Source organism: Takifugu rubripes, chromosome 22 (assembly GCF_901000725.2).
Source record: "Takifugu rubripes chromosome 22, fTakRub1.2, whole genome shotgun sequence".
NCBI classification, from domain to species: domain Eukaryota; kingdom Metazoa; phylum Chordata; class Actinopteri; order Tetraodontiformes; family Tetraodontidae; genus Takifugu; species Takifugu rubripes.
In genome coordinates, this window is record NC_042306.1 from 2,151,633 (window position 1) to 2,203,007 (window position 51,375).

A 51,375-nucleotide genomic window follows, 5' to 3' on the forward strand; every position below is an offset into this window, starting at 1 on the left:
GGGAGGCACGAAGACGGGGACACGCGCGCTCGTTACGGGGTCACGTGATGGGATCCAGCAGAGCGTGCGGAGCAAAGCTGAGTGGAGATGCTGGGATCCTGCAGGTGGAGGTGGGTGGTGGACCCTCCCGGCTGGATATTCCTAAACAGGATCATCAGTCTCCACTCTGGAAGCTCACTCCTGTGTCAGCACCAGTCCTGCCTGGCAATATTCAGCACAGCGGTGCGGCAGCCGCCGTTTCAGTCCGGCAGGACTCACGCTAACGCAGGAAAATCATCGCTACAGTCAGAAAGGAAGAGAACGCCATTAGAAGGAAAGGGAATAGAGGGTTGAAACCTCATCCAGATGCATCCAGATGCTGAAGCCGGGGGTTTAAAGCCCATGAAAAGAGCCTCTTTTACTGATTTCATTCTCATAACGGGTCACAAGTTCTTTAGAATAATAGCAAAGCTTGAATGTGCTGGTGGAAAGCAGGTGGTTGATGGTGACTGGGAGCTGCTGAAGCGTGTGATCTTCCAGCAGCTCTACAGGCAGCACATTTCTGCGTTTCCTCCCAACATGTTGGGACGGCGGCAACAAAAGACCGAAGAGCCTGGAACGCATCGAAAACACCTGTCTGGAACATTCCAAAGGTAAACAGGTTAGCAGGGATCATGGCTTTGGATCTGGGCTAAAGCTGCAGCCAATCTGACATCTTTAATCCCTTTCTATCACCGTACACTCGTGTAACATTGGGATTAATACTCTTTACTGCACAACTGTAGACAGACAGCAACACTAACTGTTTCCCCGTGTTTGTGCTGAGTCATTTAAAAGATAAATACATTTTCCTCTGCAGGTGTGAGCGGGACGTCCTTTATTATTCAGCAGTGAAGCCAACGGACGTCTTCCTCAGAATGGCTGCGTTGAAATATTCATAAGAGTGGAAGCATAACCGGCACCTTAAACCAGCAGGTGAAGCCCATCTTTCGTTTTTCAGCCTTCAACCGCAGTTCATATACACACACACGCACACACACACACGCACACGCACACGCACACACACACACCTTCTTGCTTGTTCTTTCTTAGACATAATGCATTTCTCAGCCCCTAAAACAACCTTAAAATCATTTCTTAACCCTAAAAACTCCTTTAAAGTTGTGAGAACCAACCAAAATGTCCTCACACTGCTAGTAGAAATGAGTGTTTTGGTACTCAGTATGTGGCAAATGCAAGAACACACACACATGCACAATCGCACACACACACACACACAAGTGCCTGTTTGGGAAATCGATCCCACCCTTGTCCCGGAGCTAAGATCTCCAAACACTAGCTCTGAAAGTATTTACTAAAACAGTGGTGGCTCCTGGCTACGTGTTTTAACCTGCAGCCTGTGCTTGGATTCACAGCTCACCAGTGCAGGAATGCAGAGCTCCTCGGCTCGCTCGGGGTGGTGTCGTCGCTCCCAGCCTCGGTATGTCATTATGGCCGCCGCTGACACGTGCACGCATGCACTCGCACGCGCTGACGGATGCGTGCACCTAAATGCTGCACAAACGGCTGCATCGCTGCAAATCTGGGGGGGTGAAAAGCAACATTTGCGCTGCTGTGGAATGTGGTTTGGTGCGAATAAATCATGCATCACAAAACACACACACACACACACACGCGCGCGCGGGGGCTGGAGAAGCTGCTGCATTGCTGCACCCCGTCAGAGTCCCTTAACACCTCTCCAATCCTCCCCAAAAGTCCTCCGCAGCATCGTGCCTCCATGACCAGCCCGCCGCCCAGTTGCTCTCACCCCTGTCACCATGACGACATGACACCTCAAGCCGAACATCCGCATAGCTGCGGATTCCCGTCGTACAGGCGGGACCCGCCGACAGCTGCCCCAGGAACTGGTGTGTAAGCTGACAGCGCTGGAAGTGCCCTCATCCCTGGGCAACTGGGTCCTGGTCTTTTAGACCTGCGGGTCACAGAGTGTCAGAGCCCTGTAAATAACCTCACATCCTCCTGGTGGCCCCCTCTGTCAGGTATCCTGGAGCGGTCCTCACATCCTTCTACAGCTGTGCGGTGGAGAACGTCCATGTTCTGCTCCTCATGTTCTGCCGCTGCGCTAGTGCGCCGCCATTCTGTGGACATCTGCCGCCGTTATTGAAGCCGTTATTGTCGTGGCGTAACGTTTCCCACGTTTTAATCTGAGTATTTATTGTATTTCTTATCTCATTTATATAGTTTGTCTTATTCTTTAGTAGGATTGACAATCAAACGAGTGAGCGCACACGTGCCCGGTGCATCAGGATGACACCTCTGAGAGACTACGCCGATCAATAGGATGAAAAGGCAAGCGGGAAGGAGCTGTGTTGCGCAACAGAAAGTGATTCCAATCAATTGGAGGCGAGCTCCTGCAGCTCCTATAGCATTAATGCACCCTGGCCTCATCATAACTGCAGATGTTTCATAGTTCTAGAGCTTCTGAGAGCCTCCGTCAAGCTTCTCCGCGTGGTTTCACCCTGGAGCAACAAAGCGCTGACCTCCAGTTACCTGCAGTGACGCGCACGTGGCGTCTATAGTTCTGGAGCAGCGTGATGAAATGGAGTTCAACGAGCGCCAGTAGGGTGAGATGGTGGAAGCGTGTGTACTGTCACGCGTGCTGCATCTCCCCTTTATTAGTTGGGATTAAAATGTGATGATTCACCGCTGACATCAGTCAGATTAGTAGCACCTCTGCGCTGGCGCCCCGAGCCAGACGCCCGTAAAGCCGGGACGATACGCTGGGCTCATGGGTCGGCGCCCCCATTGGAGAAGCAGAGTATTGCACTGTTTGTTGTAGCAAAATAAACCGCACAGTTTATGGCTGATTGCTTTGAGGAAGTAAGACAAATGGACGTTGGACAGGTGGGTAAATCCCTTCTTCGATATGTTTTTGTCTGCTTCATGACCCATTAATGACGTGTATTTCAGTGCTGTAGTTTCATTGTGTGACAGGACAGAACAAAGAGCAGTATTTCAATGTCAATCAGCTGTAAAGAAAGATGAAAGGAATGTTTTTACAGTTAAGGAAGCCGCATCAATGCAGCATTCATTTGTTCAGCCTCTCCAGGACCTTCTCCAGCAGCACGGGAGGACGCCGTTAGCTTTAGCGGGAGGCGACAGTTAAGATGGAATACAGACAAAAAAAAGAGAATCTGACACATCACACAAAAAGTGGCGCTGCTTCAAAGCCCACAAATGACATCAAAGCAACACAGATACAAAGCAATCAAAGACCAGTGGAATCCTGCACTGATACATTAAATATAGGCTGCACTTAAAAAAAAAAACTATACCCACAAGCGTCAGATCTTTCAGAATTTTAGAAGTGATCCTGCTTCAGATTCAGCTTTGTGTTTCTTTTCTGCTGTAGTTTGACATTTTAAAGCGACAGCGGTTGAGAACCAGTCCCACCGGCTCCCGAGCGCGGGCCACAACCAATAAATCTGTATCGCAAGTGCGAATATTTTTCCTTTAGGTAAATACTCGAGTCCTTCAGGTGTGTTTATCTGTTGCTGAAGATCAAATGTTGCGGGCTTTTTGTGAGGGATGAACTTTTAAACTCGGCCTTTGGGCGCCTGACTAAAGAACTTCCTGCTGTTTTCTTAGTTGCATTGAAAACAGAGTTTCTGAAAGCAGCCCTTTCACTCAGCCCTGGGCTATGATTATAAATTAAAAAAGATAATGGAGATAATTGAAGACAGACCGCATCAGTACAATCAGCTGATTCAGCTTTGAACCTAATGCATGTCACATTTGGACGGCATCAGTCATGAAGGTCGCCTTTGCTAATTTTCTGTCACGTTTCTCATCAAACAGCACCTTCATGCTCAGCGCTGTCACACAGATAAAGCTCGGCCGACCCTTGAATAGAGCCATTTCTTATGTTTTTCAATTATATTCTGGTCAACAAAAGACTGCGGATAGAGTGTAGCTAATTGTCAACTTCCTGTTTTCCAACAGATTCCAGGAGAACGCCCCCGCGGACTCATTTAGGATTGCTTTCAAGCGTATTAATAAATAGATATTTATCTCAAATAACGTCAACAGCAAGAGGAGTTAATGAGCAGAGTTTTAAAAAAATTTAAATGTTAAATGACATCACTTGTGTCCCATGGGGGGGGGGGGGGGGGGGGGGGGGGGGGGGGCATTGACGAACGAGTCTCTGGCAGCTCATGTTCAGTTCAAACTTCCCCCTCGTTTGTGCAGATGTTTCCCCGTCGTGCGGGTACACGTCTGGGGAGATGGACCGTGCGGCTAAGCTGTTCTGGTGCCGCCATGCTGGTGGATCTGCTGCTCGCTCAGGCAAGGAAAGCAGAGAGGGAGGGCAGATCATTTGACCCCCTCTGCCCCCTTACCCTCATACCTGAAGGTGAAATCTGAATTTCCCATCGCACGCGGCCCATCTCTGAGGCAGGAACGCCGCGGCCCCGGGGGCCAGGCAGCGCCGCTGAGCGGCACACGGGGGGTCTCGACTCCTCCAGAAGAGTCTTTGCTGCATTTGCACGGTGATGACAGGAATCCCGCGACATGGCCAGACTTGCACGCCGCCCCTTCGCCGCGCTGTGGCTACAGGTGCCTCCGCGGCACAAACAGGGGAACAGCAGACGACCTCAAAATGCCATTTATAATTGAAAGGTTCCCTCTAAGATGAGGAACTAAGATTTAAATAAAACCGCTGCGCGCCCTGTGAATAACACATGAGTTTGGAGTGTGTGTTTAAAGGTTCTTTTCAGGGTGGGACACAAAAGAGACATTCCGTTGGGTTCTAATTGCTGTTTTCATGTATTATCCTGCACATTAGCCCTTCCACATTAGCATGGCAACCCCTCCTGTAATTTGGAGTTTTGAGTCCCGGGATTTTCCAGTTCCGCCATCGCGCCTTCAGGAGTGCAAGTCATGCTGGGCACATCTGGTTGGCCTTTTCAGAGGAGGGTGGCGACCCGCCGACTTGTCCCGACAGCATCGACAGGTTCTCCTCGGTGGAAACACCTCACCTCAGCAGCGTCATGTCTGCTACCTGCACCTGCCACAGGCAAGTGTTTCTGCCCCACAAAGGCGTTGCTTCATGCTGGAGCAGGTCCTGGCCTGCTCCGTCCTTCCCTTCCTCCTCCTCCTCCTCCTCCTCCCCCGACGTCCTCTTACTCAGCCGGGGCCTCGGCGCTCTGGCTGCCGTGGCCGGCGGTGAAGAACTGGACCTGCTGGGGTTCTTTCAAACGCGAGAGTTAACAAAGCCGGAGAAGTTGATTCATTTCCCAGTGCCGATAATCCTGTTTGCGAGCCAAATCTGAGCGAACCCATCTTCTGCGTGGTTGGTCCTCCCGGGAGATGCTGCAGCATTTCAGGACGTCCGTCCCCGAACCCAGAACCATACGAGACGCAGACGGAAGCCGAAACACGATCCCTCCGCACCCCTGACGTGCCCAAACAGATCTTATTTTGAATTCCTCCTCCTTTATCTCCATCTTCCTCTCCATCTGCTGCCAATTACATCATCAAACTGCTTCAGTTCCTGCCCCCCCCCACCCCACAGGGGCGTGAACCCGGATTATCACAGCAGCATTTTCTGTCGCGTCGTCATAAATAAACACACGTTCGGGGACGCGTCTTCGCTCCCGCAGCTGTTTCCAGCCTGAAAGCCCGTTTCAGCGCTCGGGCTCAGCTGTGGGACCGAGCCTGGATCAATGGAGGAAAATTCCTTTCCGTAATGACACGCTCGGCGTGTTTTCGCCGCCTTGCGCGTCACCCCATTGCGTTTTCCGCTTTGAGTGATGAACAGGGACGCGAGTCAATGACATAAGTGCGTCTTCTCTATCCTGCCTCGGTTCCTGATGAATGTTGCTCCTTGTTTAACACCTCTGGGAAGCAGAAGGACCGAGGGCAGGTACACCTGCAGCTGCTGAACAAGTGTATCACCGTCTGGGCGCTCTGTCCCGGCTTGTCGGCCTTCCCGCCTGGAATGTGGCGGTGAGACAATCAGGTGCAGCAGGCGCGTGGCATCTTGCTGCAGGCGGAGAGAACCTGCTCGGAGGGGCAGGACCTCCGGCCGCTGCTCGACACCCGACACTCCGAAACGCCACCCAGCAGGCGGGGCCGCCTCTTCCCCCCTGCGGTCATATCAGCAGATTAATCATGTAGGCTTGTTTGACGATCCCAGCGTGAGTCATGTAAGGGTGGGGAGTTTTTTGGATTTTTTTTTTTCCGCTGCGCCCCGGGGGGGTAGAAAATTTCATTTCTATCAAGGAAAGGTCACGAGCGCTGATCCGGCTTCACAGGAAACGCACCGGCTGCGGTAATTGGATAACCTATCAGATTTTGGGGGCACGGCGATGTTTGGTCAGTGAATGGAAAATGGCGAGGAGCTCGTCGGGAGCGAATGGCGCCGCAGCATGAATCTTTTATTAGCCCGCTGCTGGAAAGCTCCAACGTACTGTCGCCGGACTTGTGTTGGCGAGCATGAAATGATGGAGCCGCTCCTGCCAGGTCGTCCATCTGACTCCCAGGGTTATGAGCTCTCGCAGCCCCCCCCCCCCCATCACTGTCAGATTTCGATTATCGGCGAGATAACAACAGTTCTCGTCTGCATTCTCCTGAGATGTTTGCGTAAAGCCGCACGAGTTTCCTCCTCTAGAGGGAAAATTATTCACCGAAACCCCAGGAAGGGTTCTGGAGGAGGGAAAAGAGCCGTCCCGGGTGCTTTTTTTTTCCCCCCCAGAATGTGTGTGTTTTTGTTGTCTAAGTTTTCCTTGGTGGCAGCGAACAAAGCGTTCTACTGTGGAGTCGTTTCAGCAATCGCAGACACAGTGTCTGTACAGGGAGTTCCTGTCCCTGGCCCAAACCCACAGACCAACAGCAGCGAAGGACAAGGTCAAGCATGGCCTCTGCTTTCTCTTGGCATCGCGGCACAGCGGCTTCACCTCAGCCTCATGTTGCGTCCCTCCAGCTTTCGTGTCTGTCAAGTGATTTCGCAGCCTCGGGATGAGGAACCGAGCGACCTCTGTGGCTTGTTTTCACAGTCGTGATTCATCAAAGCCAGTTTAAGCAGATCTAACCATCGCTACATGGTGAATGAGAGCTGCTAGCTTAGCATAAAGACTTCAATCGGTGCAGCAAAGCCGCCCGATTTTACAGTTACACTATATTACAGCGCTTTTGTAAAGAAAGGTGTTCATCATAGCTGAACTACACGTTCAAACAAATGGAGGTTACATGAAAATGGAGGCAATTCTCAACAAAGATGCTACAGGCGACTCTGCCAAGCGAGAGAAATACCAGAATTGGCTGTAATTTTAATTGTTCACTGGTGTAATTAAGAAAAAACAACTGCCAGGAGCTCCATCTCAGCCCTGTTTGTGCAACATTTTTAGTAGGACTTCTGGTTGGCTAAGGGAAGATTATCCCGTGATTATCAGGTCACGGAATTCCAGACCGCACCGCACGTGATAAGGGAAGCTCGGCGGTTGTCAAAGTTAAAAGCAGAGACACTCACCAATGAAAACAGCACGACTCTTATCAGATGGCGATGGACTTTGTAGACCCTCACTAATCTGGGCGCAGTCGCTTTGAAGAGACTTTCGCTGTCGTTCTAACTCTGCCGCGTGTGATTTGTCACCTTGTTCTGGGTGGGAATCTAATTTTTTCCTTATGTTTATTAAAGAAAAAGAATTGATTCACGGTTTTTTTGGAGCGTTGTTCTCCGGCGCTGATCAAAGCAGACGGCCCATTTTTCACCTGTCCCGTATCTGCTGAATCTTGATCACAGCTCGTGCTGCGCAGTTCAATGAGCTTTTCCAAAGATGAAGAGCGAATTTCTCTGTACATTTGTCGAAGATTCCCCCGTAACTCACTGCGTCATGACTTCAGATGACGCACATAATTCTGAAGCGCGGCCGTTTCCCACGGTAACGCGCTCCAGAAACTCATCTTCGGCATTGTTTTCGCCTGTTACCGCTCATCATGTGGCATCTGACCTTTGACCTTTGACCATGACATCACCTGTACCTCTGTGGGAGTCCTCCATCGCTCACCGGCAGGTAAGCGACCACTTCAGGTACCTTCTATCGATACGGGAATCTAAAGCTCTACAAGCGTAGTCTAAGTGTTCAGGGAACTGGTTCCTGCTTCGGGGTGGAGGAGCTACGCTGGTTTCCTGAATGGGGCTCTGTGACCGGTCTCCCAGTAGATGGTTCTGGGAACTGTGGACTCCTGGTTCGCCCGGCTCGTCTTTGATGCGGCGCCCCGCTGAGACCAAAGCACAACAGGCCTGGACGTCCAGATAACGCCGCAATCACAGGCCATTACTGGCCGGGGCCGTTGTTTGTTTTAGCGAGCCGTGCCCCTGTGGGCAGCCCCCACCAGCCCCCACCTTCCCCCCGGGAGGATCCAGGTGAGCGAGAGCGGCCTCGGACCGCTCCGCTGCGCCCGCGCCGCCGTGACACCGTGGTCAGGGATCCTGGGCGAGCTGTAATCACCTCGGCCTGACAGGCGCGGCGAGGGAGATGCCTTCAAGTAAACACAGTCCAGATTCTGGCCTAGCTCACTTCAAAGCTGGAACATGCTGATAACAAAGCAGACCCGGGAGACCCCCCTTTCCTCTCCCGCCGAGAGAGGCCGGCGCTCACGGAGTGGGGTGGGGTGGGGGGTGGGGGGGGGGTGATATTGGCGTTGCTGTGCGAGAGAGAGGAGAGGTGTGAAGTGGCCTTTGACAGCGCAGCACCTGCCGCGTCTTCGCCGCCGGCAGCTCCTCGCCATTTGTCCCAGCTGACCTGTTAGCTCAGAGCGGGAGATTGGAGTGCGGGGGGGGGGTTTAACCGGGAGGCATGTGGATTGGGAGGGGGGCTGGGTGGCGAAGTGCGTGTGGAGGGCACTGCTGTGTGATCAGACACACCTTCTGTCGTCCCGGTGGAACATTCCAGCTGTCTGTGGCGACCGACGCGGCCGCGGAGGGACGACGCGGCGTCGTTGATCCGGAACGCCGCTTCAGTCCTAGTCTGCCGCTAAAGCTAAAAACGATTAGCATGGCAGGATCCGAACACTGACGGCACCTTTGAAGTCGGGCCTTATCACACATCAGCGGGTTTGTTATCAGCGGATTTCTCCAGGACGTGTGGCACAGCTGGGTCAGGACCCCCGGCATCAGCCCGGCGGAAGGGAGGCAGCCCGGCGGGTCCCTGAAAACACTCCGAGGCTGCGGTGAAGGCAGCAGGAATGCTCCAGTGACAGCAGATATTTATGGGAGGGGGGGGGGGAGACAGCGACTGCTAGCTCGGAAAGACAAACACTCTTTTTTCACGGGGGAAGGGGGTCACAAAGGGGAGGGATTATAACGCCCGAGCCTCTTTATGAGGCTCCGAATTGAGGAATATCGCTCTGGAAAACGGCACCTTTCACATTAAAAGGGAGAATTCCTGGAGGACTTTTCTCTCCCTCTCTCAGGACAGTTTAGTTGGACGCTGTTGGAAGCAAAACTGTCTCCAATCTGTTCCAGCGATCAGTCGAATCTGGTTAGCGCCAAAAAAAAGTAGTCGTTTATCGAGCGGCGACGCCCTGAAACCAGTCTGCGCAGATGGCGTTTCCCTTCCAACGGAAATGCGAGCGTCCCCGTCCTCCGTTCATCCATCAGAACTGAAGAAGGATTCGGTAGATGAATGGTTGTGAATCTGTTATTTAGGCTGCTCAAACCCACAAAAAGAAAGCGTGAAACAGGCTCAGAAGATGATTTGGTCTTGGATTTCATGCACGCATGTGACGGGTCATGAGCCGCCACACGCTGGGATTACTGGGAGCAGCCATAAATATCCCATTATTGGCATTTTTGCCACTGATGCTCACACAAAGTTGAATTTTGTTGATGGGGAACCTGATTAAAACAACGTTTATGCTATGCTAATACTCGCCGGAGCTCTGGTTCACGTTCCTCTGGGCAGAAGGGACCAGTCCCCGCGGAGCGCCGCCGCCGTCCTGTAGGTGGCGCTGTACTTCCTGTTGTGTGTTGCACATGTCCCACAGGTGTAGCTCTGATTCATCATTTGTACCGACACGTTCTGAGATTCTTGCAGGGCTCCAAAGAGGAGCCTCTCTGGAGGTTCACGTCCTGTTGGGGCTTGTCGGCGAGTACAATACCTGCAGTCTGAATAATGTGGCCGGGAGCTAGTTTATTCAAGCACCTTTTGTTTGTGCTCCACACTCACCTTTTTCCTTGACTGGCGATGATCAGATAACCATGAGACCGAAAGGTGTGTGTGTTTTGGTGGGGGGGGGGGGGACTCGAAATGGTGCTGATGTTCCTGCCTGCTGCTGACGCTACAGAATTTGTCTGACTGCTTCTTGCAGACAGATTTTATGGTGCGTCTGCATCCAGAAATGCCCTCAGGACCACATATCTGGATCCCAGGAGGTCGGATGCGATGCCGAACTGTTGGGCCAGCCTGTCTCAGGCCCCCGGAGTATTCTGTTTCACTATTTAGCCACAAGTTTAGAGAGGTCAGGCAGTGATGTGTGTCCTGGAACAGCTGCTCTTTGATGTCGCTACCTGGAGCTCAACACGCAGACGCGGATTCTGGCGACAGACGCGCAGCCCGGATGCGGCGTGTCGGGGACTGTGCTGTCCTGCGCCTTCACTCGCTTCAGTCGCTGTGGCAAAAATGTTCTTTTATGCTGTGACTCAATAATGGAATCGCCCAGTTGGCCTGTTTTAAGCGACGGAGCCAGTTTGTACGGCGCCATCGACCTGTGGGCTCATTTTCTGGGGGGATCGTCATAACAGCCAGAAACTTGGTGGGAACATCTTTTTCCATATTAAAAGAAATATACAGCAAAAAGTTCCAGGACACATTTAGACACGATTCTTTGATTTTTATTTTTTTTTTGTCGCTAACTGCTAACTAGCATAAAAAAAAATAGAAATTAACATGGGAACTTTCTCCTACCAACAACACGTGGAACATCTAGTCTCCCTCCACGTCTGCGTCATAACACGAGACCTCATCAAGAACCGAGAACACGCCGCCGCCGCCGCCACCGCCGCCGCCGCCGTTGCCTCTGCTGTCACATTAAAGCACCGTTCTGAGGGCTTAAATTCGGCTTCTCCCTCGTGTCACCTCGTCAGCTGATCCATGGGAGAACGTCACGCTGCGTTTCAAATGAGGCCGCACAATTTAAAAAATCCATCCTGAGTTCAGAGTTGTTGTTCTGCCTTTCAGAATCCGGTGTGTTCTGCTCTGTTGTGATGGGAAACTGGTGGGATGGATCAATACCGCTGCTCAGAAACCTTTGGAAAGAGCATAAAATTGCTTTTACAATCAGTGGCCGGTCCTGAAGACGAGCCTCTGCCGCCCACCAGATCTCCAAGAACCATCTCTGCTGAGTTTTCTCTTGGTTTGGAAACCGAGCTGGTTGCGAAAGAACCCACAAAGGAGCCGTATCGTGTTTCGTGTTGTCTGACTAAACGAATGAAACAATAATATTTAATGCTCTTTCCAAAACTGTTCTTCCTGTAATGAATTTTTGAAAATAATCGCTTTGTGTGATTGCGTAGATGCTGAGGAAGTGAATGGTGGGCTGCTGGCAGACTCATTCCAACAAGAATGAACCTTAAATGTTTTTCTTTCTTCTTCTGAGGCTCCCGCGCCGGCACAATAACAAAGCCCACAAAAACCCCATCTTTCCTTCGTGATTGCGCAGTTCTTCCTTCTTCTGAAGCCGGGCGACTTCAAGGCTTTTCAAAGATGCAGCTTCTGCTGTTGTGAACTTCTCCGATCGAAATCACTGCTGCGGCTGCAGGACCAAGGCGCAGGTCTGCCCTTTGACCTTTCATCTGTCCTACACTCCTGAGCAACGTGAAGCATCGGCCCTGAGCTGCCACCTTCCCTTGTTTAGGCTCCTTCTACTGCTGCTACCGACACCCCCGTGCACCGGATTATTCATTTATTAATTATTGTTTTGTATCACGCACATACAATGTCGACACCCACACGTGGGGGTGCTGCCAGTATGGCTCTAAATATATCCCCACTCTTTGAAAATCCTTCAATCTGAAATTCTTCGGCTCGTGACGGTAAAGCCAAGTCGCCGGGATTCGTCCCCGCCTCATCGTGCAGCTATTCAGACGTGATTGGGAGGGGGGTGGGGGTGGGGGTGGGGGGGGGGTCGAAGTGGTGCTGATCAGCAGTCTCAAGCCTTGAGGGATCCTCGGGGGAAGTAGTGTGACAACACAACAGGTCCCGACACCGGGCCCTGAGGAGTTCACCGTCGGCTGAATCAGCATGGGGGGGGGGGCGGTAATATCGCAGCTTTTCACATCCAAATTGGATGATCAACTGTGTCAGAATCTTCTCTCAGGGCTTAAATGATTTAAAGAAAAACAATGACAAAAAAACAGCTAATTTGCTGCATCGACTTTTCAAAGCGCAGCAGCATTCTCAGATTAAAAGCAGCCCCCCCACCCCCACACCACCCCCCAACCCCCCCGGTCCTGTAGTTCAGAGGCTCTCGCACCAATTTGCAAAAACCTTTGAGAGCGTTCTTGTCGGCGTCTTTGATAAGCGGCATCTGCGCAGCGTCAACCTGTCGGGAGAACTCAGCGAATGAAGCCGGATCAGAACCCTTTTCCTCATGCGCGTGTCAAATCTCCCCCCCCCCCCCACCCCCCCGCAGCAAATTTAGCTGCATCCTTGTATTTGGGTGAACACTTCCTTTGATCCGATGGCCTCCCACTGCTTTTAAGGATTCCAAGTCCTTATTGGGGTTTTGACAGAGGTCAAACGTAGCGAGCTCAGATCAGAGGCTCCATCTTAAGGCCGATAATATTGTCAGGTGACGTCTGCTGACACCATCGGAGGGAATTTTGGAGATGTTGTTCAGCCACCTTGTTTGTTGTTCAACGCGCAAGTGGAAGATATGAGAAAATGAGCTCTGCAGGCAGCGGTTTCAGCCCGCTAGCGACATAGAAAAACGCCTGCACGTTTGCTCAATCTGAACTGTGGACCTCAGATAACAGATCGAGCGCGTGGGTTTCCTCCCTCGAGCCCGCTCGGAGGCTGTCCGTCCTTCTGCCGGCCGTCGGGACAGGAAGGCCACGAAGGGCCACGAAGGGCCACGAAGGGCCACGTTGTGCGCGGAGACGGCGCTGTTGTGATCATGGGATTTATTAAGGAGAAAATACAATCAAGTCAGTAGGATCACAGGATCTGGGAGGATCTTCTGACCTCTGCTCCCATCAGCGGGACGGCAGCAGAAAGAGTCCACACCGTTATCGATTAAGAAAACACTGGCCCGTCTGTCTCCGCTGGACTCTCGACGGCTTCAATCGTCTGTGACCTGAGTGCGGGGACGCGCGCCTGACTCACTTATCTTGTTTAGTTTATGCAAACATACTGTTTTAACCCTTTCCTGTTAATGAGATAAAGGCGCGAAGAGGAACTTCAGCAACATCGAGCGTCCCCAGAGATTCAATTAAGCTTCCCCAAAGTGCGTGAATGGAATGGATCCACAAATAAAGCAAACGATGCCACACGATAAAGCAGCTTAATTAATGGAAGCGAGACACTGCCCGGTTATTTGAGGAGAAGAGCCAAGTGGAAGAGAAGGTTCTTGACAAGACAGCGTTCCTCCGGGCGATCGGTCTGAAGGGGAATGCACAATCACCTCCTTTCTGATACGACGGGCTTAGCAAGGAAGGCTGGGATCAGGAGGGGGAGGGGGGCAGCCCTTAGACGACACCTTTAACCATGTTTGTTCCACTTGATGCTCATAAAAGAATCACACTCCCCGAGTGACCGTAAAATCAGCAGGTTTCTGGAAGCCCAGATGTCTTCTGAGACCATGTTGGTCATTGTCCCCCCCCCCCCCCACCCCCACCCCCACCCCCACCCTAAACACATCCAGAGCGGGGACAAGGGATGTGTTTCACAGTTGGAAATCAAGAGAAAGATGAAAGAAAGACGGGACGGCTGAGGATTATTCCGAGTGTCCGACACGTTTCCTCACCTCGTTTTCCCTCCTAAGTGAACGGATCAGCACAATATTGAGACACCTACCTGCTAAAGACCTTTCAGCTTGAGCGATCCGCTGCCAGATATTACAACAGCTTGAGGGTCTATTAAGGCCCAGGAACTGTTAGTTTTTGCTTTACCTGCTTCTTGCATCTCGCCACAGTGCCGCCGTTAACAGCCGTCCCCTCGCACATTCTTCAACTCCTGCTCTAATAAGCATAAGCGTTAAAACAAATGAGTTCCTTCTCCTCCTCCTCCCGCCGCCATCGCGCCGGCGGAATCAGACATCTGTGTCGGAGGGGAGAGCGTTTAGCTAACTGCTGCTATCTGCAGAATCTGCCATGCGGTTAATTGTTGTGCTAAAAAGGAAAATCCGGCAAGATTATTAAGCTAATTGGCTTTGTGCATTTGTTTTGTTCCTCCTCCGACACCAGCGTGATAACGCGCTGTCAATGGGAGGAGAGAGAGGGAATCAAATAGAAAGCCCTCTTATTTATGAGGCAGCCCCGTCCTCTCAGCCGCGCTGTCGATGGCACTTGATTTCGCTGGGGGAAGATGATCCGACTAAGACGCTTCTCCACCTTCCTGGTTGCACCTGCGCCGCTGAAGCTGCGGAGCACCTGGAATAACTGGAGGATGACTCACGCTGGGGAAAAAACCTACCTACAGGCGCGTCTGGCCCTCCTCGCGGCATGAAGAAACAAGTTTGTCAGATGACATCTATGAGGTCAGCAGCTCGGGGTGGGGGGGTGTTAATCGCTAATGGCATCAACATGTAACCAGAAAGAGACCCGGTTCCTCTCAGCTGGACCGGCTCAAACCGAACACAAGCCTCTGCAACACGGGCCCTCAAAGGGTGTAGCAAGTGAGTGCAGATCAATATAGGCGGTAGGTGTTAGATTTCGTGATTGTTTGATGTCTGGACAGGTTGACGGAGAACAGGTCCAGGCCTGATTCAGGGCTGAGTCACCTCCGCGCTCCTTTTCCCCCTCAACTCCAGTGAGTCCAAACATGTGAGGGAGAGCACAACTTCTACAAAACGCCACTTTATTCTTTAAAAAAAAAAAAGAAAATAAAAGTGTCGCCATGATATCAAAAGGTCATTCGGGATGGCAGTTTTCACTGCTGATATACAATCATCTCAGTCACGCGTACATTCAGTATTAACATAGAAAAGCAAACAAGTGGATTATTGCTGAGTAAAGCGGAGGCACTTGAGAAAGGTCGCTTTGCTGTCTGAGTGCTGGCAAACAGTTCCCAAAAACTGTGCAAAAGTTGGAGCAATCGCCCCCTAAAAGGCTTGAGTTGCGCCTCTTTCGCGAGGAACAATGGCTTCCGGATTCCTTAGTCAGTCATAATTCTTTGGTGTTTGTGTGGTTCATGATTTTAAAAAAAAACAACAACACCAAGACTGCACGAAACACTGGTACAAATACTGCAGATATATAGGAATAAATGGGGAAGCGTATAAAACAATGCAGACATGCAGGGAAAGTGCATGAGCAGCACAGGCAGGTGGATACATGGTAGGAGACGCTCGGCGGCGCTGATTGCAATCACAGAGGCGCCGCTTGAGACGAGAAGCGCGCCGGCTACTGAAATGAAATGCTCCTCTCCTGGATGCGCCTCTGCTAAAAATAACAACAAAGTCTCGGGAATGAAACCCTTGATATGATTCCCTGACAGTTCTCCTGGGTTTGGGAAAATAAAAAAAGGAAATAAAAAAAAAGGAAAAACGCCCCGGGGGGGCTTCGGAACCCCCCCCCCTCCTCCGCCACTTCGTCTCTGCTGGTGGAAACGTATCCCAGTTCAGTGTGCTACACAACAACCAGATTCCTCATGCTTGTGCAGAAGAGACATCCTGGAGAAGGTTTTGGAGCAGTTCTTGCATTGGTATTTTTTCACATCCGAGTGGGTCTGTAGGTGAGCCCTGAGGTTGGACCTGTCTGCGAACGCCCTGTTGCAGTGGGGGCAGGAGAACGGCTTCTCTCCTATGGAAGGAGGGGGGGGAGAGAAAGTAGACCTTGTCAGAGATATTGCACACACAGATTTGAACAGAAACGATCTGGGGGCCTGTTATGAACCCTCCGTTTCACTGATACGTTTAATCAAAAAGTCAGATTTCTCTCTCCGAGCCATCAGGCCAAACACTCCACCAGGGCGAAGGTTTATAATAACAACAATATCAGCACAGCACAAGCTGGAATCGAGCTGTAAATGCTGTTTGGAGTCAGAATACACGAATCCCTCTGTGCCCGCACGCACGAGGCCCCTCATGACACTGACCTGTGTGCGTCCTGATGTGTCCCTGGAGCAGCCACGGTCTGGAAAAAGCTTTGCCGCATATTTTGCAAACGCAAGGCAGCGTGTGAGTCCTGATGTGCATTTTGAGAGCTCCCAGGCTCACGTATTCCTTCTCGCAGTATTTGCAGCTGAACGACTTCCTCGCCTGCGCGTCGCAGTGCAACTGTTTATGCTTGAGCAGTCCGGAGTATGTGGAGTAGGACTTGCTGCACAGGCTGCACTGGAACTTCTCCGCCTCCGCGCCGTGAGGGTCCGTCAGCTTGGGCAGCATCTGCTCGTCCTCATCGCTCCGCGGACTTTCGGAGCCGCTGTGGTCTTTGGACGAGGTGTCCGAGAGCGACGAGGGGTATCCGGAGATGGGCGAGAGGTCACTGGGGAGCGGGGACAGCGGCAGGCTGCTGGTCGTCCACACCGTGATGGGGCTGTAAGCAGCCGGGCTCAGGATCTCCGGCTGGGGGATGACGGGCAGAGGGAGGCCCCTGTAGATGTGCGGCGTGAAGAACACTGAAAACATGGAGGGGAGAGGAGAAATGAACCTGCTGGTCCTGTCGGAGCGGAAAGTTTGAATAAAAGTTTGAAAAGTTTACCTGTGGGGCTCTCCAGCTCGCTGTAATTTGGCTTCTTGGCTGAGTTTATGTGTTTCTTGACCAGAAAAGAGCGTGGCATCTTGGAAACTAAGCGAAAAAAAAGTTTTGAGCAACTTTTCCTCCGCCCCCCCAAAAAAATAAATCTCAATTTGTGGGAAAATACAACAAGCGTTAGTTTATGTGAAATCCTTGTAGGTCCGGTGGAGAGTCATGGTCCGGCCCTGCGCTCTAGGAAAACTGCTCTGAGTAGCTGTAAAGAGCTGTAAATAGTCCCTATCAGGTGCATGGGAGGAGCCACCCGCTGCCATCTACATATTCTGGAAGCACAAACCAATTACAACCCGCTCCCGACACGGAGAGATTCGCGTACGAGGGCGCACAACCCCCTCTAGGGGCTGGGTTGGGGCCATTTACTCCAGTTTGACAGGTGTTTTGCGCGCGTTCGTGATCCAGCAGCGTGACTCTGCACAAAAAATAAAAATAAAATAAATAAATACGCAGATTAAAAGCGCAAACCCAGACAGAACGACCGGGGGAGGTCTATATTTATCATGCCCCTTCTACTGTAATCAGCAGAGAGGGCGCGCACGGTGACACCGCGCGGGATCAGCGGGACCTGATCACCCCGCACAGGTGACATTTCCCAGCGCCTTCCCACCAACAGCAGCCAGGGTAATTAAGGTCATAATGACGTTAACTGGGGGGGGTTTACGACACGGGGGCGGATTTTAAAACCTACAAAATTTAATGAACAGGCAACGCACGAGTCTGGTTCACCCACATCTCGGCGCGTGCGGAGGAGGCTGCGCCAACAAAGAGGGCTTCCTCCCTGGAATGGAAGCGAAGGCGTTGCTCCCCTCTCAAGGTCAGACGTGACACCGTGCTCAGATTTATCCCCGCAGCTCGACTGGACAGGGAGGCAAACTTGGCAGTCTACGCCCCCTTGTGTCCAACTGGGTTCTCTGGAACCTCTGCAGCAGGAGAGGCGGCTCAGCCGTGAGTGGTGGGATCGGGAAGTGGCTCCTGGAGCAGCGTGATTGGCTGGGTCAGCAGATCTGAAAAGCTCTTTCTGTCTGGGACGGGCCTTAAGTTAATTGTGCACTGCTTATCTTATCTGGGGAACATAATTGCCGATCATGAATAGGTTCCTTTTGTGCCCGCGTGGATTATAAAGGAAACGGAAGGTTATCTGCGCACGGTAGCGGCGCCTGGCCGCTCTGGACGGCGAGCGAGTGGGACGAGCTGAGAAACCAAAGTGATAACACCTTGAAACCAATATTGCCCAACAGCCTGGAGCGCAGGAGCAGGCGCTCAAGGCTCTCAACTGGGCCGCGGTCTCAATAGAGGTTCGGGGTTTATGAGCTTAAAAACTAATCAAACAGAGAGGAAGCTGCAGATCCTCGGCCCAGAGTCGCGGCGCCGACACACACGCGCGCGCTCTTGTTTTTCGACTCCAAAAGAACCCCAAAGTGGGAAATAAACTGGATGAGAGGGCCTCCAAACATCAGCTCGCCCCAGTGGCTCCATACTGTGGGCGGGGCGCCGTACTTTCCCTTTAGCCAAATGGGAGAAAATGTGATCCAGGATTCCGATGAGTCGGCAGAAATGTCCAGCATGGGTCCCGATTCTGATGTATGACAGCCAGACCGTTGAGGGGAGGGAGGTCAGCCCGGTTGGAGGCGTGTTAATGGCGATGTAGCTCGACCAAAAGGCAGCGGGTGACGCGCTGGGGTGTCGGGGTTAGCGTGCGAGAGCCGTAATCCGCTTTGATTTGCTCCATTAGGGAGGACTGCCACTGAAAGCCTCACAGTGACAGACAGTAAGAGGTTGCCATGGAAGTGAAATCAGGGCTGGAGGATCAAGAGGAACTGGGGAGGGGAGGGGGGTTAACCTTTAATTAAGGATCCTTTCAGAATACCTCCAGGCTCGATCTCTGTTGGGGTTCGGCCCTGAAATGCCACACGCTCGTAATCTTACGAGGGAAGAGCCGGGCAACGATAAATGTCAGGCGAGTCGACGGGCGTCACGTGAAGAAGCGGGCGAGCGTCCTCAGCTGGCGTGAGGACAGCAGGCGGGCGGGGGCGGGGGGGGACGCACCTGGTCGTCCCTGCGCAGCTGCTCACGCAAGGGCCTTGGGGGGGGCATCACATACCGGGGTGGGTGTGTGGGGAGACACACAGAGGGCCGTGGAAATGCATGCTGGGAGTATAAATGCAAGCGTTCGCCCTAAAGATCCGAGTTAATGCCAGAGGCACGGCCATGTTTCAGCACTTCTTCTTGGTGGCATGTTTGGGCGGAGGTCAAGGGTCATTCCTCCCGCTCGGTGGGCACACGGGAGGAGGAAACGTCCCTGGAGGTGCTGACCATCATCCATGACAAAAGAATCTCGCGCCAAACTCAGATCTATCCAAACTTTGCAATGCCGACATACCTGCACACGTGCGCGCGCAGGCACAGGCGCGCACGCTGGACCGCAGTGCACGCAAATGCGATGAGAGCGGGAAGAAGCGCCTCACATGAGGTGATCCTGCGTGTGGAGCGGCGCGGCAGACCTTCCTCCTCCTCCTCCTCCTCCTCCCCCCCTGTGGAACCAGCACGGAAAAGTCCGGCCATGTAATATTCATGGATCCGGAGTCGCGTCGCGTAAACGCCGACCGCTGCGCACACGCGCGCGTGCGAATCTCCAGATTCAGTCATTTTGGCAGCGCGATGCGAAGGGGAGGCGGACGCGGAGCGGCGAACCCGGACCGGAGGGAGCCCTGAAACTGCCGCTGGCCGGGAAACGCGGAGCGATTCCGCTTCGGTTTTTACGCGAGTGCGGCTCGTTGTTCTTCCCTTTTCCATCTCTCTTTCTGTCCGTTCTTGCACGCAGCCAGAGAGTAGTGGACCAGGATGCCGTGTGGGCGACGCTGCCACAAGGGATACATTGTGATTGTGGAAAGCGATGCATAAATTAAAACGAGCCGTCACACGAGGGATCTAATAAGACATCCACCTGTTACTAGAACACCAGGTAAGACAAACAGGCTTTATTGTTCCGGAAATGCAGCTTATTGACGCACTGTTTGCCCAACAGGCGGGATTCTTTTGACCAACAGCGGTGAATCGCAGCCTTAATCTGCGTGAAATGCACTTTTTTTTTTTTTTTGTTGCGATGTAAATCGCCCCTGATGCTGCGCACCGAAATGCGCAGCAGTCACCTCTGCGAGCGGGTGCGTGCGTGATGATCGGCCACATCTGCGTCGTGCGCCCAGCACTTCCCCGATGAACTGATGACACCGGATTAAACAGTTGCCTTGGCGGGGACGTGCGGGCTCGGTGCGGGCTCGGTGCAGGTACAGACGCCCGCAGCTCCTCAGTGCGGGAGCAGAAGCTCTTCGCCTCCGCTGCGACCATGAACACACTCTTTCCACTCCGCACTTTTGATTCCGATCTTTATTGAAACGGTTCCCGTGTCTGCGCGGCGTGCGTGTGCGCGTGGTAAAGCTGAGAAGTGCTCCGGGCTGCTGATGCTGCTCCGCTAGCATCATAGAAGGCTGCACAGCTCCTCTCTAAACTACCAGGCTTGTCGTTTTGAAATTTACAGTCAGGCGTCAGTGACAGCCAACGATGCTGGGTGTCAGGAGAAGCTCAAAGGATGCAGACCCCCCCCCCCAGTGGAAGGGTTATCTGGCTCATGTATTGAACTGAGCAGGGCTGGTCCTTCTACCAGTCAAAGGTCAGCCTTGATCTGTTTGATGCAGGGGGAGGGGGTCTCACTTCCTGCAAGTGGAAAGATGTTGACATGTCATTGACGCTTTTATGCCCCCCCCCATCCCCGCCTGTTTCCACTTGTGTCTTCAATCAAAGAGCTATTTGGCCGAGTGACAGAGCCACACAGGCAGGAAGTCGGGCCCTGAGCCAAATGGGGTCGTTCAGGTCCCCCCCCCCCCCCCCCCCCCCCCCCCCCCCCCCCCCCCCCCCCCCCCCCCCCCTCCAACTCAACAGGGCAACAAAAAAAAGGGCAGCCGTCAAAAAGTTTGGCGCAGCCGCTAATCTGAGGCGCGCGCGGCATCGATCAGCCCTGGAATCGCTGCCACCATCAAACAATCCCTTCGCTCTTCATCTTTCAGGAGAAATCGATACCCTGCTGTGTTTTCTTTCTGCCCCCCCCCCCCCAACGGATCCCAGCGGATCATTTAAAAATCTGCACTGGTTAAGCCGTCTGAACTGCTCCAGCATGATGATGTGAAGCGTTACCGGCGACGTACGCTGGCATCAATTATGCATGAGAACACATTCGCAGTGGTTTCGGCGCCCCTGTGGCTCCGTACCAGCGCACCCTCCTTCAAGGAAAAGGACATTTTTCCCCTCGTTTTTATTGAGCAAATAAATTTCGAGCGCTCCGGGTCTTTCCCGCTAGCATCCGGTCCGTGTCCCGTCGACATCAGACGTCTTCGTTACGGTGGCGGCGCTGCAGACGGCGAGCAGCAGAGATGAAAAATGAATGGGTCCCTCTGCCTCCGCGGGGGGGTTTATAGAGGCGCTGTGGTCCGGCGCCCTGTTCCAGATGTTCGGCTCGCGCGGCAGAGGCTGATGGGCCTTGATTGTGGCGTGATGGATGAGCTGCACCAGTGAGAGGAACCGCGGGGGTCTCTGTCAGGGCGGGGAGAAAATATCGCCGGTCCGTCCCGCTGAGTCCCAGTGATGCAACAAGAAAACCATTTAGCCACCAGAGGCTAATGGAGCTGAAGGCGCCAAACTGTCAGAGGGAAGCCCAGAAACACGTATCTTAATCGTGCGTTAGCATAAAAACCTCATTTAGAGGCCCGCTGCAGATCTACTCAAGCACAGCCTCGTGCACGCCAGGTGATCATTGGAGGAAAAGAAGCTGTAAAGTGTCGGATATACGGCAGCGGACCTAAGAAACGCCCGGCGACATCATCCTTACGCCCACATTTGCAGCGCCTGGCTGCTTCCAGGCGCGTCGCTAGCTCACGCTGGACAATTTCAGGTCACCCGTGATGGATGCGGAAGGTCCTCGACGGGAGGCGTTCGTGTGCGGTAAATCGCATTGCTGCATTTCCCGTTCCCATTTTTTACAGTCCATCCAACCTGTGAGCGGCGAAACGGCCCCAGGTGGCGGCGGTTTTCTATTTCTTTTGACTCGCTGACGCTTGCAGAAGGTCGTGCTGGTCCCTCTTTACACTTCTGAAGCATTTCTGCACACGGGAAGTTAATTACGATAAATCGATTAGCCTCTCGGTTCAACGCCGGCGCTGTTTTTCTGGTTCGGTGCCACAGCGAGATGGATCCATCACATTAAAACGTCTTGTTCTACAAAAACGGCCGCGCTCCAAGGAATCGGGATTGATGTCGTTCACGTTTCATATCTTTAATCACAACGGCGAATGAGGCGTTCATTAAAAGAGGAAAAGCCAGATTCCCCTCAGGGGAATGCTGGGATCTTCTGGGACCAGAGGTCAGACCGGGTCTGCCGCGTCCCGAGTTTGAATCCGTTAATAATTCCTGCAGACGGGCGTCGGTCCGGATTTTAATAATTTACATTTAGCTAGCGAGCCGCTGTGCACCGTGACCGGGCCTCGGCCATGTGGCGCGCGGCGTGGGGCCATTCCCGGGCCGCGAACCCTCATCCACGCTAACACGTGACTCCCGACACGTTCCCGACAGGAGAACACGTGTCAGTAAACGTGCTCCAGGATCAGCTTCTGTCTGGCTCAGGTGAGCGCAGGTGATCACATTAGCCGCCGCTACGGGCTCAGCGGTCCATAAACGTGCCCATCACTTATTTACTCCCGCGCTCATCACTCACCCAGGGCGCCGCCGGCCGGCGCCGCCGCTCAGGTATCGACTTTACGAGGCGGCGGGAACGGAAAATGTGATTCTTTTTGTGACAAACGATTCAAAAGAATCAGAAACGGCGACGCGCCGGCGGATTCCGAACCTGCCGCTTTATTTAACGCTCCGTTGTGGAGGAGCGGAATAAACGTGAATAAACAATCTGCTCGCGAAGAAAAGCGACAAATTATCGGCGGCGATTTTGCAGAGCGAAGTCGTGCTTGATTTAATTGCGAAAACGGTCGACGTGTCAATTGGAAAGTGGCGCGCAGCTGCACGAGCGGGATCCCGTCGCCCAGGGGGGCGAGATCCGAACGCACGGCGACGCCCCCCCCCTCAATTAAAGCTTCCATTCCACGCTGCAGTGATTACACCCCCACCGAGAGCAAACAAAGATCACACCAACCACAAAACAACAGCGCGGGGGGGGCCGACGGCGAACGCGTCCATCGAGCGACATCCGAAAAACGTGCGACAAAAAGCGTCCCGTCAAAGGGGAGGAGCCTCTAGAGAACTGCACGTGGGGGCAAAAAAGCTCCGATGTAACAGGAAGGAGGAGGACCAGGCTCGTATGGGGGAGGGGAGGCCGAGACCGAGCGGGTCGGAGGGGTCAGAGGTCAGGAGCTTTGACAGCTGCAGCACAAAATCATCAAAGAAGAAGTGAAGGCATCAAAGGCTGACCTACAGTTGTGAGAGGGACCAGTCAGGTGGGAGTGGACCCGGCCCGTCCCCCCACCCGGGCCTGACTGGGCCTGACTGAAAACCACCCGGGCCTGACTGAAAACAGCCCCCGCTAAGAGATTCTTCACGCCGCGGCCGCTCTCAGAGCTCGCCGAGACTCTTCAGACCTCCAGCTGAATAAAACCAGCTTCATGAAGGCAGCGCAGCAACCTTTCTCAGGCTTATTCAGCACGTCGGCGCGTTAGATCCTTATCGGCGCCGTTCTCCTACAATTAACGGCCTCTTTGTGAGCGGAACCGGGTCCTTTTGGGTCATGTGACACGTATGCGCAGGAACTTTGAACATTAGCGTTTAACATCGACCAAAGCTGGTCGAAATGATTCTTTTTTTGAGGCTCAGGAGACTAATTATCAGTAATGACGACGTGCACTCCAACGGACGACCCGAGCAAACCCGGCTAACAAAGCTAAGGTCTATTTTTAACAAAAGTTTGATGATCCGCAGGCGTCGTCGACTCTTCCGAACGCATCCGCAAGTTTGTTTTCCAGGCAACTGTTGGATAATCAAGAGTCGATGATTTATGCATGAAACGGCGAAACGCTGCAGATAAACACGCAGCTGGCGCGGCGCCAGCGGCTCGCTCGTGAGAGGAGGCCCTCCATCTCGCGTTAGCGCGACTTAGCAAACACTTTAATGGGCTATTCTTCCCCCGGCTCCGAAGGCAAACATTTAGAAACACGGAGGAGGTGATTGCATGGTGGGGTTTCTACCGGGGAGGGTCAGAAGAGGTGGCCTGGCTCCTGCCTGCTCCATCACTTTGCTGTTTCTGCCCCGTGCAGAGCTCCACCTTCACCACCGGGATGACCTCAGCAACGCTCCGGTCCTGCTGTGAACCCTAAAACTCCGGCAGGAAGGTCGACGGCCTGGACAGCCATGATCCGGGAGGGCCCTCTGCCGCCGCTCAGCTCAGGGCTCAGCTCGCTGCACCATGGCTAGCTCTCACAGCACCAGGAGCTGGGGGCCTTTCTTCTGAGGTGGGTCTGCAGCGCTGGGTCGGACTTTGGTTTTGCCGTCTTTTGGTCAACCAGGCGGCTGGAGGGTTGCTGACAAGGCGTCACATGTGGTCACACCTGTGATTTCTGGAGCAGCGGACTCATTATTGAAACATTTATTAGGCTAGCTTGACTCTCACCTTCGCTAATGAATTATTCATTGACACCTAATGGGCTCCGGTTCTCTCCCGAGAGCGCTCAGTGGATTTTCTGGGCACACTTGTGCTGAGTTTTGAAGAGCAGGCGAAAAATCTGTTTCCTTCAAACCTCTGCACGAGGATGTGGATGTGTTATTCACTGTTATTACAACTCGTTGACCTCGCTCGTTTCTCCGCTGCAGCATCCCTGACTGCAGAGTGGCACATGGATTTCAAGACTTCAAATGAAGAGGTTTGTAGTATTCACTGTAATATTGCTCTCACACACGCACGCACACACACACACACCACCCGTGGTGCCGCTATGCAAATCCCTGGATTAAGTACACACCTACAAAAATAACATCCCGATGTCACCGTTGCTCAGCGATGCCTCAAATGATATTGAGAAGTGGGCGTTGATGCGTCTGCGGCTCCTCGTCTCTTCGTCAGCGTCGGCAGCTGCCGCGTTTAGCAGCGGGCTAACTTTTCTATTTGAGAATAAAGGCAAAGCGCTTTCCACCTAATTGTTTCATTTCTTGCATGGCTGCTCTGGCGTCATTCCATCCCGGGGGCAGGTATTGTGCGGAATGTTGTTTAAGATATGACAAGAAGAGCTGCGGCGGGGACTTGGAGAAGGTAGCATGCTAACGGGTCGCTCAGGATGAAAATACCGCTGTTTTCCTGCATGCTAAACGGCAGGGATAGACAAAAGTAGCACAACTACACTGGGGCTGCTTGGACTCACCTCACCTCCCATCTCCATGGAGACTAATTTAATTGTGAGGGGCCTCGACTACAGAAATTCAATAACAGTTTTAATGTGAAAGGCCTTTCAATCCACGGCTGGCTTCATTCTAACCCTTTCATTTTCTCTTCCAAGTGTTTTTTTTTTGTGCACAACGGCACCTTCAGCAAATCATTTCTATCAACTTTGGCATTTTAAACCTGCGTTTTTATGCAGATTCTTAACCTGTGCCTCCCCCTGGTCGCCTGTGCTGTTGTCATTTTTGGCGGGAGGATCAGCTCGGCCGCGGCGCGACGCGGCTTTCGCTACATATGATGCTTCACGGCGTAGATAATAACTCTGGAAGGCTCGTTGTGGAGACGTGATGCAGCGTGAGGGATTAGGGCTAATTATGTTCAACACAAGTGCTACAGCAGGTCATATCTCAGCCGCGCGAGAGCCCGTCTGCACCGTTATGGCACTACTGCCCTCATTTAGCACCGCTAATGACTCCCGCGCACACGCGCCTCACTTATAATGTGAATTAATGCCTCTCCGGGTCGGTCGCTCTGCAGAGCGGAGCTCGCACGTTCGCGCGCACGTTCGCGCTCCTCGTCGCAGGTGCTCTGAAAACCCGACTTTGAGTTGGCGATGACCTGCACCGGAGATACCCTCGCTAAAAATAGCAACCGCGCAGCTAACGCACCCAGAGCGACAAGTCTGCTGACAGTGGTGCGCTTCCTTCCCCTTCCTTTTATTATTAGCAGTCTTGTCAGGTGAAGGTGGTTCCTTTTTTCCGGTCCTTTTTAACTCAAGGACAGGGCAAGCATCTTAATTAGTCACAGAGGAGGAAGCATATGCGGAATGCAAATGTATGCGGATTTGCATGTTTTAAATGCGTCACTGAAAGCAGGCGCTCTTCACACAGGCGCGCTCTTTGACACGTTATAACCAGAGGGGTGACGCAAATTGAACAGAAGGGGGTTTAAAGTTAGCGTGACTCACAATAAAAAAGATCGTTCCTGGAAGGGCGGCTCATTATCGGAGACGGTGATTCGACGGTTCCGTCTGTAAGTCGTGGTTTTGGGTATTTTACTCAGAGGGCTGAATTATACGACATTAGCATTCACAAGGGGGGGGGGGGGGGGGGGTTAAGAAAACAGCATCGCCCAGATGCCTGATTTCCATGTTCGCGCTGCACACGGCCTTCTCATTTCATTTCATGGCCAGTTAATCTGTTCAGGGAGGGATGATGAATGATTTTATCTCTCCGACTGTTTGCAGACAAAGACTGGGATTTATTTGATGCAAGAAGGTAATGAGGAGCCATTTAATATTCGACTACACTTGGCCAAAGACATTCTGACCATTCAGGAGCAAGACGTCATCTGCGTGTCCGGAGAGCCGTTTTACTCAAGCGTGAGTAGCTCTGAAACAGCGCGAACGTCCCGGGTGTTTATCTCAGCGCTCATCAGCTCATCCATCCCCCCTAAATCACGGCAGCGCTCTCTCCCGCCGGATCGGGATCTATATAGATGTGACAACTTTATCTCCGCGTTCAGAATTCGCCGTTTCCCCCAGAAGTCAAGCCCAGACGTGACCTTTCTCAAAGATCCGCCGCCTCAGACAAACAGATCGAAGGCTTCATCCCGAGGCTTCGTTACCAAAGGCTAAAGTGCGCAGACGTTGAGTTCCCAAAAATGAATCCTTGTGTCAATAAAAATGTAAAAAAAAGAAGCCTGGAGAAGTTAATATGACGAAATATCGCATCCGTTAGGGAGAAATGTGACAGTAATCCCCAAATTGTGGCTTTTTTTGAGCCGCCCGGAGAAGCAGAGCCCTTCTTAAAGGCTAATTCCACTAGCATCATCGTTTTGTTGGGCTCGACTTTCGCTTCTGGCGTCAGCAGCCGTGCACGCGCGCTCTGCCTCACTCTCAACTCTTTCTGGTTCCAACTGAATGTCTTCCAGGAGCGGACGGTGACGATCAGGAGGCAGACGATCGGAGGCTTTGGCCTGAGCATCAAGGTAATTTAGATCCCCAGCGATTAGGCCCATTCCGGCCAGCTTCTCCAAATTAGGTCTGAACGGTTAACGATTGTTCTCGAGTTGGAGTGACGGCTTCGGCGGGAAGGCGCGCTGGCTGTTTTTGAACATCTCCATCTGGTTGTTGCCTCCTCAGGGCGGGGCGGAGCATAAAATCCCTGTCGTGATATCAAAGATATCAAAAGAACAAAAAGGTACGTTGTGATTCCACCTGCCTCAGCTAGCATAACGCGGGCGTTCCCACGGCTCATCTCTCTCCCTCTTTCCCAGCCGAGCTCTCCGGCCTGCTCTTCATCGGCGACGGCATCCTGCAGGTGAGATGCAAAAATCGGACCGCGCATCCTCGCCGCCACCGCGCATCGCTGCTAACTCGGGTCGTTGCTAACTCCACGACGCCTCCCAGTTTATCCCACCTTCATTTCTGCCCAATCAATCAGGCTAACGTCAGGGAACATCTGGAGGCCCCGCAGAGGCCGCTGTGGGCGTGACGCTTGTTTACAGCGTGGCGCCACAACGGCGGCTGCGCTCGCCTCATTAATCACCGCGCAGATAGAGCGGCGGCGATATTTAGGGTAACTCTGTTATGCTTCTCTGCAGATAAACGGAATAAATGTACGAAGTTATCGCCATGAGGAAGTGGTAAGCTGTCAGCACGCATCTCATATTTCCCAGCAGCTTATCTCGTCTCGCCTGATTAATTGCGTCTTCTTGACGCGTAAAGCCAGCTGCCTTTTCTCTGCCCCAAACTGGCTGTTTAAGGAGCAGGAGTGCGTCCGTACGCACGCTTTCATCTTCATGTTTTCGGTGTCCGACCCCCGCAGGTGCAGGTTTTGAGAAACGCCGGAGAAGAGGTGACGCTGACGGTCTCTTTCTTGAAGAAGACGCCGGCCTTCCTGAAGCTGCCGCTGTGCGAGGACTGCACGTGTAAGAACGACCGTGAAGTGAACTTGTCGATCCCGGAAGGAACGCTCGGCTACGAATTCGGTTCCTTAACCAAAACAGCGATAAAGATGCGTCTTCGAGAGCGGGAAAGAGGAATTGGGACATGAAAAGATGACAAAGACTAAAGCCAACGTACCGAAAACGACCCGTTGTGGTGCGACTGATTGCTCTTCCAGGAGACAGCGTTAGCCCCTCATCAGACATCAAAGCGTTCCTAAAGTCCTTTCATATTCGTATGTAGGCCAGGTTGACCAGCCGGTCGACAGAATACAGAGCGGGAGGCTTCGGCGAGCAGAAAATATCTCGTATAGGTTGATCGCAGCGAGTCGCCGCGCTAGGAATAGACGGAGTCGCTGCCGGGGCTTAATTAGCTTTGTTTTGCGCGCGTGTTTGTGGATTATTGAGCGCCGAAATGTCTCACGAGCAACGTGGGGCCATTTTGGCTGGTTCACGGCTCCAGAAGATGGTTTGAGGCTGGTTTCATGGTTGAGGTTCAGTTAGAGCGTTGGGATGGGCGGGGGAGGGTAAGGACAGGGGGCAGAGCCTGTCTATGAAGCTCCGACAGTGTGTGTGTGTGTGTGTGTGTGTTCCAGGCATCCCCAGCGACCAGAGCAGCGGGACTTCCTCTCCTCTCTGCGACAGCGGCCTTCACCTGAACTACCATCCTAACAACACGGTGTGTTCCTCATCTCCCTTCTATTACCGTCCGCTCGTTTCCACGCAACCGCGGCTGCATGACTGAAATCGGGACCCTCTGGCGCGCACGGAGCAGCGTGACTCAGCTCCTCTCGGTCGGCAGCAGCGGGGCGCCGTCGGGAGGAGGCGCCTGGTTAATCTGTTCCTCCCGCCTCTCCAGGACACGCTGTCGTGCTCATCCTGGCCCACGTCACCGGCGCTGCGCTGGGAGAAGAGATGGGTGGACCTCCGTCTCATCCCCCTGCTGCACTCCCGTCTGTCCCGGTACAGCCCGGGTTCGGACTCCTGCAGGTGGGTGGGCGTTCCCAGAGTCGGAGGGCGGCGGTTCTGAACCGTCCTGACCTTTTCACGTTTGACGGTCAAGTTTCATCCGCTCGGATGCGCCTTCGTTCGGAACGCCGGCGCTCGAACCCGTTTCAGTATGCGGGAGAGAGTTGTTAGGAATGCCCCGGGTCGGCGCCGGGCAGCACGTGGAATGAGCCCGCCATGGCGATGGGGCTTTCTGTGTCGCTCTGTAGCTGCGGCTAAGCGCGCGCGATATACATTCATGCTGCGCTGTCGTTAGCGCTGCGGCTAAAAATAAGCTATTCTTGTTCTGATTGTCTTCCGTGTGGCCTCGCCGAGCGGGAAAATCTGTAACAAATGAGCTGTCGATGGTGCCTCGCCGGACACTAAAGGCTGGGATTGGAGCGTCGCGGGGGGGCGGGGGGAGCGGCGCCACCAGCGCGGCTTAAACCGTCCTCTCTGTTTGAGTTCTGCCATTTGGGTGGATAACAGCGCCTTTGCTTTGAGATCAGCTGATTACTTCAAACCCCGCCGCCGCCGATTATCCGCTCCATTAAAACTCGACCCGAGTGTCCGTCCGCGCCGCTCCGGCTCTGTCGTCCGCCGTCCAGCTGTGCTCGCCGCGGGTGGCTGAGTGCGGCCGGGCTGAGTCCTGCTGCTCCGCGTGTCCTTGTTGTCATCCAGGCAGCTGCAGCTTCAGCAGGGGGGCGGAGCCTCGCCGCTATCCCGGCCATATCCCTGCAGCTTCTTTTAGATTTTACATGTCCTGTCCTGTCCTGAAGGCAGGTCCAGACGTCCCCCCTTATCGGTGACGCACCATCACACTCAACCTTCAGTAATCTGAGTAATCCTACTCGATTCCCATCCCAGCTGGTTCTCTTCTCCGGGTTAATTAGCCAATATTGGAGAAAGAGCTCCACGGAGCGCCGCTTATTGACACTAAAATTCCCAGATGCGTTCGGAGCGATCTGTCCAGGCCTCATCCGAACCTTTCTGGACCTTCTTCCTCGTCTCCCCTTTCAGGAAAAACGCGTTCCAGGTCATAGCTGTGGACGGAGTGTGCAGTGGCGTCGTCCAGTTTCCCACAGCTGAGGACTGTTTGGACTGGCTCCAGGCCATATCCGGCAACATTTCCAGCCTCACCAAGCACAACGTGAGTAGCAGACAACCGCTCTCGCTGGACACAGGAGCTGCTTCTCAGTTTGGGGACCATCTAACGTCCCTCTAGGGGCCGCGTCGTGCACAATAGTGATGTTGGCGGCAGGTTCATTAAGAAGCATGATGTCTTTTTTTCCCAGAATGCACCAGGAGAAATTGAAACAATGACGGGAAACAACAGATTGTGTGTTTTCAGTCGACGCCTGCGTCCAGTGGGGAGCCATCGGTGACTTCTAGTTATCACATACACACGTGCACGCACTGACGTGCGCACGTTTTTAAAGCTCGGCTAAATATTACCTGCTTCCTGCGGCCTGTGCTCAAATGACACCGCTTTTAAGGAGGATTTAGTACCGGGAAAACTTTCCATATTAGCATGAATGAGGAATTAGCATACGAGGAATGACAGGAATGTCGATGCGCCTCCTTCCTGTTTTAGCCGGATGTTATAGCGCCACCCACAGCGTTGGAACGTTAAATGGACAAAATGCGTTCGTTTCCATCGGCTCCGTATTAAAGGTGAAATACGGAAACGATCCGATCAGACTGACAAATACGGCGCATCCCTGCAAGAGAGTTAAGCTAATGATGGAATTCATGGAAGCGGTGATTCTGAGCTGTTCACGGTCATATCCCTCCTCCGCGGAGCGGGAATGGCGTGAACGTCCCTCTTCTCCTTCACTTTAATAGATATTCCAGTATGACACGTTGAGGTTTTTTGATGAATTTTTGGTCATTGCTGCACACAACAGTCACCAATTGGACGCTTGGGCTATTGTCCCCACAGATATGGTAGAAAACAATGAACCGTAGAGTGACTCTGAGGGCAGGTATTAATTAATTTCCCCGTGTTGTTATTGAAGCCAGACCAGATATTCATCGGTGGACCTTTTGAAGAATGAAAATAATGAGCTCAGCGTACTAAACAGGAGACATTTCAAGTCTGATATTTAGGGGCACAAACAGCAGAATATTAATGCCTAATAAAGAGGATGAGTTATTCTGCTTCTGACATTCAAGTGGAATAAACCCAGTCACAAGATGCAAATGTTTCTGTTGGAGGTGTCCTTGGAAGTATAGTAAAATCTCCCAGGCTGCGCTATCTCTTCAGGAATAATCCACATGCGCTATTGAGGAGGAGCCTTTGAATACTTCCAATTTCCTGCAGCTCTCCTCACTTGTTGACGTGTCGGCTGTCGCCGCGCTGATCTTTATTCTTTCGGCTCCATCGCTGGAGCTGACGCCGCCGCCGCAGCCCGTCGGAGCCCACCAGGACACAACTGTCACACACCACCATCACGCCCTCAAGTCCACCGCATCTGTGTTGGAGGCGGACGAATATCTGGTCTGGCTTTAATAAAAAATAAAATCTTTATGTTCAATAGTGTCCTGTACTAAACATCCCGGAGTAGCGATCAGGTGACAGTCATGTGACCGGGACAGGAAGTGACTAAGATGATGGTATGAACTGTATATGAGGGTGAAGGGAGGCTCTAATTAGGAAAAAGCTTGGATTGTGATATAAAAGGAGACTTTAGTCTTTAATAACATGTCCTAGATGGTGTTTAACCCGGTCTGGGCTGTGTTATAAATTGATATCTTGACGGAAATGTTTTCCTTTAAGGGGACAAGAAGCTGGGTCCATATGGGATTATTTATTCTGCACATTAGCGTTTTATGGGGGTGAAAACGTGTCTATAAATCGAGTTTATCCCAGTAATGTTTGTGTTCCAAAAGTGCCCGTCCACGTCTTGTAAGTGTGTTGGTTTTTTTTAAACTTCTTTTACTGGCTGTGGAAGTCTTGAACAAAGGTTAGAATGTGAGTTTCATCATCGCTCTGTTGTCACCGAGGTGTCAAAAACCAAAACGCCGTCGTGGTGATGTGGCGAGACGCCATTTTCTGAGGCTACAGCGCTAATATAGTGCAGCAATTATTCCCAAAGATAAAAAGATGTGCGTTGTACGGAGCCTGCCGCCTCCACTCACTCGGTGCTGAAGTGGAATTCAACAAGGTCGCAGCTGCATGGAGACATAACTGGATGCCTCGTCCGGCTCGGTCCGGTGCTGCGTAGCTCGGATTAGGAGCCGGTGATACCTGTAATCTGAGCGGAATGTTTTAATTTAAAGCCTCACTGCTCTCGCAGTGGTTTCCAGCACTTTTAGTAGCCAGAATGGATTTTTCTAATGGGTTTTTTTTAGAAAGGGCCTCAGGTCCTTCTGGAAATGACTCCATCTATCTCCTTTCTTAATTTGTCTGCTTTGACAAAGAAAGTATTACTTCAGCTCGGCGGTTGGCAGAGATGCTCCGATCCGGGGGTTTATGTTCCACAGAGCGTGATAGCTGGAGCCTGCTCGTTAGCCAGAGACATTTTAACGAGTTATTGATGTGTTTTGTTAACAGGTGAAGAAGATTAATCGGAATTTCCCCGTCAATCAGCAGGTAAGCTGCTGCTGCCGGACTGTAATTCTTTCTGTAATCTGTCCGCCATCATCAGCATCAGGAGTAAATAGAAGCGGGTCGCTCGGGGAGTCGGGGAGAGGACGCACTCGTGTCTCGCCAGCCGTTGCAGCGTGCGCACAATCTTTGCATCATTCAAACCCACCGAGAGACCATCGGAGTAACAAGCGGAGCGCCCGTCGCCGCTAACTCACGCTTCAGCTCACACGTGGGGAGGAGAGAACGGCGGCGGCACCCGCGCTCACTTAACAATTCCTACCGTAAATAAAGGACGGCAAACGAGGACGCACGTCCCCAATCTCTCACTCGTCTCCAGAAAACGCACCGAGAAGAAAAAAAAATATTAAAGAAAATAGGGAGAGACTTAGCTTGGGCTGCAGCCGCGGAGCTTTAATGAGCACTGATGCTGATGAGGGCTGAAGTTCTGTCCCAGAACATCTGAAGTTCACGTTCTCTCCCTCCCCCCGTTAGTCTAACCTCTTTTCTCCTCCTGAATTCTTTATTCCCCACCTTTAGCTTTCATGTGGTGGTTGGCAACGTGGATCATCCTTGTCTTTATTATTATTTTAAACAAGACTCAGATCTGATTGATTTCATTTATCTTTACAAAAATCCACCATGAATTCTGGATGAGGATGATGATGATGATGATGAAGGTCGTAAACTCCTCTAACCTTGTGTCCTACCTGTCCGCCTGTCTCCGGGACAGATCATCTACATGGGCTGGGTAGACGAGAAGGAGCAGGACTCCGTTCAGGACCGCATGTACTCGCCAAAGTTCCTCGCCCTGAGGGGATCCTCGCTCTTCAAGTTCTCAGCTCCTCCCGTAAGCCGGCGCCCTTCTCATCTGCCCTCAGTTGTTTGGGCCACATTGATATTCCTTTGATTGATGATGGCATTAAATGTGTTTATGTTCTGCCAGCCAATGGGGTAATTATGACTAGATGAAGGGCTGGAAGAGATGGCGTGGATGTGGAGGGATTGATGGATTAGCTGCTTGACATTAATGGAATAAGCTGTGAGATGAGGGAACGCTTGTTAGCACGATGTCTCCAGCACCACTGCAGATATGACAAATATCCCTCCAGTGGGTTTGAATGTACTTATTCAAATGCTCCTGAATGCAGGAGCCCAACTTTATGATTATTTCTATCCTCTCACATCTTTTTTAGCCCTGCAGAAACCTTGATCGTAGCTATTTCTGATGGGCCGATTCATAGTTCTGCTGAGAAAAACCTGACAATGGGCACAAAGATGGCACTTTGTGTCGCGTTAGTCCAGTAAAAAATGGCAAATCTGAAATACATGAACTTGCTTTTGGCCTGTAACCACTCAAAAACCACTTAGTGAGCTTTATAACATGTGTGTTAGCCTGTTATTACAGTGGTTCATGTAGGCAAGTTGAGGTCATGTTAAATGCACAAGAGGCCTGAAACATAACACACCTCCCAGCACCATCCAGTTGAGCGTTGGAGAGAATATTGAATTTTTTCGAGCTTCGGGCAGGACATAATGGAGTCCCTCCACCCGAGGAGGACTGAGAAGAGAGACAGACTCTAGGGCTTTTGGCTCCGTTTTTACATTCGACGCCTGGGATAAAGTGTGAAAGCCGTCTGTAAAATGCGAGCCCTGTGTACCAATTTTACCTGGATGAGACTGGCGAAGGGAGGCCCAGGTCGTCCTCCCGTGTCTCCCTGGGCCTGGTGAGACGGGTCTGTTTTGGGTTTAGGAAGCACACAATGTCCTGCTTGTAAATACCGAAAAGGGTTTGACTGCGAAATACGGAATTTGCTGCGTAGCGGTTCGAACGAAGCCAGACCAGTCTGGATAAAAAGATCTCTGAAGCGAGCAAATCCCTTCCGACCCCATTCTCTAAAGACGGGGTCGTGAGTAGATGTTTAAAGAGCTGGTTTGACGCAATAGGACCTAATAGGGAGAAGTCTTGCAACCTGAAACGTTTCCAAAATCGAGCCCATATGCTTAAAGGGTGCTTAACATTGGATTTTTATTAACATTGGATTTTTTTAAGGGTGTAATTGAGTGAAGTGAGTGTCCGAGTAGCGCGGCCAGGGACACATTGTCCTCTGTGTTTAGCTCCATTGCCGCCCAGCCAGGCCGCGGCAGCCTTTTGGACTTGAGCCTTATTAAGCCACGCTCGTCTACTTTTCCTTATATAGGAGGAGATAGGAGGAGTCTTGGGGGATAACGAGCGGTGAGGCCTGGAAAAGATACAAAAATGTGGTAGAATGGCCCTTTCCACAGAGTTTATTTGGCCAATAAAAGACATCCAAACCGTTGTCTTGGCGTTTGTTTGATCTGGTTCGTCGGATTGAAAAAGTTCTCTTTAAAAAGGTCTTTAAGGTGTTTCATTGTGAGTGAGATGCGTGGCTACCTTTGGGAAACAATTCACTCGTTTCACGTCTAACAGGTGCAGTTGTAGCTGCAATACCACGGGTGGCCACTAGGACGGGCGGGTTAGATCTCAGCGTCTGTTTCTGCAACAGCAGCCTGTTGGCATAGACGCTCCCCACAGTTTTATCCTCATCGCATAAGATCAGGTGAAGAGTCAAGCAGCAGCAGCTGCCTGGTGGTGTAATATTTAAGCTCAGTCATCAATTTTCCCTGCAAAATGAATCACACAAGCGCTGACCTATAAATCCAGCCGGTCTCAGCCCCCGTCCTGGGTGACGACAGACATATTTGACAGCTTTGGGTCCGCGTGATGAAAATCTGCCGGCCGCGGCTGGTAAAAGCTGCCATTTGTCATTTCTGTGGCAGCATAAATTAGCTCGAAGCTTTGCTTTGTTCTGGGCTGGAACAGGAAATGTGAATTAAAGGAATATTTGTTTTCCTGCACCACGGAGCGAACGGAAAACGTGTTCCATTGCTTTCAGGTGACGACTTGGGACTGGACCAGAGCGGAAAAAAGCTTTACCCTCTACGAGATCATGTTCAAGATTCTGAAGGTAAGGTCTTTCTTTTTCATTTCTGGGAGCTTTAGCGAGGCCTCACACCCAACTCGTTAAAAAAAGAGGGAGCAGAAATCCGAGGAAAGCGGGAAGACCGGCCATATATATGGATTTACAGTCGGCCTCCCCCTTAATCCCATCGAGGGCTCCGAGATATTATATAAGTGGTGTGAGGTTTTATTTACATTTTCTGTCTCCAAAGTCGTTAGAAACCCTGAGCAGATGCTGCCTGGGAGTCTGAGGCTCCACGCCGTTCACCTGTGGCTGATCAGCCTGGCCGCTGTGCCGTCTGTTCCAGGACAACGACCTCCTGGACAAGAGGAGACACTGCTTCAGCGTCCAGACGGAGAGCGGGGAGGACATGTTCTTCAGCGTGGAGCTGGACTGCGAGCTGCTGATCTGGGAGAAGGCTTTCCAGACGGCCACGTTCCTGGAGGTGGAGAGGATACAGGTGCGTTCCCATGGCGACCGCGCGGGCACGGAGGCGTTTTGGGTTTTGTTCCCGTCGGCGTCACATCCTCCCGCCCTGTCTCGCAGTGCAAAACCTACGCCTGCATCATGGAGAGCCACCTGATGGGGCTGACGGTCGACTTCGGCATGGGCTTTGTCTGCTTTGATGCGGCATCAAAGGTGGGTGCGCGGCGTTCCTCAGTCCTCGGTAGAAAGCGGAACAAACGTCCCCGCCTGTCAGAAAAGACAGGAACCTGTGCTACACAGTCGCCTACCCAGAATCCTCTGCCTCTGATGCTGCATAGGGACGGTTCCTTGCAAACTTCTCAGATGACTGGCGGCGCCGCCAACAGCGCACGCTATTGGAACAAACAGTAGAGTGGCGAGTTCCGCCATATTGTTTGGCCCCGTGTTCTCGAAGCATCTGTGTTTCTCAAGGATGCGACGCGCTGCCAGACTATTGTCTCCCCCCATCCATATGTTCTGCAGACAATGTTTAGATTGCTTTTTTTCCCTCCTATACTTTGAGAGCTGCTATTGGCGGATTTCCGACTGTGTTAGAAATAATCCGAAAGAGCGCAGACATCGCTTTGTACAAGAAGTGGAGCTGTAATCTGCTGGCTCAGGCGCTGCCGGGCAGACGTTCCACCCTGACTGAGAGGGTTTTTTTAAGCTGTTCTGCGTAGCAGTCTGACAGAACCAGCGATTCGGGAACGTGGCGTGCTGACTGTAGAATGACGGGTGATTTAGAAGCATGGGAACCGCACAGGTGTGGAGCCGCCGTCTGTCGCTGCGTCGGCAGCATTTCCTCACAGCACCGAATCACAAACGCAACATGGACGTCAGAACCTGCCAATATTCCACTAATATTCCTCTAAAAATCCCGCCAACGCGGCAAATTTTGGTCAACCCGTAGCCAAAAATGAGTTGAAAAGGAAACAACACCTGAGCTGACTAATCTAAAACCTGCAGTTAGTCCTTCCAGCAGCCCCGATTATGGAATATCTTTGGAGAAAAGTGGTCAATTGACCCATCCTCTATTGATTTTACCTTCAGGTTTTAACTCGCCTCTCGCCTGAAGGCAGCTGGGACAGACTCCAGCACACACACACACACACACACACACACACACACACACACCTGCACAGCCCTATTAAGGGAGATGACTGATGTAGGTTAATGCTTAGACGAGATAGCAGCATCAGCGCACGTCAGGAATCTGCCATTACGCCACCCACGATGCAGATGTCGCTAATGACGGTTGTCCCGTCGGAGGTATTTGAGCTAACACTTCCACCTTTATTCACTCCACATTTAAAAACATTTGCTGTGATCTCCTCAGAATGGAAACTCGACGCATGTCCCACCGGCGTTAGCTACGCCGCCCCACCGGCGTTAGCTACGCCCGCCGTGTGAAACGCTGTTCTTCGGTTCATAATTAAGCAGGCTGGTGTCGCCATGATGGTCGCAGCCACAGGAAGTTTCTCCTGCTTTAGGATGCTGCCAACCAGATGTGCTTTTAACGCGAGCGGCGCCGCCAGCTGTCTACCTGAGCTGGCTGTCGCCTGGCTCGCCGCGCGCGGTTTATTCACCGCGGCGCTAATTGAATCTGCGAAGGAAGCGCTGCTATTTCAGGTGAGATTGCTGCCGCTTGTTAAATTTCCCAGTGGCAGGAATAACAGGTTGGCGTCTCAGGCGGCCGTTATCCGCCCGATCTGCTGACGCAGCGCCGAGTTTCCACGTGGCGCGTCGAATTGGAGAAAATAGGGAATTTCAACCTCGTCCATCTTGACATTCCAGGCCGTGCTGTGGAGATACAAGTTCTCCCAGCTGAAGGGATCGTCCGATGACGGCAAGAGCAAAATCAAGTTTCTGTTCCAAAATCAAGACTCCAAGTCTATCGAGGCCAAGGTAGCTAACTTCGCATGACAGGTCAACCGGGCCCGTGGCGAGCGCTGACTCTGCTTCTCTTACAGGAGCTGGAGTTCTCCAACCTGTTCGCCGTGCTCCACTGCATCCACGCTTTCTTCGCCGCCAAAGTCGCTTGTCTGGACCCGATGTTCGTGGAAAGTCAAGGCACCGCGACCACCGCCGGCTTCCCCTCCCTGTCCGCCATCTCGTGTAACTCACAGACGCCTAAACTCAAATACGCCACTTGACGGGCGCCTTTTTCTGAGACATCGGCGCGCAGGAGGGACGGCGGCGGACAGCTGCGGTGAGTGTTACGCGTGATATCGCCGACTTTTCTGCTGCTCCTGGAACAACTATGGACCCAAAATACAAACCTCTGTTTTGAGAAAAGACTCAAAAGAACTTTGAACGTAAACGTGTCCTCCTGATCCCGACATGAGATCAACACACCCGTTTTTTCCCCCACTGTAGTTTGTTTATTCACCTTTGGAAGGCGAAACACCTGAACTACAAGGATGCAGAGTTGATGATGATGATGATGATGATGATGATGATGATGATGATGGTGGTGGTGGTGGTGGTGTCAGTATTATAGTTTTTTTTTGCTGGTTTTGTGTTTTGATCTGAAGAGTTTTGCCTTTGATCTAGTCTATAATTAGAAACAAATTAAAATCTACCCGGCAACACAACTGTATGAATCCAACACAAACAGTGTGTTTTGGTGGTTTGGTGGTTAATAAATCAGCCTATTCAATAAAGTCCCTTCTTTTTCTCTATATATAGATTTTTCTTCGCCAAAACATCTGAGTTTTACTTGATTAATTGCAAATGCCAGTTCTGATAATCAGGTTCACCACTCTCACAAACTGTAAGCAGGATCAAAAAGGCTTTTGTTCTGCTTCTGGCCACAAAGACATGAATTACAGCGATTGCTTCAGGGATTACCTTGAGGGATTAATTTTTATTTTAATTTGCGTCAGCGATGACCGGACAGATGGCTCGTGACTTTACCGCCGACTCTACGGACCAATTGAAAGGAGAGAAAAAACAACAAAAAGACCTTCTTAGGTGTATTTCCAGAACTTAAATGTGTAAATACGTGATAATGTAGAAAGTGTGGGGATTAATGGAAATGCTGCGTCTTGCAGCCTCGCTCCACATTAATCTGTTTGTAAAAGCAGCGGAGTGACAACTGAAGCATCAGGTCGATTAGCTAGTCGCGCTCTTACCTTCCATTTAGACAGTAGAAGCCAAACAGGCCCGTGGGGACGTAAACGGTGGAGGGAGGTCAAAGAAATGGGGTCAGCGAAGTGCTCGGCGCCTTGTTACGATGACTCAAGGCTCCGAGGGAGTCTAATGGCGGTGAAGTCTATGCAAAGAGAGTCAGAGTGACGCTTTTGTGCTCAACGGAGCGAAGGGATATTTTTCTGCAGATGTTTTATTAACAAATGTGCTGTGTGATAATAACCATGACCATGGTAATAAAAGGCAGTTTCTCAACACGGCCCCGCTCTGGTTTCCTTCTGCAGGGATTTTTCTGAAATCTCCATGTTGGGACATCATTTCCGACGGCCAAGACACCACAGCAGCATATTGTGATTTATCCTTTAATGTAGCTCAGTAAAATACTGGAGGAATAATAATGGAGCAGAGCATATGCATTAAATCACCCTTAAGGTGCGTCTAACTGGGTTTCTGCTTATAATTAGGTCCATGTAAACAGTTGTTATTCTTCCTTTTCTTGCAACATTCTTTCATTTTGGGTGTATTTAAATAGCCTGGTCCTGCTCGAGGTTTCTTCCTGTTAAAGGAAACTTCTCGTGCCACCGTGGCGTGATCAGGGGCCAGGCTGCGGGTTCCTGTGAGGCCTTGACACACACTATATGAATCCATTTGCACCCACTGCCAGGTTTTCCTTCACTTCCTGTTTGGGCCGGCTCATTTTCCTGCTCAGGCTGCTCAGCGAGCGGCGGCAATGAACAGAAGAGGCATCTTGTGACCGTGACCTTTATTTTTGTGCCAAACATTTACGGAGCAACAAACTGGCTTTCAAACAAGGAACCGCACACCACCAGAGAAGCAGGAACAGAACTGTTTTGAGAATCCGGACAAATGAACCCCGTGAATTTGACTTTGGTGCGAGGCCTGACCTGAGAGTCGCGGGTGAAGGTCCCCTGCTTCCCGTCTGACTCTGATTAGCAATTCCATTTGGGATAATGCTATAAAAACCGTAGCATGGCCGTACGCGGTTACGCTGGACGGGGTTGCGGCGAATCGAACCGGACCGTGTGATTGGTCGGCAATTATAAAAATGAGGAACTGTTCTGTGTCGCTCACTTGCGAAGATTCCGGATGAATGGGCCGCGACGGACAACTTAAAACTTACAGGGGGGAAAACAAATGGAACCTGGTCACACACATAGGTACACACACATAGTAATCACCCTCTCTTTGCAAACTAAACGGTTTATCTTTACACCAGAACAAAATAAAGACCTACAGCACTAGAAGGTTCTATTAAACAGACAGCAATGGAGTTTTCTACAGAGTTCCCAGTGTCAAGATACAGTACAGCAAGAGGGTGCTACGACAAACTGAATGGAAATCAAACTATGTAGAATCATCTGGTAACAATACGCATATAATAATCACCTTTATATTTAATAGAATTCATATCAGAAACAATCAACTCAGCTTTTGGAATACTAAATGATGCATTCAAAGTAAGACAAAGGAAACTTCAAAGTCTCTGGCCGTCAAAGGAGGAAGAGGAAGAAAAAAGAAATGTGTGCTGCTTTCTTTAGCGTCTCTGTGGAATGGTGTGTGTGTGTGTGTGTGTGTGTGTGTGTGTGTGTGTGTGTGATTTTACTGTGCCAGCAGACTCACAGAAGCCCTAATGTGATGGGGATACGTTGGCACTTGAAAGCCATCATCATCAGGGAAGTTCTGCGAGCAAAATTGGACTCGCAACGGGCTTTTTGAGAAAACCAGTCCACAAAAAAAGAAAAAGAAAAAAACCCGAGAACCCCCAAAAACAAAAGCTCGGAACCCCAAACAGTTAGAAATGAAAAACAATGGCACCGATGTCTCGCTTCAGGACTGCAGAGTAAGGTGCTTTGCTGGACACGTCTGCAGTCCAGGATACAAAAGGCTTCACAGTCCTCACAGATTCTGATTGCATTGTGATGGATCCAACAAAAGTTCCGTCCTGTCCGCAAATTCTCCTCAAGGCCGTCCAATCGAATCGGCGGGAATTTCACGTGGATTCCTTTTGAGCGTATCTGCGGAGCGGATCACCTGGGACATCACCTCCAGTGACCTGTGGAACCATTAACACCCAACACAATAAACGCCATAGTCATGCATTAGTGACAGTATCGCCCCTCCAGCTGCTAAAGAATCATCGTTTAAAGCCCTGATATGAATTATTGAACGCGCTCGGAGGGTCTGACCCATGACCACATCAAATCAGATGTCGGCTTCTCATATTTCATATGGAAATAGAGCGCGCTGTAGAAAACAATTATATTAAAAGGTGCCCTTTGGAGGGGGGGGAAAAATAACCTGCCAACTCCGAGAGGGGGGGAAGGAAATGGCTGAGTGAAAACAAAGCATTAAGAGGAGTAATGGTGCGAACGTCCTGTTCACAATGACACAAGAGTCTTGCTCTGGGAATCAAAATGGGGGGGGGGGGGGCATTAAGTGTCTCTCGCTCCTTTCAGGGTCAATGATCAGCCAACACTGACAGGAAGTTAAAGCTTCTAAAAAAAAAAAAAGAAGTGGCGATAAAAGTCTTCCTCTGTTCGGAGGCGGGTTTTTAACAAATGTGGTCAGAAAGTGTTCCGATTTCCTCGTTTGTTTCGGCGATAAAAGATTTGAGCTGCGGGAATCCCGACCAAAAAACCGGAATCGCAAAATGTTTCCGCGAGTCTTGTCCGCGTGACTTCTTTTTCGCGGAGATATAAATAAATGAGGGAATGAAGGATGCGCGGCGACCGTAACATTATTATCCAGCGGTGTCGATGGCCCGTAGCTCCGGTGCGGCTGTGCCATCGAGCTTTGGTGGAAATAATGCTACATTTGTGTCGGGAAAAAGGTAAAGAAGCATTTCACGGGCAGGTGTTGTGCTCGTTATGGCCGGGCGTCGAGGGGATCGCTCATTTCTCTCGGTAATACAGTAAATATGCCTTCAGCGACTCGGGCAGCGGTAAGGCCGTAATTTGTTCTCTCAACACGTTCACTTGCTTGACGACCTCGATGTCGCCGATGTCTCTTTCCTCCTCCTCCTCCGCTTCCTTGTGCTCTTCCTCGGGGTGCTGCTCCTCCTCGCTCTCTATCGTTTGAGGGATCAGCTGGTTGCCCACGAAGACGTAGGTGCTGATGCGCCGCCGCCGGCAGCGCCGGCGCTTGCGCTTCTGGGGGATTCTCTGGGCCGTCGCCTTGGCGTGAGCGTCCTCGCTGGCCAGGTTTCGGAGCGTGCGGCGGATGTAGATCCGGGACAGATCCTGGAGGCTGCGGACCGTCACTGGGGCTGAGGTCAGAGAGAGAGACGACAAAGTCCTTCAGGACAAGAACGGAAGAAGACTCCGCGCTGCTCAACTAGGTCAGCGTGGAGCAGCTCAGGCGTTAAACGGGAAACAAGTCCGCGTTTTAAGGGACGCAAACCGCCGTCCCTCTGGAGGGGCAGCGTTCGCATGTCAGAGCAAAGACCGCAGCGGCAAACGTCGCTTCACATCACCCAGCATTTGCTTGGCCTGTCCTCCACGTCCAGAGCGCTTAGTCCCAATAACACACACGCACGCACACACACACTCGGAGGCTGACAGAACTCACGCAGATGGACGGTGTCGGGTTTGTCTCCGTCAGCTCGGCTCTGCTGGGCCAAGGGGGCAAAGGACACCGCTAAGATGTTTTTGCTGTCCCACGTGCACTGGCCGGTCCTGGTTATCTGGGTCAGCTGCAGAAAGAGGCAAAAGCGCGGCTTCAAACCCAAACGCATGGAAGACGAGACACGCTGCAGCGAAGGAGCGAGCGCCTCCGACGTTACGTCGCGGGATTTTCTATTATTCGAGTTTCTGCCGCTCTCGGGAACCAATTTTACCTCCGTGATTAAGGACGCATTCCCGTCACGCCGCTCGGAAAGTGCGACAGCTGCAACGCTAATGTTGCTGTGGAGGTTTGCGTGCACGCGCGCCAGCAAACCCCGGGCGCGTGCACGTTGTTAAAAGAGCACGGGCGTCCGACGAGGCCGAGATCCTTTTCTGCGTTTGCTCGGGTCGGCGGTTGCCACGGGAACCGATCTGCTGTGAATCAAAAATCATTTTTGCCACAGAGACCAGGCTCCGTCCGGCAAGACCAATTATTGGCAATCAACGAGCAGCAATGATTAATTTTCCTCAACAACTCGCAGCAATTACGGCATAAAGCACATCATTATTTCGATGACCTTCGGCAGACATATCATCAGAACGTCTGCGGGCGGAGAAGTGGCGGCTCAGGACAGAACAAGTAATTACCAGGCTGGAATCGAAACGTAATTAAACGAGGGCATTTAGGAGGCGCACAACAGGTCCAATCACACCGGCGCCGCGATGAAGTGTCCAAGCGTTCAGGGCCGTCCGTAATGGTCTTCGTTCCAGGACAATAACAGCGACTGTCACAGGGAGCGATCGCCTATTGTCAATATCAGCGCCGCTCGGGTCGATGCGTAGGTTTTGTGTTGACGTCTCGAAGCGAGGCCTCGATTCACAAGGGCAGGAGTGAATAAACGGTTGGCCACGGCAGCTAAACCAAACTGTCCTTCGCTCCAGCTTCATTTTCAAACCGTTCACAGGTCAACACGTTTGGCCCCTGCCAGCCATTCCTCCACCACCTCACAACAGCCTCATTCCCCTGCACTCGCACACCCACCGCCGTGAATAAAACATACGTATATCTATATGTGGGACCCGCCGAGCTCGGTGGAGGCTTCAAATCCAGGTGCAGCCGTGGCTCAATAATGCATGTGAAAGTCGTGTATCGGTCCTGGAGGTCGCGGCAATTTTGCCCTGTTGATTCTTACCTGATCCTCGATAGGCATCACCAGAATGCCGCCGATCTTGAGGAGCACCTTCATGTAATTTCCATGGTCCTTCTGCACCCCGGCGCCGCAGTAAATGCGGTCGTACTGGTGACTGTCTGCGGCGATCTCCAGACAGTTCCCCACCTGGAAGACGGGTTCGCAGAACTCGAACCTGAGGGAAAAGGTGCAGGCGTTAGACGGGATCGCCGCCTGTGGGCTGCAACACGCGTGCACTCACTTATCAAAGCTGTCGCTGTACTTTATGAAGGCGTCCAGTTTTTCCTTGGCGTATTCGACCACGTCCCTATGGAGCTCCACGCCGTGGTTCACGCCAAACGGCCCTTGAAGAAACATCACAAAATGCAACTTTGATTTCCCTGAATCGCATAAAAGCTATCAGAACATCAGCCCGAAGAGCCTTCTGTTGGCTTTGTGGAGTCATCTGGCATTAGAATGTGGAAGAATGAAAGCTGGCGGCCTCATTTCTTCCAGGCACTCGCTGTACTTTAGTCGGAAAATTCGATACCTCGGATTAAAACCCAAGATGGGATCACCTCCCCCGCATCGGAGCTCACCTATGATAAGCCCGACCATTGTGCTCAAGTAGCCGGTTCCACTGCCCAGGTTGAGGAAGGAGAGTCCCGGCTGGAGTTTCAGGGCCTCCATCACCTCCGAGTAAATGCACGGGGCCGACAGGTGTATGTTGCCGTGCTTCCAGGCCAGGTCTTTGTAGGCACTGTCCCGGTAGCTGTCCAGATAGTAGTCCCCGCGGTCTATGGCTCGAAAAGCCTGCTCCACCTTCTCAGTGCGGATGTACTGGGCCTCCTTCAGATTGTCGATGAGGTCGTCGTTGTCCTCTCCAGCGCTCACAGCTCCCCCCATGGTGAAATAGAGAGAGGCGCAGGGACGTGAACTTGTTCTCAAGATGAACGTTTCCTCCTCACTGTGGCATGAAGATGACGATCTGGCGGCTGCTGTGCTTCCTTCAGGGTCAGTTCAGATGATTCTCATGTCCACCCGGGAAGAATCTGAGTGAAAAATACATATATATATATGTATTTTATATATATGATATATATAGTCTATATATATATGTATGTTATATATAGTCTGAAGGAGGAGATTTTTTTATATACACCTGTATGAATACCAGAATTTAGAATTGTTACTAGCAACTGGAAATAGGCTTTCCAGACAATGATCAGTGCGATCTATCAGTTCTGCTATTTCCCATCAGCCACTTCAGTCATTAAAACCACATTACTGAAAATTAACAGTCATAAATTTAACGGCAGTTAGCGTCGTTCGTACAATGTTTTCGCAGTGCTGAGCACATATTGTTATCGCTGGCTTATTATGGTGGGGGGGGGGGGGGGGGGGGGGGGGGGGGGGGTGATGATCCACTGATGTTCGGAAGGGCAATTTTCCCCTCACATGGGGAGGGGAAACTGCTGTAGGGTTCTAAGCTCTAAGGAACTGCTGTCCCCATGGGCCCGATCAGGATGAAGGGCTCCATGTTGTCGTCCATTAGCACTTTATGACACGTATAAGGTGATATCTGATTAATATTGACGCCTAAGTGACAGCTGGGGTAATCTTTACATCTGTGGTTTTATTCACCATGACTGCCCTGCAGGTTTATGCAGGGGAAACAGTGCAGTTAGCGCTCTTAGAACGATCCTTTCACATCCTAACAGGGTATAAAACCACTCCTGTGTTAAACTCCCCTCACCTAATATCCACACTAAAGCCCTTTACTGTAATGTCTTGTCACGAGCTGCCAGCTCTCTTCCATTTTAGGAGGATCTGAGCCAAAAATGGAAGCACTGCTTCGGGGCAGTCTCCGAGAGAGGGTCGATACGTTGGCTTTGTCGTCTAATATTGTACTTAAGCACCACGTTGTGGCAAAAGAGAGGAAATCCCCATCCTGCAGCAGGTTCTACCCATTTCACTGATGCCTGGATAAGTACAACGCCTCAGTCTGAGGCAGAATAAATGGCCATGTCTGCAGCTATAGCAGAGTCTGGAGCACCCTCTCTCCCCCTGCCTTCTCAGCATCTCCTCATCTGACTCAGCTAATACAGATTAAATTCAGAGGTGACTTTGTACTGGGAGGCTGGCTGAGGTCATTTTCCACTGGCTCCTTCTTACTTCAACTGTGAATTTTTCTTATTATTATTATTATCATTATCCTGGGTTCTTCCATCCTGTCTGTATCCTGTGAAATTGCCCTTCAGTAGTAAGAAAATGCTGGAAAATGGGTCAGGCAAGGTAATCCAACCACTGGACCGATGCTAATTCTTCTCCGATCTCAACTCTGCTCCGGTCACTTGAAACATTTGAGAAGATAAAATAACCGTGACGTTAGCGAGTAAACAGCCCCTCGGCGGCTGATGGCTGCACGTCCACAACCATCTCGGGATCAGGTGTTTTACCTTAAGGCCCTGGGCCTACCCGGGCAGCGCTTGTGGTAAAACCAGTGTGACAGCGTGACGTAACCTGGAAATCCCAGCGGCTACGAGCTGTGGAAATGTGATCACCCGTTAGCATTCCTGTCGGCGTGGAAAAATCTGTCCATTCGCCATGAATGGAGACACTGTAAATGGTGTTACAGTACGAAATGGTGAGCATCTCTTCCATGATATTGTCCTAAAGGATTACAGCACTCAATAATTTGATTATAATCCCAGGCTTCAACTGTCAAACAGCAGCCGGTGAATGTTTGGTCTCCCGTTCTCAGCGTGATTGCTCAGGTTTCTGGTTTGGGCATAAGAGAACTGCGAAAGTGTAACTGACATTATCTGGCTTTGCAGGTTATTCGGCGCCATTCGCCGCCACGTCAAAATATACGACTGCTGCAGAATGTTGGCAAACACGCTGAGCTGCTGCCAAGTCCAAAGAACCGCAGCAAAGGCAGATAAAAAGCGTAGCGTGTCAGAGTAAATGGAGATATACAGTAGAGATCCCTTTGTGCTACTGGAACGCTCTAAAGAATGTCAACGTACAAGCAGCCAATTTACAATTTATTCTTTCTTTATTAGTCATTCATTTCTATTGTATATCTTAATTTCTCCCCAAGTTTGGGCTAATAACTGAATCATTTAAGGACCATTACAAACAAGCTTTTGCAGCAGCCTGGAGCTGAATTAAAAAGCCAAGCGTGTAACTCTTTGAATATTAATATGCTCTGCAGTAGATAAATCTCATAAAACTTTTTTGTATCCTCTCCTCCAGCCGCAGACTAGTAAAGATCTTAACGGCGCATTCCGGCTGAATTAAACAGGCAGCAAGCAGTTGCATATCAATGTACTGGCACAACATTAAAAAGGGCTGACGGTCTTCAAAGTTCGACAGTGGCCATATTTTTATCCGTCTTGTTTAATCTCAGATACACTAACAATGATGGCAGGCAGGTCTCTGCAACGCAGTGCTGTTAATTGTTGCCACTGCGTGACAAAGGAGTTCATTCAGCCAGCCCTAAAGTCTTTTTAACAAAGGTTGGGGTGCTGCAGCTTTTCCACAGAATTTCTTCTGTATTTAATATTAATTGGACACCTGAGCAGGCCAATGTGGGGAAAGATGGTTGGAAGCGCTTTGTTTATATTCATTTTTTGACATTTGGGAGAGAACAACAGCAGAAAAGAAGGCAGCACAGTATTTAATAACTGCTGTGGCCCCAATCATTATATTAATGTGAGTGTTTGCAGATAATAACTATGACATTTTAATCACCAAAGTCTGCAGATTTTCAGTCTTACATGATTTACCTATATAACGTGATAGAAAAAGTTATATCATTAAATGTTATAATACCTATATTGATGCAAAGCAAGCATTCCTTAACATTTTGTATAGTGTTGATTATTATTACAAGGCAAAGGGTTTCATTCTAACAGCTGCAACCTGTTACACATCTGCACAAAGGGCCAGTTAGTCTGTTGATACATTATTTATGATTGTGCATTAAACCGTACGTTAAAATCCAACAGTGAACGCTAGATCACTCTTTAAGAGGCGTCATACAATAATAACGGATTCGACTCATAAAGGCTGCTTCATGGTTCCGTTGATTGACACCTGAGGCGGCCAATCAGCGCCCCCCGGGTCACGTGACACGGTTGCCACACAGACGGCGGCGCGCCAGCCAATCAGAAGGCGGAACGCTCTCATCGCACTGCGTGTGACGACGGAGCAAAACAACAACAGTGTTTTCATGGAGGGCTGTTGAGCGTGATTAATCATCGCACAACACAAGCACACATCTGTCAGAAACGCACGTACATTGCACAGCCACTGGCCACGTTTGCAGACAATTAAGCGGTTTGTAGTTTGGTGCGCATTTCAGCCGCCGTTGCAGCTCGGCGCTCCGCAGTGCGATTAAACCCGGGGCTGCTGCAGGCTCCGAGCAGTTGGAGAGGACGGGGATATCAGCCCCTGTGCGCATTAGCAACTGGCAGAGAAAAGCACGACAGAAAAAGCAAACGCAACACTGATGTTTCGAGGTTTCTCCTCCCGGGCACCGACACTAATGACAGAAAAACCCCCGTCAAACCCAAACATACGTGTGAAAATTAAAACGCCGTGCGCGACAATTGCGTGCGGTTGTTATAACGTCGAGTTGTGGATAAGATCTGCGTGCCCGCGGTAGTTTTCCGTGTCGTCAGAGTTGCAGCCGAACGCGGCTAACGTTAGCTTCGGAGGGCCCGAGTGCGCCATCGCCACCGAAACAAAGCGGGTCGCATAAGCTCGCCTCTTTATCCGCTAACCAGTGCGCAGCACCGACGGACGTGCGCGTCGTGTCTCACGGAGGCGACCAAAGTTACCGACACAAGCCCTCCGGATAGCGAGTCTAACGGAGAGTCCAAGAAAAACAACTGGGGCTACTCACGGTGCCGAGTCCAATGAAGTGGATGTGCGCCGCGGCGGCGTGTGACAGTCACTTCCAGGCGTCAGGGGGACCCTTTCGAGCTTAACCGCCAGTTAACCAGCCAACCGAGCCCGTCTAACTAGTAGTTTAAAAAATGTAAAGTAGAGTTGTGGCGAACTGCGCAGAAGAAAGAACCGAGAGGATGTAAACACAGGTCACGTGACTTCGAACGCTGTGAGGAGGAAGGAAGCGGTTCATCCATCCATCTATCTATCTATCTATCTATCTATCTATCTATCTATCTATCTATCTATCTATCTATCTATCTATCTATCTATCTATCTATCTGGAAAGCATGAGATATTATTCATAATAAATGTACTTAATTTATGTGCGTACAAAATCTAAGAAGGCGTGTGAATATCGGAATAAAGAGTTAAAAACTCATCACTTTTTTTTTCTTTTCTTTTTTAAAGGGAATAACGGTGCCTTTTTTGTGTTCTAAAAAATGCAGTTATAAACCCTTGTGAAGTTCGTCACTGGCGCCGAGGTTTCCTCCTCTTGGAACCATCTCAGCCAGCATGGAGTTGGGGCAAATGTTGCCTTGGGTTTTAACACCTTCAGCATCATTAGGGCGAGAGTGAGACGTTTCAAACCACTGTGTGAGCTCGCAAGAGCTAAATTTAGCCTGCAGCTGATTCCCGTCCTGCACTGGGAGGGTGGCGAGGGATGAATGGGTGGAATAAAGAAACCTGACTGGCCTTCCCACGCTCCATTTGAGACGGACACTTTTAAACCAAGCCAACACGGTGTCAGTTTGAGAAAGATGTCGCTGTTAGCTGCAATTAAACTGAGAGCAAGGACGCATCGCCCTCTCTGCAGCCCGAGAGGTTGCTCTTTCTCCTCTCGAGGGTTTGTTTACGTCCTCGCTGGTGTGGTTGCCATGGCAACAGGGCATCGAGCTCCGTTGACATGGCTGCTGAGCACATCGTTGGGCTGCAGATTGTTTAACACGCCGCCGTTCAAGGCTGCTGCATCTATTTATTGATGCATGGACGTAAACAGCAGACGTAAAATCAGATGTGATGCATGAAATAACAAGCATTGCCCTCTCTCTCTCTGTGTCAGTGTGTGTGTGTGTGTGTGTGTGTGTGTGTGTGTGAGAGAGAGAGAGAGAGAAAGAGAGAGGGAGGGGTGAGTGACATTTACCTTTAACTCGTCCCATTCTCTTCAAGATTCAGTGTGACTTGTATGACCGCACATAACCTTGTTTATCTTTACATTTGTAAATAACTCTAGTTTTAATAGTGTACGTTTTTCTATGTATATGCTACGTGTATCGGTGCTTTGGCCGCTTCAGCACTTGTGGTTAGGTGTTACTGAATTTCAATGACAGACCGTTACATAATCTTAAGCAACATCACAGGAGAGGTAAAAAAAAAAGGTAAATATCTTTTAAATGCTACTCTGTCCCTCAGCATAACTGCAGCACCGCAGATTGGATGGAGGGTGTTAAAACTACAAATGGAAACAGTTATTTTGCCATTTTGTGTTGATGTTTGGCGGACTCCAGCAATACGCCATTTCGACCACGAGGGGGCGGTGATGCACAGGGAAACGATCTGGATCTGTTCGGCTTGAATATTGGATGTGGAAAAACTGCACAAAGGTTTGAAAAGTTTATTTCTACCATACACAAACTGTACAACACAGCGCATATCTGTTTATTATGAAAGAGTAAAAGTAAAGTTTGAATTTACAAACTACGTCAAATGAAAGCATTACATTTGAATTAAAGAAAAGGAAATACAATACAATTTGATATTGTACTAATATTGTTCCACGTAAAAGCATTTCACAATACAAAACATCAAATACTAACGGGGTGGGGGGGTGTGTGGGGTGGGGGGAATAAATATTCACAAAACTTCCTGAGCAAACAATGTGTGGTATAGGTTCTTTACATGATAAATTAATAATAAATAAAGGATTGTTGGTTTTAAAGAATGTGATTCAATTTCTGAAGGTGACACCTCTTCAAAACGTGGATTATTTGGATAAAATAGGGTCTAATTTTTCTGGATTTTGGCTCTTCTGCTGTTCCATTTTTAGATTCTTGGTGGCGTCCGATGGGCTACATGTCTTCTCTTTGCTCTCGTCCATCATTTTCCTCCTGTGACTGAAGTGTAAAGCGGATC

General features: G+C 51.0%; 3 protein-coding genes across 6 annotated transcripts; 1 reads left to right on the forward strand and 2 right to left on the reverse strand.

Annotated features, from left to right (window-relative positions):
• Positions 1 to 15,024: 15,024 nt before the first annotated feature.
• Positions 15,025 to 17,152, reverse strand: snai2 (snail family zinc finger 2). The gene is made up of 3 exons (XM_003975259.3): positions 16,901 to 17,152; positions 16,296 to 16,817; positions 15,025 to 16,000 (listed from the first exon to the last, which is right to left on the reverse strand). Exons 1-3 carry the CDS (start codon positions 16,977 to 16,979, stop codon positions 15,819 to 15,821), a joined length of 783 nt encoding a protein of 260 aa, XP_003975308.1. The 5' UTR covers positions 16,980 to 17,152; the 3' UTR covers positions 15,025 to 15,818.
• A 2,228-nt stretch (positions 17,153 to 19,380) lies between these two features.
• On the forward strand, positions 19,381 to 38,710 carry sntg1 (syntrophin, gamma 1). 3 transcript variants are annotated; one of them, XM_003975280.3, is made up of 19 exons: positions 19,381 to 19,913; positions 24,259 to 24,453; positions 24,812 to 24,861; positions 26,620 to 26,754; positions 27,306 to 27,362; positions 27,517 to 27,574; positions 27,651 to 27,694; positions 27,978 to 28,019; positions 28,202 to 28,304; positions 28,916 to 28,998; positions 29,179 to 29,309; positions 30,327 to 30,456; positions 32,863 to 32,901; positions 33,629 to 33,745; positions 35,814 to 35,885; positions 36,187 to 36,339; positions 36,426 to 36,518; positions 38,139 to 38,249; positions 38,315 to 38,710. In XM_003975280.3, exons 3-19 carry the CDS (start codon positions 24,835 to 24,837, stop codon positions 38,495 to 38,497), a joined length of 1,578 nt encoding a protein of 525 aa, XP_003975329.1. In that variant the 5' UTR covers positions 19,381 to 19,913; positions 24,259 to 24,453; positions 24,812 to 24,834; the 3' UTR covers positions 38,498 to 38,710. The 3 variants fall into 3 exon arrangements, with proteins under 3 accessions (XP_003975329.1, XP_029686483.1, XP_029686482.1); XM_029830623.1 differs by lacking the exons at positions 19,381 to 19,913; positions 24,259 to 24,453; positions 24,812 to 24,861 and adding an exon at positions 25,641 to 25,727; XM_029830622.1 differs by lacking the exons at positions 19,381 to 19,913; positions 24,259 to 24,453; positions 24,812 to 24,861 and adding an exon at positions 26,283 to 26,405.
• A 1,530-nt stretch (positions 38,711 to 40,240) lies between these two features.
• On the reverse strand, positions 40,241 to 49,415 carry pcmtd1 (protein-L-isoaspartate (D-aspartate) O-methyltransferase domain containing 1). 2 transcript variants are annotated; one of them, XM_003975258.3, is made up of 6 exons: positions 49,199 to 49,415; positions 44,886 to 45,338; positions 44,549 to 44,651; positions 44,311 to 44,482; positions 43,083 to 43,206; positions 40,241 to 42,780 (listed from the first exon to the last, which is right to left on the reverse strand). In XM_003975258.3, the coding sequence occupies exons 2-6, from the start codon at positions 45,190 to 45,192 to the stop codon at positions 42,407 to 42,409; spliced, it is 1,080 nt and encodes a 359-aa protein (XP_003975307.1). In that variant the 5' UTR covers positions 45,193 to 45,338; positions 49,199 to 49,415; the 3' UTR covers positions 40,241 to 42,406. The 2 variants fall into 2 exon arrangements, with proteins under 2 accessions (XP_003975307.1, XP_029686484.1); XM_029830624.1 differs by lacking the exon at positions 49,199 to 49,415 and adding an exon at positions 46,746 to 48,201.
• Positions 49,416 to 51,375: the final 1,960 nt, after the last annotated feature.

Coding starts and splice junctions, on each gene's coding strand:
- snai2 (XM_003975259.3), bottom strand. CDS start 16,979: ATGCCACGCTCTTTTCTGGTCAAGAAACACATAAACTCAGCCAAGAAG. Junction 16,818..16,900: donor CGAGCTGGAGAGCCCCACAG/GTAAACTTTTCA, acceptor CCATGTTTTCAG/TGTTCTTCACGCCGCACATC. Junction 16,001..16,295: donor ACACATCAGGACGCACACAG/GTCAGTGTCATG, acceptor CTCCTTCCATAG/GAGAGAAGCCGTTCTCCTGC.
- sntg1 (XM_003975280.3), top strand. CDS start 24,835: ATGGATTTCAAGACTTCAAATGAAGAG. Junction 28,305..28,915: donor GCTGTGCGAGGACTGCACGT/GTAAGAACGACC, acceptor TGTGTGTTCCAG/GCATCCCCAGCGACCAGAGC. Junction 36,340..36,425: donor TGGAGGTGGAGAGGATACAG/GTGCGTTCCCAT, acceptor CCTGTCTCGCAG/TGCAAAACCTACGCCTGCAT.
- pcmtd1 (XM_003975258.3), bottom strand. CDS start 45,192: ATGGGGGGAGCTGTGAGCGCTGGAGAGGACAACGACGACCTCATCGAC. Junction 44,483..44,548: donor TACAGCGACAGCTTTGATAA/GTGAGTGCACGC, acceptor CTTTTCCCTCAG/GTTCGAGTTCTGCGAACCCG. Junction 43,207..44,310: donor TGATGCCTATCGAGGATCAG/GTAAGAATCAAC, acceptor CTCTTTCTGCAG/CTGACCCAGATAACCAGGAC.